The sequence below is a fragment of the Cydia amplana genome, chromosome 3, assembly GCF_948474715.1.
Source record: "Cydia amplana chromosome 3, ilCydAmpl1.1, whole genome shotgun sequence".
NCBI lineage: Eukaryota > Metazoa > Arthropoda > Insecta > Lepidoptera > Tortricidae > Cydia > Cydia amplana.
Window position 1 is genome coordinate 6,345,332 of NC_086071.1, and position 55,166 is coordinate 6,400,497.

Here is a 55,166-nt window from a genome sequence, read left to right on the forward strand (position 1 = left end):
ATTTTGATTTCTTATGTGCCATTAGAAGCTTACTTTTGTAAAAATAAAAAAACTATGTGTTGTTTTGAAAAGATGTGTCCCGCCGAGTTTGTTGCCGGGTTAAATCTTCTCGGGTCAGAGGTGTAGGGTTGGAGCCGGTGTAGTTTGACTTAAATAAAGATTTGAACGATTTGATGTGATCTTTTTATTTTTATCGAATCCGATTCCATCGTAAGATCGTTGTTATTTTGATTATTTAGTACTGAAATAATAGTAGGCACTAGTATGGTTAATGAGTCCGAATGTTTATTTCATGCGTTGGTAGCATACCTACTATTTTGGCTGTGAAGTAATACATCTAGGTACTACCCCCACGCGCCCACCGCCATCGGGACCATCTGTCGCCGACATCAGCAAGTGGGATCGATGCGGAGTTTCATGTATTGCTTACACAGCCACCTGGGAGCGTGGTGTATTTCTGGTGACCTACATTCCATAATCTGGACACGTGGTAAGGTAAGCTCACGTGTCTAACCTTCATTGAAAGGTGAGTGCAATTCATTGTTATTTGGTGAGAATTATTGTGAAATTGTGAATTATGATTGGGGCTGTCGAACGGACTGGTCGTGACGTGACGTTATCTCTGGTATCGCCACGTTTCTTTATAATTAATTTTTGTAATCCATTTAAATCAAAGCGATCTTGAGTTATTTTGATTTGAAATCCATACTGTTAATTAAAACCAAGTATTAGCTATCACGACGTGATATTATTTCGTCGCTCACTTGTGAATCTACCCTCAATAATTGATTTGAAAATATAATTAATTTTTAAAATCCGTTGAAATCTAAGTGATCTTAAGTTATTTTGATGTGAAATCCATATTGTTAATTAAAATCAAATATTGGCTGTCGCGACGTGATATTATTTCATCGCTCACTTGTGCATCTACCCCTCAAAAAATATTTTTTTTTCATGAAAATACAACGCACCGTTAGAAATTGATCCTGCTGATTTGCCAATGCAAGGATTATGTAATCTTTACCCTGTAACGTTTAGTAATTAATAAAATTGCAACAAATTATTGCTCGTAATGACGTGATAGATCACAAATCGTGCATAATATGGAAACATGAGCTACGCATATGAAAATTAATGTTACAGTGTCCTGCAGCCAGAGCCGAGCGAACTTGCAGACATCATACCATTACGCCCGTGACACAGAAGCAGCTGTGCAGTATCTTCTGTGCTGGAGATTTGGAAATAAAAGGACAGGTTTCGTTCTAATTGTTTATTAGTGAATTTTATTTTGAGTGTAATGGCGAAGCATAACAGTCGAACGTAACTAATAAGCTGTCACTTTTCGTATTGGCCCATTTTACCTTGTTACTTATTTTTGGAACACGTGTTTGTTTGTTCATAGAATGAAATAAAACACACTCATTGAAGTTTAAATTTTATTCTGAGATTTTTGAAGTCCCGTATACATTGGAAACATGTTTTTTTGTGTCTGCTACCTTGCATTTCATAAACCTTTTGAGTTTAGCCTGCATACATGATAAACCTGATACCGTGCAAATGATGATTTCAGTAACAGCCAGCTATGTTGAACCACATCGTGTCTCTCGCAATCTGCCGCAGCAACGGCAACGGCAAGCGGAAAGGATCAGCCTCCGTGCTTGGGTTGGACCTCACCACCACCACCTTTGACTTGGTCGCGTGCATCATACTTTATTAAGCTGGTGAGCAGTTCCCATTTCGTTGGGATTATTTTGAGATGTTTTACTTCTGCATAGAAGTCTTGAGCGAGTTTCTGTTGTTAAAGCTAAAGAAGAAAGCTATCTTTAGTGATTTTGATCAGTAATGTTCAGTTTCAATTGATCAGTTGACGCTGATAGTACCAATGGTTCTGAGTAACATGATTTAAAGACCTGTTTTTATTTTCTTTTTTTTTGGAATTCACTGTTAACATTGTTTTGCTTTCGACGGACTGAAAGCTTGTACTTTCGTAGGGCTGAAATTACGCCCGATGGACTGGGCACTACTGTTTTGCTTTCGATGGACTGAAGGCACGCCCGATGGACTGGGCAATACTGTGTTGCTTTCGATGGACTGAAAGTATGCCCGATGGACTGGGTATTGTTTAGTGACCGCATCAGAAGTGCCGGAGCATGTAAGAGGTGCACGTGGTCTGCTTTTTATGTGCAGAATGCTCTTTGCGAGGAGTAGCACTTACGCAGCTGAGATGGTTACTTCTGACGAGGGTCTGGTATCTGCCGAAAGACTGGCAATGCACCGAAGGACTGGTGTTGTTTTGTTAAAAATGAATTCCCGTTTATGTACTGTGTTCATACGAGTAAAATTGGAACTATCAATTCAGAATGTTATTTATTTTAAGATGTCTTACAAAAATTTAGATCACATATGACTAATTTTTTTTTAATGCCAGATAATTTCCCCGTAAATTGATATTGACGAGTTTGACGACAATAGTAGTGATACTAGTGATACTGTCGAGCAATGAATTAGAGCTGTTGTGATTTGTGTTTTTGATGTTTGGGATTGTTCTGTTTTCACATAAATTTGAGAGTATCCGCCAGATGGAGGCGATGATTATTGGAGTGTATCCGTTAGATAGCGGCGATGATTACTGATGATTATTTTTATTTAGTCGTTGCTCGATGGACTATTTTTGACTAGAGAATTGAGGATTGTTAAAGTAATTTTGAACAATTTTTTTTCTGGTTTGATTGATAACAAAGTTTGATTTTAATAGTAATTTGAGTGAGACCCAAATTGTTGGTCAGGAATGACCGAGCGATGAGATACTGTGCTGAGTATTTTGTTTCAGTATCAAATGCATACATCCACACACGAGGACGTGTGTAGCGCAGGACGGCCGTGTCGGAGCGAGACACCAGAAAGACGTATTGCAGCATTACAGTTCATAGTTAGACGCCTGTATAAAATCGATTAGCAATGTTTGGCGTATTGTTGAACTAAAATGACAGGTAGAAGGCTTTGGAACGTCAAGATGTGTACCTATCTTGAGTGAACGTAGGCACGGGCAGGCATTTTTGTCGTTATGTTGGTAGACTGGTCAGGCAGGTTTACCAACTTGAATTGGAGGCGGGAGCGGTTGGCTCCGCCGCTGGAACTGGCTTCTTTCTTCTTGATCGGACCGCGCTAGAGATCGGACGTTAGCCAAGCTCGTGCCTAATTCGCTACGTTCCTGAAGGCTTACACCTGAAGGATTATTCGGAAAGCTTATAGATTCTCACGTTGTTTAACCGTTTAGCTAAGTGTTTTATTCCAAGTGTTATTTTGATTTCTTATGTGCCATTAGAAGCTTACTTTTGTAAAAATAAAAAAACTATGTGTTGTTTTGAAAAGATGTGTCCCGCCGAGTTTGTTGCCGGGTTAAATCTTCTCGGGTCAGAGGTGTAGGGTTGGAGCCGGTGTAGTTTGACTTAAATAAAGATTTGAACGATTTGATGTGATCTTTTTATTTTTATCGAATCCGATTCCATCGTAAGATCGTTGTTATTTTGATTATTTAGTACTGAAATAATAGTAGGCACTAGTATGGTTAATGAGTCCGAATGTTTATTTCATGCGTTGGTAGCATACCTACTATTTTGGCTGTGAAGTAATACATCTAGGTACTACCCCCACGCGCCCACCGCCATCGGGACCATCTGTCGCCGACATATATATATATATAATTAAATAAATAAATATGCAAGAATTGCACGTTTAAAGGTATTATATATATATAGATACAAATGTTCAAAATATCCGACCGACCGGTCTGGCCTAGTGGGTAGTGACCCTGCCTGTGAAGCCGCGGTCCTGGGTTCGAATCCCAGTAAGGGCATTTATTTGTGTGATGACCACAGAATATTTGTTCCTGAGTCATGGTTGTTTTCTATGTATTTAAGTATTTGTATATTATCTATCTATCTATCTATCGTTGTCTGAGTACCCACAACACAAGCCTTCTTGAGCTTACCGTGGGGCTTAGTCAATTTGTGTAAAAATGTCCATTAATATTTATTTATTTATATCCATGTAAACTTCATGAATAATCTTTATTACTCTATTTGTAGTTGACGGGCTATAAATACGAATAGTAACAAATGCAAATAAAACGATATTATATCTGCTTGCCTGCGTTCACACCAAGCAACCGCCATGTTATACTAAAGACTAGACTCTGACCGCAACTTAATCAGCGTAGAATTCCCATAAACTGCTTTAAGTCTCCGTCTTAGTACTCTCGTATTTAATATCTACCCCATATTAATACGAAAAATTCCGGGATACAACTTATTTTAAGTCCTTTTTTTAGGTTAAATAGTTCACCGAAATCTGTTTAGCCATTTTTATGTAAAGGAGAAACACATCCAATTTTATAATATTGATAGGATATGACACGCAGTAATTGAATATAACGCTGCTAATACTGGAATTATTTTCCAACGACGAAACCTCGTAGTCTTAATCCGCTTACTACTCATAACGGATTCCAAAACTCGTTCCCTGACATAATCGACACGGAATTTTTCACGTATATTTCATTCACTCACAAATCCAATTTAATTAAGGCGAAGAACTCGCGGTTAAAATCCTATTTAAGCCGTTTTTATTACCGCCCGGCGGGCAAAGACTTCGCCACTGCGCTCTAAGAATTTGAGCGCCCGCGCGGATTTTGCTGGCTTTTATCTCGGCAGCCCGCGGAATGGTGAGCGATCTCCATGCAAATTGTTTATTTGAGCGGCTGACGTATGGTAATTGCTATCAATTACACTTGGAATTATACTTTGTGTACCTAATTGGCGTTTCCTGATCCGGCATTTCTTCGACTTTATTACTAGAAAGTTACCAGAAAATAAATTTATATTCTAAGAAAATTGTACAGGCGAGCTAGTCCGTATGTGGTATTTAATCCACTTATTCAGGTGGTGTACAATAAAATGTTTACTAATCATTAATTACAGATACTTAAAAAAAATACTGTCAGATTGAAAAGGCAGAAGTCCTCGGATTCAACTCTCAGCGGTAGCTCGAGTCCCGCCCAGCTGTCCCTACTACCTCGAAGGCTGTTCCAAATTTATGACGTCAATTTGATCCTATTTTGATATCACTCGCTCGTGCATCTCGCTCACACTTATATAATAATGTACCTAAGTGAGAGGTACTGCGATTACAAAGTAACATATCAATTTTAAGAGATCGAGTGCTCAGCTATTATAAAGAAACGTAGGTAGTTAATTTTATTACTTTTCACCTCAGCAGCTCGAACAAGGGTACTTTTCTACTTAAAAACAGTGAGCAAAATCGTATATTGCTCACTGAGTGAGACAAAATGAGCAAAATGCGATTTTGCCCACTATTTTTAAGTATCAAAGTACCCTTGTTCGAGATGCTAATCCAATAAAGCGTGTTAAAAATTAATAATCACATCCTAATAGACATCAGTTATTCTGTTACGATGTAGCCGACTAACAGAGAGCGAGGCACGGTAATAAGATCTAGTTACGAATGCTCGCACACCTCGCCCGTGCTCTGGGGATCGGATGTTTGCCCTCAATTCGGAAAGATCCCGCTAATCCCTCGTCTCTGCTCACTGCTAAGATACGTGCTGCTTATGTGGCTTTTTTTAATGCTTTTTAAAAGGAAATACTTAGGTGAGTTTCAGAGTAGGTACCTAAGGCAGAATAGAGTTTGGAAATTTTATCTTTATTTATTTCTGCTAAACTTTAACTAAAGCTTTTCACCCATTTTTGTGTGTTTTAAAATCATGAATCTTAATATACAAACTATTTTTTTTTTAATTATATTTAAGTATCAACGAAAGCCTAGGTTAGATTATGTAATGCGCTCACTTTAGCTAACCCAGGGAATTAATGCAAGGTTAGGTCTCAATCCGGAAAAAATAAATACTATCCGAACATAAGTATTTTATTACTAGCATTTTATCATGTTGTTCAAAATAATGATATAAATAAATAAATAAATAAAAATATCAAAATATAAACTGTAACAGAAAAAGTAATTATAAAAAATGTAGTGCACCCGAGTTTCGTACCTCAAAATTAAAACAATTATTTTTTTGAACGGAAAAGATATAGGATCACCTCATGAGTTAATTATAAATACACTTGAACATTAAAGTATCAAAGAGTCCGTCCCAGTACCAAAGCAGAATAATAAACGAAGCCTCCGTTTAGCCTTTAATTTGGGCGTGCGAGCCGGTCTAATGCAGGAGCAATATCATACAATCTAATCTGTTTTAGATTGTGCAATGTTCCGTTTTTTTAGTGTCGAGGTTATTTAAAGATTTGAAAGGCTAGCAGCCAACAGGCGGGTGGTAATGATCCGCGAGTGCATGCATAATTTACCCGCAAACAGCTTGTTTTGTAATGTAATTAGTTTGTAATCTTGCCGGAAAACAGCCAACAACATTATTTTGCGCCCGCTGTAATATTAAAATAATTTATTTTCAACGGAGGCAAGGACGCGTAAGTTTCCGTTTTTAGGTTTAATTCAGCGTTCCGTTTCTTTTTAGTCGATGTTAGGTATGAATTCCTAAACTTACAGACTTATTATTAGGTACCGAAAACTGAGAGAAACGCGATTTTAGTTGAATGGAAAATAAAGCTTTATACTTAATAGTTTACAAAGGAGAACTTTATCTGGATGGAATTCGCAAGTAACTTAATCAGATCAGAGAAACTCGAATGAGCGGGCGGCGCTCAACTGTTTTTGAAACGATTATTTTAATCACGGTGTAAGAGTTTTATGACAGCTATCTATTTTATTGCGTACTAAATCTAACATAAATGATTGCAATAAACATATAATTTATACGATTACCTACCTCGTTTCAAACACGATTTCAGTGCGAAGCGGTATACAACTATGGCAACGGAAATGTGTAAAGTCTAGATACCTACGTCAATATACTTTCAGAGCGAAATTTCACTATAGGTACCTAGCTATTTTTGACCTCACGGTATTAGTTTTTTTGCATATTTAGTACGTTTACTTCAGTGGGAAATAAAATACAACTACTCTCATTAAAATAAATCCGGAATGCTTCAATGCTCCTTTTATGAAAAACGCCATAGAGCAAAGAATATAATACTCTATAGAGTCGCCAGACGCCAGGAAAATAACGGGTACCTACATACATCAATTGAACTGTCATGTGTTTTGTCGTGGAGTGCATTCCGTGAATCTAGGAGCTAATAAAGGGAATGATTAACCTAAGCAAACCAGTAATCTCGTAAACAGATCCTCGGAGCGTGTCAACAGCGGGGAGACGCGGCTCGTATGCCGCGCCACGCGCTGCAACTGGCGGTTTGCACACGCTAAACACACATCGGTGGCCAGAATCCGCAGTCCAGCTCACGTTTGCTGTTGCATTGTTTTTCAATGTTTCGGGGACAGGTTTCTTCATTGGTGAGCCAACCTACGGAATGTATTCGAACGAACTAGATGTATTGCTGTAATGAAAATTGACATATTTCTTGTGAGGACAAGCGAGTTAATTTTTTATGTGAATAAGGCCGGTGTCTAGTTAATGTTGTGCACTTTAATTTTAACTCATTGAGCGTTTAGTTAGAATAAAATAAAAAATTGCACCATTTTAAAGACTTGCATCCTACATACCTTAAATAATAGGTATTCAGTTACCAAAGTTGTATAAAATAAAACACATATTGGGAGATAGAGAAGCATTTTTAGCACTTCTTCACACACGTCATGTCATAACAAGACAGTTATTATTTAACAAAATTAACTCTTAGGGTTCCGTACCAAAAATATTTTTTAGGGTTCAATATGTGTCCGTGTCTCAAGTCTGTCTGTGTAAAACTACTGGACCGACCAATTAGAAATTTGGCGCATATATTTACGTACGTTTAAGTACATCCTATTGGGCTTGCCCGAAACTCAATTCAAATTCATTATTTAAAGCTTCTCATAACATCATTTTATAAATTACTTAATTGTCATGTCTAATTATCTAATGTTTGTCTGTAATTTACATGACAATATTATCGTCGGATGACACATATTTAAACATAGTTATAGAAACTTGTAGGTATCTTTTAACATGTATAGATCTATTTTCATCGAAATCACAACAAAGTAATTATCTACTTTTGCACGCACGTGACCGTCTATTGTATGTGACACGGGCACAGAATAAATAATAGTACTAAGTACAGAAGACTCACTCTCTACAAAACGCGTCTGTTACGATCAGCACAGATATGGCCGCTAGGTGGCAACAGCGCCACGCGCGGCTTATGGCTTTCCCCAAAATTGGGGCCGAACGGATGTACTTTTAGCTACCTGTAGCAAAGCGACGAAATCGCGGAGTGAGACACGCCTGACACGGGCAACTAAGCCAAATAAGTAAACTAATCACAGTAAAGAAAGTTAAATATTACTACAAATTTCAAGTTACAAGGTTGTGTCCGAACTTCCTTACTGTCGAATGCTCCCCTACCTCCCCTAATGTTTAAATTCATAATCTCTGGCTTTCATATGACATTAACTAATAACATAAATAAACAAAGTAGGTACAATTAACTCACAATATATTCTCAAAACCACTTCCCTCACTTTGTTATTACTTTACGTTGGACAATAGTAAAAACAAAGTAACTAATCGTACAACATGAGATACGTTCAACCAGCAGAGTGCAGTGTAACTTAAACCGAGCAGAGACCGGACACCGTAATAATCCCGGACAGGGTTAAGATTGCTCAACCGACTGCATTAGCCGCGAGACAATTGAATTAAAACAACGATACCCCCCAACTTGGCACCGTACCAGTTAACTATCACCACCATTATTGACTTAAGTGCCCACCACGCTACGATTTACGCTTTAGTTGAATGTGACTTTAGCTATAGCCTTCCCGAGCAGGCCGGTGTTAATGATTAGTGCCGCTAAGTGAGCAGCACATATCACGCGACTGACGGCTCTCCCCGCACAATCCCACGGATTGCGTATCTTGCTTAAATCATGAAGGATGTCATAACATTGCGGGTAACTAGCTCCGTCTCTTCGGGGAGTTGCTTCACCGACGTTATTATAGCCTGCTATAAATTCACACGTTTGTTTTCATTTCAGTTCTCACCGCTGACGGTTGGAAAGGAAGCTCGACTCCGCGGGCCTTCCGTGTCGTATGCAGGTGATAAATCGTCTAGTCCCATCACTTTTTACTAACGAGACAAGGTGTCGTGTGCCTGCAAACACATTCAAGAAGTGATTGTTAACGCCGAGCAGACACGTTTACGTGGAATCAAAGCCGAAAACCGTTTCGCATAAAAGTACGGACAGAATGGTTGTATTGTTTTCGTCTGATTTTGTGAATAGAGATTTTTCAGAGCGGTTCAGTAGGCGGCGTGTCGTACAACTGCACCGATGACAATAAATATCGGGCGCGGCGAGCCGTGAAATCGAATAGGCTCCGTCTGTGAGCGCTTTACAATCAGCAGCCGCCTGTCGCACGCCTCTGCCCGCGCTGCTATAACTTACTGACTTACTCCACGCATAAAAACATATCGTAAATTCTCCACAAATTAGAACCTCTTTACGAATTAAATATAAATGAGTCGAAAAATTGATAAAAGTCATGACAAAAAAAAATTACTGTATTATGTACTTAGTTGAGGAGAAAGGGGATGATGAAATGAAGGGACCTTTCTCACAGTTTTGTGCATCATGTGTCAGCAGTCTATGAGAAAATAAAAATTAGGGGGAAACCATAACTATAGATCAATCATACTTATTGGAACTTTTTTTATTATTCTTCTGCGTTACTGACCACAAATTCAAAAGTTAAAGAATATTACGCGAAAGTCGGGCGCCACTTCCACAATCCATCACAATCTAAGGGTCTACCGCAAACGAGAGACCCTAAAAACGAATACGTACCTAAAAGCTTACTTCCTACCAATTTATTTATGGGACTGTAAGTTCGTTTCATTTTAACTATCTAATAAAACTACCGACGTATTTTGGCATCGTCAGCAGACGAAAATATCAAAGCATTCCATTCACCGTTTGTGCGGAGCAAGTGTAAATGAATAATTAAAATCCATTACACATTATTTTACTCTGTGTGCAATAAGAACGTATCTCAATAATACATGTATTTTAAACACGGCACGCGGCGTGGCGGAGTAATTTGCGGTTGTGACGCTTCCCCAGTCCCCGTCCCCCGACGCATGTTCGATTAGAGAACAAGTAATTCCGGAAAGGAAATTGAAATCTTAAAGCAATGCCCCACGGACTTTAGCTTTAATATATTTCTAGCAGCATTCTGAATGAGGAATAAATGGGAAACAAGCTCGGACAACTTACAACTCGGCTGAACAACGTATACCTTGTAGGGAAAGAAAAATTAGAGATGAAACTGGATTCTGCGCAAGCTATTGTATTCGGACTTCTAATTTCCAATGTTCGGGTGGGCACGCAAGTGAGCAGTGTTTTCAGCAGTGATATTTTAACGCTGCATTCGCAAACATTGCAATGGGGTAGCGTGGCGTAATGAACACAAGCCTGGGGCCCAGCAGTTTAATTTTCCTCTTCCGCGCGCTGTCCCGCCGACCCGCTCATTAATGGAGCGACAATACCTCGCGCCTCCTCATTTGCACTGCCATTGCACCCGCGCAGCGCTCCCCTTACCTTCGAGACGTCACATTCACAAAACAAGTTTGTTCAATAATTATGTGTAGCGTTTGCAATATATTTATTTTTTATGTTCTTAACAGTCCAATATATTTTATAGATTGCAATACAATAAAATTTCTACTTTGTAAGTACCTACATCGCGCTCCAATATTGGAAGACTAAACTATTATAGTGGGATGACACTTCTCATTGGGATTACAACATTAGTCTCATGAATGAATCATCGCGATTGTGCCCCGAGAGCCCGGCCGGGGCATTCGATTATCACGAATAATTCCGAAAGGGAAATTGAAAAGCTAAAGCGATGCCCCGAGGACTTGCTCTTTCTGTTATTTGCGGCTAGCTGCTGCCGGCCGAAGCGCCCGGAGAATACAAAACTAGCTACATTGTGTCCACTGAATTAACCTTGCTTTTACATGTTTCTTCTTTACCTACCAATACTATAAGTATCTTGGCCAGTTTGTATACTTAAACTTTATTTAACTATGTAAAGTACCTCATAAAGATACATACCTCTGTAGTTAATACATGCATTATTAAGACTTATAATATGTAAAACAACCTACTTTATGTTTCTTATTTTTAGGGTTCCGTAGCCAAATGGCAAAAAACGGAACCCTTATAGATTCGTCATGTCTGTCTGTCTGTCTGTCTGTCTGTCCGTCCGTATGTCACAGCCACTTTTCTCCGAAACTATAAGAACTATACTGTTGAAACTTGGTAAGTAGATGTATTCTGTGAACCGCATTAAGATTTTCACACAAAAATAGAAAAAAAACAATAAATTTTGGGGGTTCCCCATACTTAGAACTGAAACTCAAAAAAATTTTTTTCATCAAACCCATACGTGTGGGGTATCTATGGATAGGTCTTCAAAAATGATATTGAAGTTTCTAATATCATTTTTTTCTAAACTGAATAGATTGCGCGAGAGACACTTCCAAAGTGGTAAAATGTGTGCCCCCTGTAACTTCTAAAATAAGAGAATGATAAAACTAAAAAAAATATATGATGTACATTACCATGTAAACTTCCACCAAAAATTGGTTTAAACGAGATCTAGTAAGTAGTTTTTTTTTAATACGTCATATATCGCCTAAATACGGAACCCTTCATGGGCGAGTCCGACTCGCACTTGGCCGGTTTTCCTATTGTGCTATATTTTAGTGACATTAAATTGTATTCCTTTGGACCCGTTTTATTATTTCGCTATAAACTGTAAAATTGTATCTGATGTTATTGCCTATTTTGTAAAGAACATATATGCCATACGATTAAATAAATAAATAAGTGACATTCAAGATGAAGAGAACTAATAACCCCTATGTCACTACGATGTGATATTGTTGCTAATATTTAGTATTTGTTCCAAGGAGTGGTGCAAGTGCATGATCAGGGTCGGGCTACAAGTTACAAGTTCGCGGTTTACCTCTCTTTCTAATAACGTGAATAGTCATGGACGTACCGATCTGATGAGATATAACGTGCTCATTATTTTTTAAGTTATCGAATCAGACAAAACTTATAAATCAGTAAATTATATTGTCAATGGATCTTAATGTTGCTGATATTTACTGTCTTGACGTACCTATCCATATCCAAGCGAAAGATTCCAAAATTGAACCACGAGCGTGGCGAGTGGTTCGAAAAATGGAATCTTGAGCGTTGCGAGGGTTTCAAAGCACGAGGGTTAAACAAAATTTGCCCCCGAGTGAAACACAACAATTTTCACCACACCAACCCGAAGCAAATATTAAATGTAAAATATCAAACAAAATCAAACCAAATCAAATCCAAATGAATGTTATTAAATATTTATCATCCAAAATCATCATTTAAAAGTAAAGTCTACCATCAAACATAAGAAAACGACTCAAAATTTGCATTTCATTACTTTGCCTCACATGTGAATAAAATGCAACTTTGCTATTAGTTTTTGAAGTGCAAAGTAAGCCTTTCCGAGCTGCGAGCTCAGCACGGTTCCATTTTTATCGACTATCACTATGCCCGTCACTTTCGCACTTACAAACTTGTTAGAACGTGACAGGCATGGTGACAAACGATAAAAATACGACCGTGCTACTAGGGCTGGTGTGGTGAAAAACTAGTTAACTACAACTTTAATGAGCTTAACCAGTAGCCAGTCATCAGTAAGTCCAATTGGAAGACAAATGAAAAGTATAGTTGGCATTATCGGCTTAGTGTTCGGTTCGCAGGGGCGGCTGCGGGCCGCGGCGGGCCGCGGTAATCCAGCGTTAATTAGCAGTCGGCGGAGCCCCCACCGCGACATACGGCGCGCCAGACGCACTAGCAATACGCTGTTGATACACACAAACATACACTACATACGTACATAGACACGTTCGAAATTAAAATCACACAAATAATAGGATGTAGAGGAAAACATTCTTAATTCATCGTTTGTGGATGCGTCTGAAAAGTGTGCAAGTAGATCAGTCAAATTTTACAATAAAAAAACATTGCGTGATGTAGTTCTATATTTTTGTGTATGTTGTTTGGAGTCATTGGAGGAATGTGACACTATGTTTTGCAAGCAAAAAAAGTTGTGCTCCCTTCGTAATTTGCAAAAAACTGCAAAAATGTCGGGCTTTTTTCAGTTTTTGCACTTTTATTATAAAACTATGGGTTTTGGTCAAAGCTTCCTATGTAATGTTGACTCGTAGTAATAGGATATTGCTAGTTAAAACCCGTGGATTATAACACAAACGTATACCTAGTGTGGGTAATGGTAGCTGATTCTGATGTATCAATTTGTTGTGGTTAGATGATCTTGTATTAACACGACTCACAGTACACTCAAGAGCACCAAGAAGCAACAGCTAGACATCTAATGACACGACTTCCAGTGATCCCAGTGCGTTTTGCCAACACCACGCCAATCATTGTGAACTATCGTCAAGGTCGTATCAAAACAAGATCAAAACCAAAACTAATTATTAAATAAGAATCGGTATCGTGGACTACAATCAATGGCTACGACCAAAAAGTGGAGCCGAAAAACAAGCCAAACTACAGTTTGTATCTTGATTTCATTACTGAATGAATGAAGTGCTTACTCGTAAGAGGGGAGTGCATTTTAAAAATGGTTGATCTCTAACATCGCTCTGCTGCTATCGGAGATGGCCGGTAAAAGCGTAGATGGCACTCTCGTCGATGGTACTGCCTTTTGTAGGGATTTTGACAATGCCTTAAACAATACATTAGTTGCCTTCCTCATTATAGCAAATTCATTTTTTTACGATAACTAGAGAACTGTAGAACTTACTGACCCTTTCTTGCACTTAAATGAAAGGTAATTGAATTTGCTACAACTTTATTCACGCAATATATCTCATAGCATGAGCGATTGTGCCGATATTTGTCCTGAAATGTAGGAAAAACTAAAAATTTCATTCTAAGGACAAAAATACCCTTTTTTTAAAGTTCCATATCTCATGAACTATTTGAAATACGGCGCTGTAAATGGGTATGCGCTGTATTGTTCCAAATTTAATGTTCTTTCAACATTACATAGCAAGCTTTGATCAAAAACCCATAGTTTTATAATAAAAGTGCCAAAACTGAAAAAAGTCCGAAAATTTTGCAGTTTTCTGCAAATTACGAAGGGAGCACAACTTTTTTTTGCTTGCAAAACATAGTGTCACATTCCTCCAAGGACTCCAAACAATATACACAAAAATATAAAACTACATCACGCAATGTTTTTTAGGAGATTTTTGTAAGATTTGACTGATCTAAAGAATGTCCAAATTTTCATTAAAAGTGGTCACTTGTGGTCATTGGCAACGATTGTGCATTTCTTTCTTTCAGTTTAGGAAGCCACATTTGGCCAAGTAAACTACCGAAGAAGACCATAAAATGATGGCATACTGTTTAGCTGTGATGAGTTCAGAGGGTATAGCCAAGATGCCAATCGTTTGCGCTACGAGAACGAAACACTTTCTCTCTCTATCACTATTACATACTCGTATTAGTGCGATAGAGAGACATATCCTATAGCATTTCGTTGTCGTGGCGCAAACGATTGGCATCTTAGCTGGGCACCCAGGCTACATTATACTTAGAATATAATCAATTAGAAACATATAACAATGAAAACAAAATTGTGTATAGAATTTATTAAGGCCCCGTGGGTTCAGGTTTTTCCCTCACTCTCACTAAGCGTAATCATGAGCGAGACGGCTGTGCATGTACGGGATCGCGAATATCATAGTATTTGTATTTTATTAAAGTTATCGATGAGTTTGATAAATAATAAAATTGCGCATTTAAGAAGCAAGTTTCATATTTTTAACTTTTGTGCAAATGTGGTTACAATTTTTTAAGGTGCGTTTTATTGTTCCTGATTTTTTCTCTATCGAATGAAAATCAAGGAATTGGTTTTGAATCGATGAAGTTACTAGAGAAAGGCCTCAAAATAGCTAACTTAATTTTTGGCAAACCTATGTGATCTTAAAAAGTGCTACGATTTTTCAAAAACTCTGCTGGCTGAACCTACTGCACCTTAAATAAATATTATGCACAGAATTCTACTTTTTAATTTTTATACGAGTAGTACATATAACGTATGTTATTCAAGGGACCTGCGTTTTCCAAAAAGAATGTATTTTTCAGGATAACGAATTTAGAGTATGCATTAAATACTTTTTGATTATACGCTAACATCCGATGTGCATCCTCGAAAGAATATACAATAAGCGGGCAAGTTGCGCGAACTCCTCGGCGGTGGGGCATTGCCCGTTGTTGAAACGCCACGGGACGCGCGGCGCATACAACGCGCTTTTATCACGTTGTTACGGGCATGTAGTGCGAATTCATATTTACGCAGCGGGACAAATTTTATGCTTACAGTGTTCACTCTCGACGGTTATGTTATTATAATTAAGGGTACTATTCCATTCCGGTGCATTATGCTGGAATTTTCTTTGCGGCGCTTTTGTTTGTATGGTTGCAAAGAGACTGTCTACTGTTGCATGAGAAGGTTTGTAGGAATGGAAAGTTAAGTATTTAAAAACGGGGCTTGGTTAATTTTCAATATTTCTCTAGAATAAGTACCTAACATCCATACATATTTCTTATAAGTCATAATTATGTGTCACAATATGATTATGCTAATTTCCTGCATCAGAACTGCGTTGTTGAACATGAATAAAAAGATACGGTGACTACGAGCTAAAAATACGCATTTTTTAATCTTATGTTACACTGCTTTTTCAAACTTTCTATACCAATAAACTCTACATTTTCGTTTAATTGCTGCCTGCGAGGCTTAATATGAAATGTTAACAAGCAATCCCAAGAGTATATTATACGAGGTGATTCTAGCCTTCCGCTGCTAATCCGACCCTAATTGGTGGTCAGAAGACTATTGGACTTGAAGCGGCAAAGCCAATGCAATTACGCGGAAAAAGGATTTCCCACATATTTATGTATTATGTTTAGTTTGTTTTAATCCACTGTTTTAACCTTATAATACAAACTTTTTAAGGGAATGAATGAGTTTAATGAAAGGCGCCTCATAATAGCAAAGATTTGTCATCCAAAAGACTACAAAAGAATCATCGATATAGAAACCGAATTCCGAATAATATTTCCCCGATACAATATAATCCGAAGTAAAGTCATCTCCGACATGAAAGAAACACATCGAAATTCTTAAGGGGAAATATTACTTTGCAATCGCGAAATTCTTCGCTGAAACAACTCGCGGGGAGGTAACGTTCATACCGACAAAAGACGAGCAATATTCCGTGCACAAAGGAAGGCGCCCGATATATTCAATGCAGTGACACAAGAAATGGCGGCACAGCGGTAACAAAGCTCATATTGAGAGTACGAGCGCGCGCGGTCCGCGCCCTCGCCCGCCTTCGTGGCCACGCTCGCCGCTTCCACGCGCGTGCATCCTATTACTAATAACAATATTAACCATCGACGCTGAGAAAAGTAAAAGCTTCTTGCTGAAGGAACTGTACGGTACATAGATTATTTCATGAAACAAAAGGAAGAAAGCAAACTAAGTTAGATGTTTTAGTTTTTCTTAAGCCTAATTAGTTGCAGTTATAAGCTTTGTTAAATAATTTACTGGTGTATGTTACAGTTAAGATATTAAATATTAAGAACAGAAGCTGTAAATGTTAATTTATTTTAGAATTTGTATTACATATTAAAAACTTTTGTGTTTTAAGGGGTCATAAAATAGAGTGTAAGAAAGCAATAAAAGTTGCTAAAAAGCTTGCTGTCGAGGAGTTTGATATAGGTAGGTATAGCTTTTATATTGTGTAACTTAAGGAACTACCAATGTTTTATGAACTGCCAGTTCTGAAATGCATATTGCTGAAAGGCTAGTCTAGATGGTTGTGGCGCTAAAATAAAGGTGTCCCGTACAACTTCAGAGTTTTCGAAATGTTAAAAAGATAGACGCATGCGCGCGTCAACGCGCCACCCCTCGAGCCTTACGACCGCCTCTCTCGCTCGACATCTCCCAAAATGAACCCTTTGCTCCTACACATACAGCCTCTCGATTTGAAGACCTGCTAGATGAATATCGCGAGCTCTGTGTCATCGTCAGTACTAAAGACATCATTAAGTTCTCGGAGAAAGAATTAGATTTTCTTGGCACATCTTTCAATTTATTGCTTGATTGTCGGTGAAGACTTTTATGATACAAGTGTGTTGCCAAATAGAACGTAATTATTTAAGAGTTAAGGTTGTTATTCGTTTGAGTTCAATGTGAGCTTCAGGATACGATGGCGCGAAGGGTTCGGAGTTCAGTTGGCCGCGAGCTTGGCAGGCGGCCGCACGACTCCTGTCTTGCGTGCCGAGTCCCACTCGTAACTTATTACGTAGAATCCTTTTGTGTAGAAGGTATCGAAATTAACGATGATTGATTGATTAAGTATTAGATAATGTAATCAATTTATAATTTTGTATATACAGTTTTATTATTTAATGCTTGTACTTAATGTTTATTTGAAATTGGGTTTCCCACTATGTACTGCTGCTGATCACTAAAAAACATCTTTTAAAGTGTATCTTTTACTAAATCGTACACATTGGATTAATAATTGGGCAATTAAATTAAACAGCATTTATTATTGTATATTGTAAGTGTTACCGACCTTGAATGATTTACACATTTATTCGTCAAAAACCAAAAATAACCGTAAAAAATATCCACATGAAGTATGTAGGTACTTAATCCGGTTTTTGTTTGATTTTGTTTTGTTTGACTTATTATGTAAAAGTTTTATTTTTAAATAATTTAACTTGCTTAATGCCAAATTTTCAAAAAATACAAGTCGTTACCGTTAGTGAATGAAAAACGGTCCGTAGCATTGTCGGTAGCTGATCGCTTCGGCACCGGCGGCGGAGGCGGCGGCGCGCATTCCGCTGCTTCCTCACATTCTGATCTGCTCACCAATTATACCAGTACATGCAACAAGTATTTGTGAAAGGATAAACTCTTACAACAATTACATAAACTTTTAAATTTGACTAGGAATTATTTTAATTCAGCTATTAAATTTGGCAATTAATACAATCTTAGATTTTTTTTTATTATGAGTACCTACTTATTATTTAAATACATAGATATATATGTTAGGAAAAGTGATTAATATACTAGAGTAAGGTTTCATATAAATTGTGGTATCGATAAACAACGACTTTCACTCCACCTCCTTGTCGATGGCAAATAAGCCCGCCTCAATCCAAGCTCCGCCTACCCGCTGAAGGTAAATATGTTCTTATGTAAACAGTCTTATATACTTCGCGGTACACGGGTCCTTTTCCTGTCCCTACTTCGCTATTTCTTTACCAAATATACGGCTATATGACGTAGTTCTATGTTGCTAACTTGATACGCTACAAACTTATATATAGTTACTTATGCTAATAACTGTTGTTCTCAACTAGGGATATCCCGAGGAATTTTACTGTATTTATCTGTGCATGGGTTAAACTTGTTAACAAATTTTCACGCAAATTATAACTACGTTTAAACTTGAGAGAATCGTTTAGATATAAAAATGTACAAAAACATTCTTATCCGTATTTGTAAGCAATAAAAAAAACTCTAAGCGAAAATATAATCAATTAATCAGTGAATAAAAGTAACCTTTCACTTAAAATAAATACTTTACTTAAAATTATATATCTGTGTGTCTACGGTTAATTGGCTGCTACGCTAATAACGTTTTATAAGGATTTTTTAGAAGCAGTTCTGTTCTATATTTTAAGGTACATACTTTAAAAGAGAATAAGTACTCAAGTAAAAAATATATATTTTATTATTTCAGTCGGTACAGCGAGCTGCACAACTAATATTAAATAATTGAATTGATGCATAGACACTGAATGAATGGAATTCATTCCTAAAGTGTACAATATTCTTACGAGTTATTCCAGGAATTTGTGATATCCGAGACTTAGCCAAAGCACTATTCATGTACGAAAGATAACAGCATAAATTATCCTGCTGCATGCTTCGCCGCCATGAAGCGGAATAAGTACGCTATTTTAAACGGATTTTCCGAGCTGAATAGATACCGGTCGGCAGTAGATAGATAGCGGGAAGATCAAAATAAAAACAATCGTAATAAGTACTTTATCTTTGCATTATACTAATTACAGATTTCGTAAAATCAATCTATCGTCAAACCCTTTACTTACTTATGTCTAATATTATTGCCTGTAACACGAGCAAATAATTAAAACATATATGTATTATACATTATACTCCTCAAACTATAAAACTTTTGTTAAACAACTTTTAAAAATTACTTCCTTTCAATGTGATTGACGTTGCTTGTCACGCCTAAAGGTGACAGTCCATTTCCAACCGCAGCTGCACTACTGTTCATTTTACTATGGAAATTGACAGTAACAGCGACGCGTTCAGTACCAGTAGTGCAGCTGCGGTTAGAAATGGAATGTTACCCTTAAACATAACAAAATTCGCAATACATTGCGTCTTAGAATAAACTTTAAAGTGCAATAAAAATAAAAACATAAGTTATTTTTAAAAGTTGCTGAACAAATGTTGGTCAGTTTGAGGAGTATAGCCTACTGTTTAATTTATTGCTCCTGTTACAGGAAGCACCCTGTATATAATTGGATACACAATTACGAGTACCAAATAGTTGGCAAAGACCTTAAACTATATACTTTGAAATTCTGAAGTCGAGTTAACTAACAGGACAGCATTAACAAACATATTCAACAAAGCGGGTAAAACTTTCGCAGCTAAGAAGTTGGAACTGTGTATACAATGTCTGGTAACAGCGCGCTCTAACAAGCCGGCCATCTGAAGTTGTTAAACGGGCAGGAACAGAACAGGCAGGCGGGCGAATAATTCTAGGCGGGCGGTCAGTAACTGGGGAGCTCTTGCGGACAGTTTGGAAGTGCGGCGGTGGCGACTCGGCCCGGGGCAGGAGTCCCGAGATCTATGGCTGACAGCTTCGCCATGGAGGCGCATTCGCTCGGCCGTACTCGGCACACCCCTACTGTGAGGAATCATATCGTCTACACCGATCAAAAAGGAAGAAAGTAAGTTGTCAGCCTTTTGCATGTTTTAGATCTCACTAAATACTGTGCATGATACCTAAAGATAAGCAATTTCCTACATTATTTAAAAACATTAAGAGACTAAATAAAATTAAATCAATTACGAGTCCAAAAAGTTAATAAGGCTTACGTCAATGTGTATAAATAAATTAATATTATTTTTTGAAGCCAAAACTGTTAATAATACTAGGTATGAGAATAACCTACTTAAACTGGAATCCATTCTAACTACGATGTTTAAGTAATTCCCATCTTTCTTTTTTTATTAGAAATATACAAGGGGACACCTTAAATTAATTAAAATTAAAAAAAAAATTAATGCCAAGAAAGATAAAATATTTTTATTAAAACCATAAACATAATTAATAACAAACTTAAAATAAAAATTAACCTAAAATTAAAACTATCTACAAAACTATAAACTAATACCTAAAAAATAAATAAAGATAATGTGGGTGACCTAGCCCAATATGTATATATTAGGCTAGATCACCCAGGTCCGATCCCTGTGGGAGGGTTCCCATAAGGCTGGCTGCGTTCCCCCTTTGGATGGCTATGCCGATAAAATTACCCAGTATGTTCACAACTTCAAGGGCGCTTAAAAAAATAAAATCACATAAAAAAAAATTACCGTTTGGCTTTTAAAAAGCTTTTTAATTCCATTCAAAGATCTAACGATAGTAAATGTTACCATACTGAATTGGCCTATCTATCAGCTTAGCACACAAAAAGCATCTACCGCAATAATTCACGTCACCATAAATAAAAATCTCATCGTACTCGGCGATATGTGAAAAATTAAAAAAATCATAACTCCGAAAATACGAAAAATCGCGGAACATACATGGGGGTGATTCAGATAGCCCTCTATTAGGTCCTCTACCTCCCAGCTTCTGTTTATCACTACTTCTTGGGACACCTTGTATAAGTAAGTAAAATGTTTCTAAATAATAATTTTAATAATATTGAGTTAATTAAATGGCTAAACGGTTGATTATTAAGAAATATATCCAAAGGGTAAAAATTAAACCTTTCTTTAAACCAAATAAATGAGTCCTATTATTTCTCTCAATTTAGTTTAACAAGCGACTTAGAGTCAAAGGTTCCCCGAAGCGCGGAACTCAATGGCCGTGAATTTTGTAATCTTCATTAATTTCAACTGGAACTTAACTGTCGTTCTTCCTATTTCACTTTTGTTTCTGTAAATTTAATACTAAGTAGGCTATTTCGTGTGGGAGTTAATATACGTAACTTGTACTTATAAGTATAAAATACGTTACACAGTTTTAAATTTACATATTCGATAACACTCGTTGCAGTCAAAAGTAATTTCAAACAAAGTTTTAATCTACATTTGTAAGTAACATAATGAAAGTTATGTGATGCATGAGCAGCAGGTAGTAGCGGCCCGATTCGAACAATGCTTATAAGAAGTCACAGTGGTACGATACCGATCTGTCAGTGTCAGATCTTTGGTTGAAGAACGGTACCGCTGTGTTGCGTTATACGCATTGTTCGAATTGGGCCGTATGTTGATGCGGTTATCTCATTACCTACATACCATACTTAATGTATATTTAGTGAATTCATGAAAGCTGGCTTTATGATTTTGTCATAAGATAACTTTGGCGAAGACTAAGTATGTACAAGAAAATGCATAGGTACTAGTTAATTTCACAACACATTGCACACTGCAAATGTGGCCAACTTTTGCTAAAGAAATTTTCATATAAATTAAAGATGAAAACTTTGTACTCACTGAAAGAAACGTGAACCTAGCGGGGACATTAAAGTTAAAAGACCTGATCTTAGAACCAGTACGAAGCTAGACATTAGCTAGGTAAGTTTCAATGACAAGTTTCAGTTTGTGCTATTTTATACTGGCTTGTGGACGATGAACATGTTAAAGAGCTTGATATTGTATAGTAATGATACTGTACTTGTCGCGTCGAATGATGATTCCCGTGACATAATTTTTATATGGCGTAGCTGTCACGTAAAATGTTTGAAGACATTTTCATAAGTTCAAAGTATTTATTTACAAACAAGATATATACAGTGGTATTACTAAAAGAAATTAATAACTAGCTTAAATCTAAAATAGGCCCTTGAGGCTTTTTACCAAGGATGCTGGCGACATTTCCTCGCTGTATCGCAATGCTGATACGTTGTGCGAGGTAGTCGCCAGCTCTTCGGTCACCAATTACGTCAACCAGACGCTTCGCGATTTCTGCGAATAACTTATGCGCGCTGGGACCCCATGGACCTAGAGTTTCAACTCCAAATGGTACAAAATGGTACTCTCTACCGAGGCTCTTATATTTGTTACGTTTTAAAATTTCGGCGCTTTCCGTCGCCCAGCCCGTTTTTACATTAGTCTGTTGGAGGTGGGACGGTGCTAGTGTGTCTACGCAGGTAGCATCCCACACTAACATCCGTCCCAAGCTCCAAGGAACCAAGGAAGGACACCCCATCGGGCCTCTTGCCATCATCTCTGATAATGCCAGTCGGCACAAGAAGAGCAGGCACATTGATGGTGGCAAGAAACCGACGGATTATGTCATTAAGCGACGTAAGTTTAGGACGTTAATATATTTAGAAAGAGGTACAATATTTTAGCATTAAAAATACCTACGATAAAACATATTTCTTCAATTATTTTTTATTCATTTATTCATAGGGATCATCATTCGATGCGATCTAAGGTGTTGTAGGATAGACTGCCCTAATATCACAGTCTACCACAACTAATTGAAGAAGCACATAAGACATAAGCGCTCCTGTACAAATTGAGTAAGGCAGCGCGACCGCTTATTTAAGTTGCGCCTACAATTACAACCAGTAGGTACTCATGTAAAAATATTTGCATTTACAGTAAAAAATGCTGTAGAATACAACTCATTTGTGCTACATATGATTTAACGTAGCATTTTGAAAATGCTACGATTTAACGTACGCCTGTGCACCTGTGCGTGGTGACCCGGCGCTCTTAGAATACGCTTGTAGTCCGTGCCGCCGACCATCTTTTCAACACCTCATCTCACTTCAATTTTACATTACTGACAAGAAGCGGGATTCTAATTTGTAAAATCTAGTGGAACGATATAAGAATGGAACCTTTTCCTATCCTCCCCGACAAGTACTTTACATGTTGGGGCTAATTGTAATTCTTATGAAAAGCACTATGATTGGAAATAATTTTAATCGTATTTCAAACTATTTTGCAAAGTCGGTTTTTTGTATTGGTACTAGGGCTTGCAAATATTCGAAACTTTCAGATATTCGAATATTCGACTTTTTCTGACGACGTATTCGAATATTCGAATAATTATTCGAATATTATAAAAAATAAGAAAAGGAACGAGAAATCGGTTTATTATCGTTTTATTCAAAAGCTTTTTTCACATATTGCTAAAACTAAGGATATTTGGCAGAAATCCACTTAATTGACTAGATTTTATCATCCTAATATTTATAAGATGCCCACATTTATAAAAACAAGTAAAACGCCAAAATTAGACGTATTTAATAATTCTAGATAAAACTTATTATAAATGCGTCGTTGCGTGAAATAATATAACTTTAACCATCCAAACACCTAGGTATGTAAGATATTTTTTAGTAGGTAATTATTTTCCGATTTAAATTAACTTGTAATCACTCAGAGGCCTGTAAAAAGGCCTTTAATTTCATTGTATTTTGAATCTTTATTGACTTTATTTGTTTTGGCAAGTTATTATTCCTAATGGTCGGATAATTATATAATATTGGAATATTTAAGGGAAAAAGTTAGTTGAGTACTGGGTGGATTATTCGTCAGCTAAAGGTGCATGGTTAGATTACCAAGTTGGGCAGGTTTGGTATGATTAAATTTGAGAATTGCGATAAGTGGCAAGACTGGCAAGGTTTAGACTTCAAAAATTCGCTTAACGTACGCTTGTACTGAATAAACAGAATGACCCTTTAACTTAAAACTTACGCACCGTAAAAATAACATACTTTTTGATTTCGTTTTCTTTTAAATTGAGTTAGGTTTCACTGTATTCACGAAGTCTATCGAGAGGAATACAGTAAAAATATTATATCCTTCGTATTTGGGTACCTACCGTTCCCCATTCACTGTAAATACCCGTAAAACACACAGAAACTGTAACTACAGCGGATGACATAGATTTTTTATAGTAATAAAAAATATTCGAATATTCGAAACCTGAGCGGCCGAATATTCGAATATCAAAACAGGTCGAATATTCGACAAATTCGAATATTCGAATATTCGAATTGCAAGCCCTAATTGGTACCTAGGTTGGTACCTATTTAAAATTCCTTAAACTTTCTAAGTTTCATTCTTAGTAATAAAAATAATAGTCTAAGTTAATATCTTACAATCTGTTACTTACTCAAGTAATTCAAAGCAGTAATAAAGTTAAGAAGTTCATAAAAAATTATTCATAAATTGGGCAAATTGTTATTTTGTTTTCATTTATTTTAAACTTGACAGGTCTTTGTTAAATATTTAAATGCTATCTTTATATTATTTGTGACAAGAGTAGTTCTCTACAATAAAGAAATTTGAATAGAAATGGCTCGAGGGTTGGTTGTTCTATGGGTCTGATGTCCTTATTAAAGGCGGTAGCGGAAAAATATAAGTATAATAATATTATAAAGTATTTGAATTATTACATTAAAATATCGACGAAACTAGGAAAAGCTTGCAACAATCCCATCACAAGGCGGACTCCTTATTCCGCGTCTATGTAGGTAACAATTGTGCGTACGTTGTAATCGAAGTTCTAATGGTATTACATGAAGTAGTTACTCGTATTTTACCTATGAAAGACCAGATGAAATTATTCTTTGGAATAATTTTCATAAGAGGACTGCGACTGCGATTAGGAAAACTTTTCATCTGCCTGCTCCGTCGCTGCCTCCTCCGCCTCAGCCAGCTGACAATGTGTGTCGCGGAAGGACAGCCGAGTTACTTGTACACTTTCCGGTAGTCACATTTTCGCAACACAGTATTCACATTTCGAGGGCTGGAAAGTTGGCGTTATCGCGTTTAAAATAGAACGACAAACACATCTAACTTTGTGATGCAAAATGGACACGGCTCAGTTCGGACAAAACGTTATGGACGCGTATTTTATTTTGGTACTCCCAGAAATGGCTAACTCGTTTAAGTGATTGTCAAAGGGTTGACATTGTTTTTGTTGTTGGACGTTTACATTCGCAACGAGATACAATAATTTTGCGTTGCCGTTAGAATAAAGGTATTATTTTGTTACCCGTCTAGTGGTTTATGAAGTTACCTTTTTATTATGTTACTGAAATAATATTTATTTTTGTGAAGTAAAGATGGTAATCAGATTTCTCAAAGATGACCAGCACAGTTGACTTTAAGCTAGATATCGTCTTTCAATGAATCCATTAAGTACATAAAATTGAAGAGTTCAACATGAACACCCACAACCACACCAGCAATAGCACATACTAGGATTACTTATTTAAAAAAGATAGGTTGACAAGTGAAGATGGTAGGATACGTTAGGTACGATCTCTTTTAGGATTCCGTAGTCAACAAGGAACTCTTATAGTTTAGCCATGTCCATCCTTCTCCAGGACCTATACCTAAAGTGGGAATCATTTAGATCCAATATATTATTCTTTTTTTATATTATTCTTATTATTTATATTCTTATTTACATATTATTATATTTATCGGAGAAGGATGGTCCTAATGGCGGTGGGCGTGTGGGGGTAGTACCTAGATGTATTAATTACTTCACAGCCAAAATAGTAGGTATGTTACCAACGCATGAAATAAACATTCGGACTCATTAACCATACTAGTGCCTACTATATTTCAGTACTAAATGATGAAAAGAACTAATTGCTATTAGAATGTTGACTGGTTAAATTGAAAATAAAAAGATCACATGAAATCGTTCAAATCTTTATTTCAGTCAAACTAAACCGGTTCCAACCCTACACCTCTGACCCGAGAAGATTTAACCCGGCAACAAACTCGGCGGGACACATCTTTTCAAAACAACACATAGTTTCTTTATTTTACAAAAGTAAGCTTCTAATGGCACATAAGAAATCAAAATAACACTTGGAATAAAACACTTAGCTAAACGGTTAAAGAACGTAAGAATCTATAAGCTTTCAGAATAATCCTTCAGGTATAAGCCTTCAGGAACGTAGCGAATTAGGCACGAGGTATGGCTAACGATAACGTCCGATCTCTAGCGCGGTCCGATCAAGAAGAAGGAAGCCAGTTCCAGCGGCGGAGCCAACCGCTCCCGCCTCCAAATCAAGTTGGTAAACCTGCCTGACCAGTCTACCAACATAACGACAAAAATGCCCACTCGTGCCTACGTTCACTCAAGATACACCTCTTGACGTTCCAAAGCCTTCTACCTATCATTTTAGTTGAACAATACGCCAATAGATGGCGTTATACTCCCTACGCAACTTTATTATTTCGTTACAAGCAAATAATACGTAGGCAAACATTGCTAATCTACTTTATACAGGAGTTTGAAGCTATGAACTGTAACACTGCAATACGTCCTTCTGGTGTCTCGCTCCGACATATTTAATTACACAAACGGGTCTACCGCGATATAATTTCATTGTTTTTACCTTAAATTCCGACGTTTCAGCTGAGTTGCACCAGCTGTGGTTACGGAAAGACTGACAACCCAGCAAATGTCAACGGAAATACTAATAAAACACCACTAAACTACCCGAAATTATGTTGTTACATGTAAATTCTTACACCAGATTTTAAATTATATTGTGGTTTTAATATTGGTACTAATATGACTGCTCGTGCTTATAATTAGTGTAATTTACCACGAGTGGTGTCATAAGATATCCCGCTCGAGTCGTACTCGAGGTTGTACCATTATCATAAATCATAACATTATTAAAAACTAAAAAAAATGTAAAATCTGAATACCGTTCCGGTTCATACACGCATTCTCACGGTTACACTGAAACATATGCCTGACATTACGCTTCCGTGTTTCCGTGTAGAATCCATAAGCTGTTTCCGTTTATTTCAATGTAAATAATTGAATTTAGCCTTGAAGCTTTTAAAAATTAATTGATCGGGATTAAATTTTTGGTGGAAATTTCAACCCTTTGCAATTGCATTCCTTTTGCGTATAGGGAATGTACCTACACATTTCCTATACGCAAAAGGATTATGAAAATCACGTAAGAGATTTCCTTTGGGCCAGACTTGATTAGATTATTCAGTAACAAAGTAGAAATTTTAACATTCAGAGCCGGAGTTAGCCCCGTCACTTTGCGAACTCGTTTCGGCGAAAACATATGAGTACGAGTAAGTGTACAAATTGATTTATTGAAGTTGAGCGGGTTCCCGAGTTGCGCCGGAGTATTCAGTCCTTTACCTTACATAGATAAAGTGAAATAAAAAGAATTTCACAAACAAAAATCCCCTTGTCGCAAGATTTACGAGCCGACGCACCTCCGGCGCAAATAAGTTATATGTAAATTTTATGTTCTGTTGCTTAAATTTATAAACTTACAGGTTACACGTAAGTGGGGCGACCCGAAATATATTGCAGTAAATAAAGTTTGACTGGATCAATCATCGTTGTAGATAATTTGTGCATTAGGCGACAAACAAACAATACGGTATGATGATATATAAAGTTAGAACTACATTAGCGATCAATTTCCAACAAATACGATTGGATTAAAGTTTTCGTAAAACTAATAATTTTCCTTTATGAAATTTAAATGAATAACATCCGAGTAAACGTGAGCTTTCCCGTGATAATTATACGGAGTCACGCGAACGGCATTTTAGGCATGTGGATCTCATAATGAACCGCCAACTTTTTTGTAAGATTAACCTTCGACTAAATTGTGTGAATTAACTCGCACATTAAGCTTCACGTGACACAATTTTGTGTTTCCTTGCAAATATGGAACCTCCTTGTTCGCAACATATTCACGGGAACATTTTATTATAAATACTTACCTACCTATTATAGAATTTAGATAGCAGCAATTTTTTTTTTATTTTTTATTTAATTATATATCGGAGATTTCTAGTGTTTTACACAAGTTGTAGACTGTGTTTTTTGAACTCCATTAATTTCATAAAATGGGTACATTACAATATACCTAAAAGTAATTTCTTGAGTTCTGTAGGTTACTAAATTTTTTATAATTTCTGATAAGAATGAATTAACTTATCTTCTATACAATTTCCAGTAAATATTTAAAATGAAAAATAAGTTTATTTTAAGATAAATGTTACATACGAGTACATGTTACATAATAACAGTTGAAAGGATTGAATTGTTTATTGTTAAACAAAACTTTAAGATTAATCTAAAGATGATAAAAAAAAGTAACTGAAATATTTTAAACTGATATTTTGAGTTGGTGGTTCTTCAGTTTTTAGATTGCTCAATAACTTATAGTGTACTTGAAATAGCGAAAGAAAAAAATAACTTTGTCTCTTGGCTTACAAAGAGCTCTCCGACATGACATTAACATGACATCTTATTCAATCATTAAAACTGTAATGCCTGTTTTACAACAGCGGTAAATGGAACGCTTTTTTTTTGTACGAAAATGTAACAAAAGACATACTTTAGTAAACTATACAGTATATATGTTACCAAACGTAAGGCAAAGAAATGTACCACAAAATTAGATCATAAATATGACAACGGGTACCCGATTTATTGAAATCCAAATCGGTTAAAAAAAAACAACAATATAATCATTTTGTATTATTTGTTTACCATCTTATCATTACCAATGATATTTATAAGTGGTGTATTGTTTTACAATACAAAAGCTTCTGGTCCATGAAGGCGCCTTGAAGGGTGACCTTTTCCTGTGGGCTGTGTCTCAAGCGGAAACTCTTCAACATTATTATTTCGTTTGAGGCAAGATACACATCTTATAAGATGTGTATAGGTATACCTATGGTGCTCAAACATGGCATTTAACTGAGGTTTTAAAATCCAAACTCAAGGATGCCAGCGAGCAATGGAGCGCAGTATACTTGGTGTTCGCAGAACTGATAGCATCAGAAACACCGAGTTGTGGATTTAGATGTCAAGACCGCTAAGATTAAGTGGTAAGATATATCTGCCGCAATGCTTACAAAGGTGAGCCAAAATGGTTACCGAGTGGGACCTACGGAACACTATAGATGGTGCAGGCCGGGGTACAGGCAGCCCAAAAGATGGCGGGACGACTTGGATGCATTTTATCCGTATTGGCGGAGAAGTACAAACAACAGTTGAGTGGAGGAAACGAGGGGAGGCCTTTGCCCAGCAGTGGGACACCAAATAAAAAAAATTGTATCTGTGCGTAGTTTTTTTATACGTATATATTGGTTGCTATACTAAAATAGGCCTATTTGTATTGGCAAATCTGTTGTATCATACACTGATAGTATATTTGCCGTCAAATTAAAAAAAACACTACCTATATCTCTTTTATGAATTTTTGCAAATGATAGCAATATGATTATGCCTACAGTGCATACTGTAGGCATAATGCAAGCGGGCAATTAACAGTAATGAACGTGCGGTGATCTACAAAACTGCATCTTTACAGTCCAGTTAAGCTTTAATCGGACACACCGTGCAATTATTTCTTAAATAGTTAAATTAATTGTGTACCAGAAAACGGAGTTTTTAAAAAGTCATAGCGCTTTTTTTGATCACACGGCTGCCATAAATTTAATTAGTAATTTAATTTAATTAGGCCTTTCTCGAGGGACTTAACAGTATTTCTTTACAATATAAAACTTTCATAAATCTAATGATTAATCGTAATAAAAATATTCAAATCTTGTTCAAGTCGATTTTGCCTGATTTCAATGGTCTGAATTTTGTTTTCCGTGTGCAAAGTATCCTCTTATAAAGTATTAAAACTAAATTAGGAACTAAAAACTAATTTTTTGCTTACCTACTGCATTGTCGATTAAACACACATCGCTGGGTGCCTATTTGAGTGCAAAGTTTTGTAAAGAGTAAAATTATTATGGATTTCGTTGTTGTTTTGACTTGATGTTTGCTCATTGAATTAACATCCCGCAAATATGCAAGCACGATTTAATCGCTATTTTCGGAGCACAATTTCTGTTTGTCAATTAAAATATTTGGAATCAGTGAAATCATTTCAGTGGCAGTTAATTTGATTATTCGGGGTACCGGAGAAGAATACAAAATACGTTTCGTCATGATTTTATTGTGTGCCTTTATAACTGAAAGGTATGTATTTACTTCTTTTTGTATTTTTTCTAAGAGCATATTAAAATAGCAATATAGCAACCAAATAATTTCAAAGTTAAGCCCAGTTTTAAGTATTTTTATGAGTAAATATTTAGGTACCTACTGGATAAAATATCTCGATATTAATTATAGTTAGTCTTTGGGCAAAACTTTGTTCACTTTTGATTTGCGTCGCATCACATTTTACGTCACGTATTGCCGGCTTGGCCTTGTTTGTGAACTGCATACCGCGCGGGCCAACCGACTATTATGTTTTTTCTTTTGTTACTACACACGGTTGCATTAACAAACCAGAGGTTGCTGGAGTACAAAAAGACGACAAGTATGTGTAATTGTGTACAGTCGACATAGAAGAAATGTTTACATTGGCGTATCGTTTATAATAAGGCCAAAAATGTAAATATAATCTTTGACGTTGACTGCACCAATAACTTATGTTACGTCATGTTAATTAGTCAAATCTTTGACGTACGTTGAGATACGAAATAGGCCAAGAAATGTAGATAAAAAAGCGTTTTGAGGAATTAATTCCCAGCAAGCTGGAAATCGTTTTAAATAAAACCTTATTTTAGTCCGTCCTAAATGCGTGTATTCCGAGTTTGCTCACTGAAAGCGTATAAAAATAGGCAAAAAGTTGAAAAGAGCAGATTTTGATCGTAAGCAATCACAGTTCAGATGTTGTTATTCCGATGGAGCTGCTCGGCTGAATTATTTACACGCGTCCTGGCGCAAGCTATGCGTGCGAGGAAATATAATTCCTATTTCCTTTAACACCACTCTTTCGAGGGTCAATACAATTGAAATATGTTTGCTCCGTATATGCTGACTGATGTCTGTTGACTATGTAATTGTGCTTTAAAGATTGGAAATCAATTGCAATCCTATTTAAGTGTTTTTAGGGTTCCGTACCTCAAAAGGAAAAAACGGAACCCTTATAGGATCACTCGTGCGTCTGTCTGTCCGTCCGTTTTTTTAACGAATTTATAAGACTTTTCTTTTTGTATTATCAATAACATCAACTAAGTAAGTATGTACGTACTTCGTGAACCGAGCATGTTTTGTAAGTTGTATACAGGTTGTTTTAGAAAATAGCCATATTTAGCGAGGTGAATATATGGGTTAATATACTTCAGACCAACCCCGAAATCCCGAAAAAAAGCCTGTTTCATACATTTTTAACAAAAATATCCTGTATATTCAATATCTTCCTTGCCTAAGTCGGCAGTGACCCTGCCTACGAAGCAGGAGGTCCCGGGTTCGAATCTACACATTACATTACATTACACATTACATTTACTAAGGAACAAACTTATCCATTATATTCAAATTATTTTGCTTATTATTTTTCTCCTATTTTTTTTCTTTATTAATTTGAATATGCCATTAAACAGGATACATTTTATTTCTGTGTTTGTCACAAATATTTGGTCCTGAGTTATGGATGTTTTCTATGTAGGTAATACATATAAGCAATTAAATTTATGGTCTTCTAGCACCCGCACTAAGTAAGCATTGGTCTACATTTAGATACATATCTCTTTTTGTTAAGTTATTAGAGAATGGTTGATACTTTTGATACGCGTAATCTGATTTATTACTTTTGATGCTAATTGTACTATTTACCTACTTACCGTAAAACGACTAGACGACAATAAACACAAAATAAAAAAATAGAATTGTCAACAAAAAGTACATACATTTGGTAGTAAATGTATACATACTTCAACAAAAATATTGTCCTTTAAATTTGAGGCGAAGTAAAGTGAGTAACTTGTCGTTGTAGAATTTATGAGTGGGACAAGCCGGGACAACTTCTTTGAACTCCCAACTGCTGCGAGCAAAGTGTTTGCGGGAACTCGCCTTTGCGCGTTACTTCCAAGCCATTTCGCGATCTCTGAATGACAAGCTAACTTGGCACATCTGTCATAAAAACTATGGCAGTTTTTAAACAATGTGTGAAAGTTGAATTTTACGGTATCCGAAAAATAATGTTTTTTTTTTCATAGGAGAGGTACGGTTTTCTTGGTACCTAAAAAACAGACACATGTTCAAATTTTACCTTGACTATTAAACCGATCAAGAGCACGTTGGCTCATATCAAAGGGATAGTAGTTTATTTTATCCTTTTTGAAGTCGGTTTTTCATAATTCATAATTCATAATTCTTTATTGCAACCATGGTACAGTATAGATGTCAAGTATAAATGTACAATGTCTCACATGGACCCTGTAAGGGCACAGCATAGCTTACTATTATTAATATAATATTATAATATTATATATAATGTCAATATAAAATTTTTTAATTTAATGTTTCTTAAAGAATTGAATTTCATATTTACCCAATACCTGCTATTTTCAATACTTAACTGAATACTAATTTAGCAACTTGACGCTTTTGGTAAATTTCCGTTTGTTGAAATTTTCAACACATTAAATATAAACCCATAATTATTCATGATACGAGACATTAGATCTCGCGCACTGTCAACTTACTGCCGGCCATATTTTAAAATACTTAATTATCACAAAACTCGAGTTCCTTTGGATATTCATCAAGATAGATATGTAGGTACTTAGCTTATTTTTTGTTATATTTTATTTTGTATGATTCCGGTGCCACTAATGTGATAAACAGCAACGGACGCAATAATACGCAATTAAAACGGACATCGACAATTGTTGAAATTTTGATTCATATTCACACTCCTTTTTCACGCGTGCCGCGCATCCGGAAACACGCCGCATTATGTATTTGTAATTCGGTAATTTAAAACTGCTGTCATGAGTTACAATGCAATTCTTCACTCATGGCGTTGCAGTGTGTGCGAGAGAGAGTGGAAGTAAAACATCAGCTAATTTAGAAAATACAGGTATAAGTGCCCTCTCGAAATTTCAAATGTAGCGTAAGTTTTTATCTAAACACGCAAAAGCACTCCACGACTCTTATCTGTCCAAACAGCTGCAGCTGGCTCAAAACGAGCAGGCAAATGGGCCGACTTGAGCAACTTGGAACTTGATGTGAACAGATTAATTGCTCGCAGTATGCATTTGGTTGGATTTTTCGTAATTGAAAGATCGCAGGCGAGACAGCGTCGCGGGTCCCCTCGGAGACGTAAGCGTTGTTTTATGGCCGTCGTGCCGCCAACAAAGTTCGGCAACTGCTTTATGATCCTAATTTATAAGTGAGCGGCGTCGAGACTATTTACGACTCTTTCTGGAGCCTTCCCACGAGTGCGTTACACCCACACTTCTGATACATTTACACATGTTCTTGTTACGAGTTTCAACTATTAAACTTTTCATTTTAAGCCTTTATTATTAAGGATTTTTATTAAGTTTACAAATCGCGTAAAATACATCTACTTATACTAAAAAGTAACACTGCACAACTGTTACGTTAAATAAACTTTAAGTTGCAATTTTAGTAATGCGAGTTTATTATTCACTTAGTTGCCCGGGGAACAATGTGTTCTCAATATGCGAGAGAGATTTATAATCTCTATCTCCAGTGGCTTTATATGAAATTTTGGAAGCATAAATTAATTTTCAATTTCCCTTTGACGTTTTGCCGAGCTGGGCGATCATGTCTCTCAGGCAAGGTATTAATCCGAACATGACACCGCGAGCCTACTGCGCGCCACACACCCACCCTCACCACAGGGTTCCACGTAATAGCTAGTGCTCTAGTCATGTAAACGGATCTCTCATATTCAGTGATCGGGGTTTTGGATGCCACACCGCTGAGTATCAAATTGAAATAAGTAGTTAATATGCATACGTCTATAAGCCCGTAATACCAATTAAACTGTTCGAAAAAAATGCTATGTTAGATTACAGGAAACGTGATTTCCACGTTTTCGGTAATTCATCCACTAAGGGGGTTCAAAGAGGGATGAACATTTGTAGTAGGAACAACTTTTTATAATGATTTGCAGCTTAGTAGAAATACATTTTGTTCGACTATCAGAGGAGTTGTTTCAATGTGTTTGTAAATTAATACCGTGTTGGCGTTAAAACGGGGTTTAATGTTTAAACCGGGAATTAATATTTTTAATAATTGACAGACTTCGTAAAAAGGTGTTGTGCCAGAATACAAGAATATATAAGTATTTCAGCGTTTTTAAAATTCTTTTCCCTAGTATGCATCCCGCCTTATAATAGTTGCTACAACCGGTTCAATGCATGCTCGCCGCGCGCTATCGGCTATGCTGTCGCTAACCAACATGTTACTAAGTTGTTATTAGGGCGAGCGAAGCGAGCCCTATCACTATTCGACAAACTATGCATTCTTGTGGTACACTTTACGGAAAAACTACTGCACTGTTAGGTTTGAGATTTAACATAGTAATTTAAATTCATGTCTAGATGTGTTATCAAACAGAAAAATATCATTTAATAAACCTAAAAAAATTAAATAATGTAATAACACTTTGTATTACTACTAGCGCCATCTGTTGGCAAAATAATGAATTAACATTCGTGCTAATTTTAATTATTTATTTCTAACAGATGGCGTTAAAAGTAAAAAAAAAAAATATTGGACGTCGTTATACAAATTGACTAAGCCCCAGAAAAGCTCAAGAAGGCTTGTGTTGTGGGTAAGACTCAGACAACGATACCTATGTGGTGTTTTCAATTTCAATAATGTCGATGGCGCTTACGCCATTAACAACGATGAATACAAAAGTGGGTTAACATTTTGGATTCAGACCCACCTCGCTTCGCTTGGTTTGATTCCCAATTTAGCAATTAAGTTTCTGTGAATACCTACCTACTAGACTAGAACAATCAATCTTGCTGTATATTCACTGCGGAGGTCAATTTACTCGTATGTTTTGTGACGCTGATGAACTGATCAGTCATGTTGTGTTAGCAAACGTAAATCGGGTATTTTCAGTTCGAGAAACAGTTTTGGCGCCATTCATTTATTACGTAAGACGATTTTGGGGTGGAGGGGGGTCGAACATAATTATCTTATTTTTTCCAATTTTTTGTTACTAGGGGGAGGGAGGGGTTTTTTATAGTTCTTACGTAAGTAAGATCACAAAGATGCGATTTTTTTTAATTTCTACGAAATTATGACGTTTAAAATAATAATAATATGAACTTCTACACTCTATGCTATCAAACACGGTGCAGAGTTAGCTTAAACGAGCTCAAGTACCTTTCTCCTGTACCAACGTACGTACAAATAAACATTCATAAAAATATTTTTTTGAATAATAAACACTAAAACAAACCAAACGTGTACTCATTTTTTCCTTTAGATTCTTACGTAATATATGGATAATATAGGGATGAGAGGGGGAGGGGGTCAGCCTATTCTTACATATAGGGAAGGGGGTCAAAAACTGGAAAAAATTGTCTTACGTAATTAATGAATGGCGCCTTTAGTTTTACTATTGCTTGGAACTGCTAAAGTTATAAATTATAAATAAAGATCATATTATAATACAAACTTCAGCGACTTAGGGCCGATACACGACTGCAACTTGTATGGGAACTACACGCCGACTGCACGCCAATTGCAACGTCGGCGTGCAGTTCAACAAAATGACCCAGAACCCTGGCAGTTCCTAGTGAAACTCAGGTTTGGTGCACACAGGCACACGCTGTCTTAATCAATCGACACGTCTTGATGAGCACTTTTAGAGCTGATCCTGAACCTTGGCTGTACCTAGTGGAACTCAGGTTTGATGCAACATAGAGACACACGATGTTTTGGACATCCGACTCGTCATGATGAGCACTTGGGAGAGCAGTACCCAAGATAGAGCTGATGCTGAACCCTGTCAGTACCTAGTGGAACTCAGATTTGTTGCAACATAGGCACACGCTGTTTTGGTCATCCGACTCGTATCGATGAGCACTTAGGAGAGTAGTACCCAAGATAAAGCTGATACTGAACCCTGGCTGTACTTATTGCAACTCAGGTTTGGTGCAACATAGACACACGCTGTTTTGGACATCCGACTCGTCATAATGAGCACTTGGGAGAACAGTACCCAAGATAAAGCTTATACTGAACCCTGGCTGTACTTATTGCTACTCAGGTTTGGTGCAACATAGACACACGCTGTTTTGGACATCCGACTCGTCATGATGAGCACTTGGGAGAGCAGTACCCAAGATATAGCTGATGCTGAACTCTGGCAGTACCTAGTGGAACTCAGGTTCGTTGCACTTAGGAGATTAGTACCCAAGATAGGTTTGGGGCAACATAGGCACACGCTGTTTTGGTCATCTGACATGTCTTAATGAGCACTTAGAAGAGCAGTACCCAAGATAGTGCTGATGCTGAATCCTGGCTGTACCTAGTGGAACTGTGTGTTTGTTTATGTGCGGAGCAGCGTGATTACCGCCAGTAGGTGTCCAGACGGGATAGTTTTTCGCTCAACTGTGTGGTGTGGACGCAAAAATTAAATTCAAGGACATTGGCTCGCTGACCCAACATTATGTAGGAAAGCCAGTTGGCTTCCTTACAAAAAGTACTGGGCGACCGTGTAGGATGTAATAATAAGCGCTTATGAAATTGTATATTATATGTGGATGATATTGGCAATTTGATTTTGTCGTCTGGACACGTTTTTAATGGACGAAGTAAAAGCTGTAACAGACAGGCTTACCAGACAGCAACCGGGGTCCGGTTAGTATATTTCTTTCTTGCTCTCACTTATAGCTGCGTTCTTAACGGACCCACTCGATCGATCATAGAACAAGCCTTGGACTGGATCAAAGTCGCGGTCCGGTACGTTTAGGTAGGAAAACTCCGCGAGCCCTTACAAAGCTCTGCTTTTTGCTAGTAATTAAGTGAATTTAAAAATACCGACATCCATTTTTATTAAAAAAAAATGTTATGCTCGTTTATGGATTACCTGTAATTTATGTTAATATTACTAAAACTTTGTTTGTTTCTCGTATAAGTGATTTATAATCTTAGAGAAATAAATATATTTGAACTGAACTGAAAATTCTTTTCTCAATGAGGTTCGAAGATAGGTTCAATTACATACCTATGAAAGAGATATATGTGACCGTTTGAATAAGAGTCGAGTAAGAGAGTAGTGGACGCGCGCCCATTCCGAAATATGGTTTTCCGTTGTAAATAGACGTCCTTGTTTTTCTGGACTTAGTTTATTTTACCCGCTATTCACTCTCCGTGTAGAAATAAAAACTTTGTTCGGAAAAGTTACTGCAGTGTGCAATTTGTGGTACCTAAGCTATCTAAGGTACCTACTGTAGTTTCTAAGCTACAATAGTGTACAGCTTAGGCGCCTATCACAAATCGCACGTTTATTAACAACTGTCAAAGTTCTAAAATCCGTCCATACTAAGTTTGCATCCTCTTACCTAATGACAGTGGCGTTGTACTGTAGCGACATATCTACTTCACATCTTCACATTATAATTTTACGCGAACGAAGTTGCGGGTAAAAGCAGTAGTTAAAATATTTAAACCTAAATGTTGTTTAGGTCTATATGTGTTTTGTAAATATGTGTGATTTTGGTCATTATAATTTCATTAGGTGGGACAATTACCTAAATAACAGCGCAGTATCAAATGGGATTATAATCTTAGAATACATTTAAAAGTGCAAAAATTACTGTCTTGGGTGAGACTTGAACTCACGGCCTCTGGATCGATACTCCAGCGCTCTGCCATCTGATGCAGGTAATTTTTCCACTTTTAAATTAATTATAAACTTAATAGCATCGGTCGCTGACGTTTCTGCTTGTTAAAAATTAAATTGGGCTTATTAATAAATACACGAGAATCGTCAGTGTAGTTCGGGTCTGTAGTCGGTTCGGCAGTGCATTGGTTCAAATATCCGCCGCTCGGCGATGGCTCACCGACACGAAGGAGGAAGGCGATTTCAATGCACTTGATTTATGGGCCACATAATGGAGCGCTGCGTTGCATTTACTACATGCAACCAGCCCGAACTTGGGACCCAAACATTAACTAACCAAATATTATGGACGGAGCCGACCCGCTACAAAATAGATTCGAATTTACACAGCCGTCTTTCCCCCACCATCTTTGCGATACGTCATTGGCAAATTGAAAACTTAATTTATGGCTCTCCCATCGCATGAGCTTATGCAGCTTATTTCAGGTTGACACTTGGAATACTCTGGATTTTCTTGTTTCCACCGTCTGCGTTCGTTTCACTTTTACATCGATAAATTGAAAATATTTCGTGACAATCTTTGTTTAGTTACAATAATAACGTTAATTTTAAACCATTATCGCTTTGATTTCTAACAATAAATACCTCATTGCTGTCGAGAGGGTTGTTATCTATGCAGTGATTAGAAATTCGGAGCTACCTACTTTTGTCTCTTCCAAAAATGTTACAATGTAATCTGAAGTCTCGTAGGTAAATACATACTTTCGACTCATGATGTTTTATTACAATATTTTTTTGTTCCAATAGATCGATTTTTACAAGCTTTTATTTAACTTGCCCTATTAGTATATACTCGTATGTTAGTGTGGGTCGAATCTTTTGACCAGCTTCTCGATTTCCGGTTGAGCTGTAATTTTGAATAAGTAAATATGTAAATCGGATGACAATGCAATATTATGATGACTTGGAGCTGATCTGATGATGGAGACAGGAGGTGGCCATGGGAACTCTTTGGGGTCGAAGGCCGGTCGGTGACTATTAGTTGTCCGTGGAAAGAAAAGCACATGCAATGAGCTGTAAAACTGTCATAATATATGTTAGCATATTAATAATTGTTTGTATGTAGATATGTTTTTCTGTAAATAAACTTGTATTGCCTGTATGTTAAAATATATTGGTAGGTACGTTTTTAAATAGGTTCACAATACTTAGTCGGATGTTCATGATTGTTTTTTTGTAACCAGTAGTGGATAGGTACTCAATTTATTCTAGCTGATGAAAAAAACGCGCATATGAGCTATCGAACCTTAATTTCGGTCGGTTACTTACACTGGAACTTTTATTTCAATATTCCTATTTTAAAATCTATTAAGTCCATACTAACTACATTGTCGGCAACGATGCTTCCGAGAGAGTTTCCGACACGACCCACGTGTATAAATAGGTGTTATTCAACTTAGTTGTATTGCACCCCCACAAACGTTTGAAAATTTAGAAGCTTGGAGCCCGATTCGAACAATGCTTATAAGGAGTCACAGCGGTACGATACCGATCTGTCAGTGTTAAAAGTGACTTTTTTGGTTGAAGAAATGACGGGTTTGAAAGAAAAGCTGAGCAGAATCATGTATGATGCGAGTGCGTATGGTATTCGTAATGCAAAGTGCTACGTTATTCAACTTAATAGCCATTAATTTGGTTCGTTAGCGGAATATTGCTAACGAATGTGCGGCAAGCGCATTCCGGCAGCCGGCGCGTGGTGAAACGCTCAATTAGCACACACACAGTTAAACTATTCGGCCTAGGCTTTTCTACTAAAGGCAGCAAATTCGCAAAAAGCGTACAAAACTACCTATATAATAATTTTCTCATAGTGTTATAAGAATATGTATTCGTAATTGCAACTGGATTGGATAAATCATGATATATCAATCAATCACGGCTTAAGACCAACAATCAACAATTGTGTTAATCAGTCAAGTATCAGTATTTCTATGTGTGTATTTTGTATATCTATGTGTGTAAACCACATGAAATGAATATTTTTGAATTTGAATTTTAACAAGGGATCGCGGTCCTAGGAGCAGGCGTGGCTAACTCCGCGATTTCGTCGCTTTGCTACAGGTAGCTAAAACTACATCCGTTCCGGCCCCAATTTTGGGGAAAGCCATAAGCCGCGCGTGGCGCTGTCGCCACCTAGCGGCCATATCTGTGCTGATCGTAATAGACGCGTTTTGTTAGAGAGTGAGTCTTCTGTACTTAGTACTATTATTTATTCTGTGCTAACTGCTAAGAGCAAGATTTGATTTCAAAATACCTCCATGTCAAACGAGGAAAACACTGCCTTATTAATGAGAATCTGGGAACAGAGGAAGCTCAGAAGTCAGGGCACGATGATGGGGATGATTAATAAGGCTCATTTGCGGCGCGCGCTGGCAGCCGACGCGCGGGCACGCCGGGCGCGAGCGCCGCGCCGCCGCCGGTAGGTACGTGCCCGTCTCCACGTACATCGTTTGCGCTTCCGCACCGACAATTTATTAGATTCCACCCCACTTCTACCTTTTATCTCTATTATGTATTTAATGCTATGGTCTCGCATTCCTGATACGTAACGTTTACTTAATGCGATATGTTACGTACATTTTAAACAGTAAATTGCGACAAGACATTCGAGTCGCAACTCGTAACCGTTCCCGGAGGAGGAAGAACGGCAAGATCTAGCATTATTGATGTAATTGGTTTGTAATGCCACATAAACCCCCTAAACGTGTCGAGAGGCTGGACGGGGAGATAAAGGCACCGAACGCTCTCCGACAGATTTTATTTCAATTTAATGTTCTAATATTTTATTTTTCACCTGTATGGCACGGTGATTTAGCGTCTTGTTTTTGATGTGAAAACTTCTTTAGCTCCGCTGTGCACTGTTTGATGTTGGGAAAAATGTTAAACTCGAGACAGCGTAAGACGGACACGTGACCTGATCGAAAAACTGTTACATGTAATGTCATTGAGTTTTTCTTTATTGATTTAAATGCCATGTGCTTAGGGGTTTCATGTAATTAACGCTAACGCTAGATGGCGTTAACCTCAATGATACATAGTGCATTTTGCAATAGTTATTGAGTTTTCACTTCTGCCGGCACTCCCTGAGTGCAACCTGTTGTTTTTTTTTTTACAATGTTGAGTTATTGTTTAATTTTCCCCAGAGACCCAAAAAGGCGATTTATTTATAAGACTTCTGCTAATGTATTTACAGTTTATAAAAAAACAATTAACATTCAACACACTTAACTGAAACAGGAAAAACGTACTTGTATGTACCTATATAAGTACTCTGAATCGGATTGGATCCCTTCTTATTGTATCAGTATTAGCCAAATCCTACGCGATCCACGCCGCGACTGCTCTTGTAATGTTTACATTTAAACAAGCATTTGAGCTGGAATAACACTGAACTGACTCTATAAAACAGCAAGGATAGTTGTGACGGTTATATAAAATACAAATATCAAACATATATTGGGTTTATTTTATACAGGAGTCATGATTCATGTTAGAGTCTTAGAGTGCACGTGCAATATAACAAGCAACATTACTACTAGTAGATAATTTTAATTGGGTTATTACCTAATGGCCACGTGGACGGGTGGTAAATTATTATAATCGAAGTAATGATATAAAATGGAATCATGAGCGTTGTGATGGTTTTAAGGCACGAGGGTTATACTAACTTTGCTATTAATAGAGTGAGATAAAGAAGAATAATTACACAAACGCGGTGACAATTAGGTACCTGCCCCAAAACAACAAATCGAATCCAAATGTTCACTTATTATTTATCATTCTAAGCGCCACTTGCACCATCCCATTATCCCGGTGTTAACAGGTTAAACCTGGAGTTACCAGTACAATTTGACACTGTGTTCACGGTTTAACGGGTTAACCTCAGATTAGTGGGATGGTGCAAGTGGCCCTAAATCATCACTTCGGTGTCCGTTCTACTAGACAGCATGAGAACAACTTAAAATTTGCATCCAATTACCTTGTCACTCTTGTGACTAAAATGCAACGCTCCCATCTGCTTTTAAATTATAAATCTGTTGTGTTGGAAACTTCTTTTATGCGAAAAATAATAATTATAAATAAGCGTATAAATAATTTCCAGATTACCGCGGTGGGTGACACAGGTAGCGAAACCCAAATTGATGTACCCGCCGAGCGAATGGTGGATTTACACCACCGGCGGGTCAGCCCGGCACCGGGCCGTATAAAATGCAGGAATACTGCTTATGCTCCGCGGTCGAGACGCAACCTAGTATTTTTCATAGAGCAATGCTCGTGTCGTACAGAATCCTTGTAAATTTATTACCCTCGTCCGTCGCTGGTGCTGGCCAGTTTCACGAATACTAGATAGGATGCTTTTGTACACGTCTCGTTGAAACATGTATTCTGGCGAGAATATTGAGACTTACATGCAAGTTCGTTGCAATGGAGTTTTCGCTGTAAAATCTGACAATGACAAAGATGCTGAGTATTTAATGCCCGTTGTATAAAATTATGTATAGATGTACCTAGCTGTATTAATTTCTACCACAAGCTCAACAGAAGTAAGATTTAGTTTTACGAACGCCACACAAATCAGAACATAGGCGAGCTTGAAGGAATTTAATGAATAACAATAAGCTTTAAAACTACAAGGTCTAGTGACCTAATAATCCCTGAACATTCAATAAATAACTCGAGTTAAGCAATATGAGAGCTTAACAATAACGTTAAAGGCTATAAACCGAGTTTTATCGGAAAGGTAGTATAAAATTCATGAATATAAAAATGCAATTTTATTTGTACTGGAGTAAAAAACAGGCTATTTTAATGTCGAAAATACGGGCAGGTCACCACGACCGCCGTCGAGTGTGTGCAAGCAATTGTAAATGTAAAACAGATGTAATTATCGATTGGTTTTATTTCATGAATGCGTGGGTCATTTTCAAGGTGCGGTAGGGGTATTTAACTAATGTAGGTACAGGCGAATTCTAATTTAAATGATAGGATATGAATTCGATCTAGATTTTATTCTCCTAATAGTTATTTTATTTGTTTTACAAGGGGGCAGAGTTGTTGTTTAACTTCTCGTCCTAATACTTAATGATACCCGACCAAGCGAAATATTCCAAAATGAGAGTTCTAAAAGTGTATTTTTTTGCGCGTTTTGAGGGTTTCAATTTTTTACCATACCAACGCGTCAAATCGCCTGGTGGTAAGCGATTACCGCCGTCCATGGACACCTGCAACACTAGAGAGGTTGCAAGTGCGTTTGCCGGCCTTTATGCTGGGAATACGCTCTTTTCTTGAAGGGTTGAAGGACGTATCGGTCCAGAAATACCGCAGGCGACAGGTCATTCCATCGTTTAGCGAAATACATCATACAGTTTTGTAAGGATAATGCGTCAAGATGCTGGGTGAACTCTTACAAGAGTTTATATAGACCTTCAGTTCAGTGATTTTTTTAAAAGCTTGTTGTATTACTTGAGCATCAGGGCATACCTAAGCATTTACATATACCTACCTATATAGATTGAAAGCATCATAAGCTATGATTTTAAAAACCGCAACTGCTATCTAAAACAGATCATCCGGAGCTGCGTTTGTGTTCGATTTCTTTGTTTGAAATAATAATTTTTTTTTAGAATCCCGTATGCTGACAAGACCACGCCGGAGCCAATCCTGAACAACAATGGTCGAGAAACAAAGGTCGACTCGATCAGAAACAGCTACAACAGCCAATTGAAAGTGGGCATCTACGGATGGCGAAAGAAATGCCTTTATATTCTCGTAATGGCGCTCATGCTAATGATGATTATCAACCTCGCACTGACGCTTTGGGTATTAAAAGTGTTGGATTTTAATTCGGTAAGTTATTATATGGTAAGATTCTCTCATTCTTATTTTATTAACATCCCGTTTTGCGAGGTTTCTTTGTTTTATTCATTACCTTATTGGTGAATCAGTCAATAGTAAAAACATGCAATCACATACCTACATATTCACTATAAAAATGGTAAGATTATCACTTCGAGAGGTTTAAACAATAAATAAAAAATACTAATTTGAGAGTGTTGAGTTAATAACTGCTTGTTTATGGTTTGTTTTTATCTTAGGAAGGGATGGGCCAGCTCAGAATAGTGCCAGGAGGCCTACAGTTACTGGGACAGGCTTTAGTGCTGGACTCGTTGTTCGCTTCGAGCATCAAGTCGAGGAGAGGCCAGCCCATTGCCATCGAATCATCTAGGAACTTTACTGTTTCTACGAGAGACACGGAGGGATTGTTGCAGAGTCGGTTATTTTTAAGTAAGTAAATATCTACGTCTGGTTGATAATGTTTTTTTTTTCATAAATAATTAATCTCGATAACAAACCTGTGGTAAGACACACCCAATTTTCATTAAAGTTCGTTTCTTTCTCACGTGGATCTGTGTCTGGTTGTGGGGAAAGGAAAACAGACTTATTTTAATTTTGGTACTAGACATAATATTGTATGATGTGTCAGTATAGTTGTTGTTGTCACACAATGAAGCAGTTTGTTTGTGTCTGTGTGACGAATGAGAGCAAACAATCAAACACTTGTTCAAAAGCCATGCCTTCTCTAGATCGAATATTAATTAATTTAGCTGTGGCTACCTGGAACTAAAGGCATTCAGAGCTTTGCCGGATGAGCCAGATTATTCGGTACAAATACATGGAGGTGCAGTAAGAGGGCAATTACATAGAATAGGTACCTATACTAACGAATCGAAGTTTGTCCTAAGGTCCTGAACAAACATATCTATATACCTTTAAACGAGCAATTCTTGTTTATTTATTTATTTATTTATATATACATATATATATTTCGGGGATCTCGGAAAAGGCTCTAACGATTTCGATGAAATTTACTATATGGGGGTTTTTGGGGGCTAAAAATCGATCTAGCTAGGTCTTATCTCTGGGAAAACGCGCATTTTCGAGTTTTTATATGTTTTCCGAGCGAAGCTCGGTCACCCAGATATTAAGACTAATATACAGAATATGATGATAATTGACAATAATATAGGCGTACATTTTTCGAAAAGCTTTGGTTATACATGTATTTGGTTATATGTTCCGCTAGGTATATAATTTCCTATGTGTTTGGATCTATTCAGAGCCAAAAAATATATTGACAACCCGATGAGGTACCTAAGTACTTTTTGTGAGTTGTAGGCAGCCTAATAGTTGGCAGCATTCCAAATGTTTCAGGTTTAGCTCAGGCACCAACTTACCAAAAGACAACTTTTTAAGATGAAACCCCATATTTTATAGGGTTGCCTATTGACTACATTTCCGATGATACAATGGACTACTTACATCTCCGATGACACAAGAGCTTATGCCGATATCATAATATGATGTTACTAAACTAAAGATTTTCTTTGTAATTCAGGTCACGATCGTTTAGAAGTAAACGCACCCCGACTGGATGTGCGCGACGCGCGGGGCGCGCTGTTGTTCGGCGCCGGGCAGGACTCGGTGACCGTGGGCGCGGAGACGCTCACCATCACCAGCCCCGCCGGCGTCACGCTGCACACCTCCGCGCAAACGCCGTTGGTGCGCGCACCACCATCCAAAAGACTAACGTGGGTACATTTTAAAACTGAAAGGAAAATTCTTCAATTATTGATGACGTAATGAACTGGCATACTGGCAACCAATTATTTAGTTCCAGAATATGAAATTTGACCCGTTAAATAAAAAATAAAGTTGTATTCCACACATCGAGAAATATACTAGCTACTTACATAAAAAAGCAAAAGTTCAAAGGGATTGAGAATCCTACTTAGATTTTTTAAATCCCAAAACCATTTGCTTTATCTACCCAACCATGGCACACTCTGGATAGCAAAATAATGCTGTTGTATTCTTTTTTACAGATTAGAATCCCCGACGCGCTCACTGGAAGTGCACGCGCCGCAGGGCATCGAGCTGGAGTCTCGCGCCGGCGACATCAGTGCCAGCTGCCTCACCACCTTTCATCTCAAGTCTGTTGCGGGCGCTGTAAGTTTCCACTACAGTTTACGTATAATCCCCGATGCCCTCATTGAAGTCTCGCGCCGGCGCATTAACCACTTTCTGTCTCAAATCCTTGGCCGTGCGTGGCGTGGTGCGAAAGCCAGTAAATTTTATGGCTCCTCTACACGATGGGCCAGCGCCGGCCACTCCAAGGGACGCTTTTATGCGTTAGAGGGAGCAAGTGATATTGCTATCTCATTCTACGGCATGGCTGCGTCCCTTGGAGTGGCCGGCGTTGGCCCATCGTGTAGAGGAGCCATCAAATCCTTGGCCGTGCGTGGCGTGGTGCGAAAGCCAGTACATTTTGGAATCCCCAAGGTATCAAGTAGAGTCATGAAATAGCCCTAGGAGGAAATCCGAAAGAATTTCAGAGCAAGCCTGTCACGGTTGTCGTAAGTTTCTAATTCTTCTTGAAAAATAACGTACGTAAGTAATACTGTAAATACCTACGTAAACAGTACAAGTACAGTGGGTTGCAGAGAAATCTGCCCCTGCACACAAGTTTATCATTGTAATCTTGATTTATCATTAATCAAATACTACATATCTTATTACAGATACGTTTAGACGCACCAAGTATATACATGCCCAAGCTGAAATCGGCCTTACCGTTACCGCCTTCATCGCCGCACTCGCATGACCCCCACCACCAGAACATCTACCAGCTGTGCGCATGCGCCAACGGCAAGCTGTTCCTCGCGCCGCCTCACGGCGCCTGCGCGGCTAGGGAAGAAAGCCTCATATGCCGATGATAATACGTAGACTTATCTGATAAAACGATATTGGAAGCTGCCAGGTCTGTATTCAAAAGTTATTTAATCAGTAAAGCAGTCATTGTAAGGTATTAGGTGCGGCCATAAATATTTTGTCTTACCACAGGGCTTAAAAACATTATGTTACATATTTGTGATTAGAAGGGGATGTAAAGCCAGTGTTGTATTGTATCGTAATAAATATATGTAAATATTCTAGTTTCCGTGTGATTTCTTTCATGTAGCAATTCTCATGCAAGTTTCCACTTAGAAAGTTCTCGTTCAGAGGGCCTACCGCGAACCACGTTCGAAGTGTTACCTCCCTGTCACACTTACGTACGAATTTACAAGTGCGACAGAGAGGCAACACGTCGAACGTGGTTATTCAATGTTCTTAAATGTTGACGACTGTTTCATTTAATACATGCGACTCTTTGGCGTCTATTGCCACAGAAATTCAAGTACCATAGAAATCGAAACTAACTGTAAGGTATAAGGTATGGCAATACACGTGCCAGTTTTTAGGGTTCCGTACCTCAAAAGGAAAAAAACGGAACCCTTATAGGATCACTCGTGCGTCTATCTGTCTGTCTGTCTATGCGACCTTTCCCCCCTTTATCTCCGAAACTACTAGGTTTCAAATTTTGAAAAAATACACAATAGTTATTTACCTATACAGGAAAACCTATTAGAAATATGCAGTCAAGCCTGAATCGGACTTAATATACGGAACCCTTGGAACACGAGTCCGACTGGCGCTTGGCCGGTTTTTTGAAAAATCTTATTGGACGTTGCTAATTTCATGGCATTTTCATTTGATAATGATTCAAAAATATTAGCATCGTCATACTCATAGTTAATAGAATCGTTCGCTGTGAAAAGTGATAAAAACTAACAATACATACTAATATTATAAATGCTTTTCTAGCAAAAACGAGGGATTGTCAAAATGAAATATAACAGGTCTGTCGATAAGTATTCTATTTTGTCAAGCACTCCATTTAGCCAGTAAAAGTATGTCTAATTATATTTTGGGCAGCTTCAAATATCGCAAATTATATTTCAATATTTAAGCCCTGTGCACACCGGTTGCTTGTGTAAATGTCGTAGTCAGATCGTATAATCTGCCGTATTACATTACGGCTAGCCATTTTACAAAACAGGGGCGTTTTGAAATGCGGCGGTTCGACGATTAGCCGGATTGTCATTGCGATACGTTCTTCAATAAGGCGGCCTACGTTTAGCCGCATCGTATCTACTATTTGGATTGTAGAGTGACCAGTTCTTTCGGTCGCTTACGTAACCGGAGTTTGACAATGTTTGCAATTTAATTTATTTTTACCATGGTCCCACCGCACTACATGTGTTTCTTTTCCAAAACATTTCCTTCACAACTTAAATAGACGGAGCCCCGCAAGCTCCTATTCTGGGCGGTTTGCCCTTCGGGCATCTGAAGCTACCTAATGAACCTAACCTACTTACCTACCTACGCTTTTTTCCCCAAAGTGTAATGTTTTCACGGACGTTTCACTAAATCAATAGGTAGGTAGGTTAGGTTCGTTAGGTAGCTTCAGATGCCCGAAGGGCAAACCGCTCAGAAATAGTTAAGTTGCGAAGGAAATGTTTTTTGAAAAGAAACAGTCCGACGAACTCCAGATTTGATGGACACCCCAGCGATTTTCATAGTTTGTTGTTGTTATGTCAGGCAGCGCCACGAGTGTTAAAAATGGGAACTAAAAACTGTCAAAGCGGCGGCTAATGACTCGCTGCATTACATTACGGCTAGCCGTGTTGAAGAACGTATGGCGCCGAATACGTTCCGGCGGATTTTCATTCAGCCGCATTCAATCCGGCTAATCGTCGAACCGCCGCATTTCAAAACGCCCCTGATTTGTAAAACGGCTAGCCGTAATGTAATACGGCGGATTATACGATCCGACTGCGACATATAGACGTGCAGGTGCGCGTTGTAATATACAGATCATATACAGATTATTACAGATCCTTATGAGAGACGGTTCACGGCTTGCGTGAGTTATGCGTGCGTGGCTCCAACATTTTAGCACACGCACGAGTCTACGCAGGTGCAGCCGGTGTGCTCTGAGGGCCTACCGCGAACCACGTTCGACGTGTTGCCTCCCTGTCACACTTACGTATGAACTTACAAGTGCGACAGAGAGACAACACTTCGAACGTGGTTCGCGGTAGGCCCTCTGGCCTTTAGGTAATGCGATTGCGTATTTTGTGTGTAGTAAAATAAATGAGTGTCTTTGTGAAAGTTTAAACGAATAGATTGTTATTTTTAACTTTTTAAATTGATGTTAAAATATATTTATGTTGAAATTCAATTTCATAATGGGGTGGGTTTTGAAATGCTATGATACAATTGTGAAAACAGTTTCGAGGTAATTGTAGTTATTTGATATGTAATAATATGCTAATTAGCATGTAGAACTCCTAGAATGCCATTGTATACGTAATTTTCTAAATTGTATAAGATAATAAAGCTACAGCGTAAATTATTTTATTTCGCTATAAGATGGCAACGAAATACAAAAAAACGTATGAAGTAATATATTTATATCGATTAGTGCCTTTGAACGCATTTTAATGTTGGTACTCAAATTATGAAAGTACTTAACCGGTTTTAATACATTGTTTTACATTACTGAAATGAAAAACTCGTTATTCTAAATAATCTAGGATTTACATCTCCTTATAACGCATAAAATACCTAATTAATACCTAAAGTGTCCTATGTGGCTTCAGATTTGCAATTGAGCTAAAAAGTATTATTTAAATACTTTTAATTCGTTTTCAATCCCATTCAATAAAAAACACTACAAGATAACCTTGCCTATCACTCTGTATAAGAGAAAAGTGGACAATCGCTTCTCCATACAAGTCTACATTATCTTGTCTGGGTATTTATATTAAAGTTTTTTTTACACAATTTCTTATACACTTGAGTTTTTCGATTTATATAGTTATTATATGATTTAGGACTTTCAAAATGTATTTGTTCACAATTTGTTCTCCGCTCCGAAATGTTATATAAATGAATAAATCGTACATCTATTGTGTACAAATATTTTCCAGAATGTCAATATCCAAAGAGAAAAATGGAGACTACGTTTGTATACATGGAGAAGCGGTCGTCCTTTAACTTTACTTTCCTCTTAAAGTATAGGTATGTGAAATTTCTTTACGAAAAATTCGATATAATTACAGAATTTACAAGTTTACTACGAATGTAGATGTATCTACGATAATAGGTACGTACTACGGTATAGGTAATTATTACAATTGTGTTTGAATTCGTGGTGGCTTTTGATTTTTAGAATGTAACTATATAAATGTATGGTATACATATATGTACGGGTGTAAATGTTAGCAAATGATATTTGTAATAAAATAAAAAAATATATATGTACGTCTACGATATCTATTAAATAATGTATGTATAGACCTCCCCTAGATTTTAATAGTACATTATGTTAAACGGCCCCTTTTATAATTCACCGTGGACCCGTCAACGGTCAATTTTAAAAGAACCCAATCAATTGCTATTTTCCTGTTATACAATTAAAGTTTAAACAATGTATCGATAGTCGTAAATAATTTGTTGACAGTGTTGTAAATACCTAAACTTTATAGACAATTATAATTATATGACTATGCATTGATGTACCTATCTCGTTATTTTGTCATTTTCCTGTATCTTGGTTTATGATAAATATTTTTTTTGTTCTCAGAATATTACATAGAAAACGATTATTAGCTACAAAAAGAGAAACTATTCAATGGCAGCACCTACACACACACACACACACACACACACACACACACACACACACACACACACACACACACGCGCGCGCGCGCGCGCGCACGCACGCACGCACGCACGCACACACACACACACACACACCAACTTTTGAAAGCAATTTTTTTTTTTGTGTTTACTTAGTATACAATTTAAAGCTTTTATGCAACTCGCAGGCATTCGGTGTTAATCCGTTTGACGTTACTAGACGCCTAGAACTCGCAAAATTGTTTATCTTCGGCAATTTTAAACCTTTTTACTGGCCTGCCACTCCGGCGTCCACCGATAGTTATCTGTCAGATTCTCGGATCATGTAACAATTAACATTAGTACAGCAAAGTACCTAATTAGTAAGTAAGTTATATTTATTAGCACGAGAAATTAACAAATTAGCATAAAAATTAACAAAATGTAATAACAAAAATTCATTAAGACGAACAGAAATATAAAAGAACATTGTGCTAAATGGTCTCCACTCAGCTTGGTGTCACGAAGTGAGTCCTAGGACCCACAGCGTGACGCTGATTTTCAGTGAGGCCTGATAAAACTAAAAACTAAAACTAGAACTAAAACTAGAGCGGCTTCGTTGCCCTCATTATCATATATTCGTACCATTTCAGGGGATAGCTTTCAGTCTATTTAATATTTAAAATACATTGCCTACATTTTTTATACCTACATAAAATGACACTTCACTTAATCTTGCACATACCTATTTGACAGTTGACATACTTTGAGAGTGATAATTGATAAATCGCTGAAACTGAACAACATATAATAAGCCATCGTATAATATCTAAAGAAAACAAATATTAATTCAATAATAATTGCAGCAATAAAGTAACACCAAAAATCGATTCTTGGGAGTTATTGTGAGACACAATGAGTCTCTCCGTTGTGAGCAGTCAGCTAAAGTTTAATTAAAGATTCATGATAAATTGTCGCAGGAAGCTGCATTCTGCGCCGCGTCTCGCACGTGAATAACGCCCGTTCCGCCAACACTTAAATAACTTTAGCCAGTAACCTAACAATAAATTCATGGGGCTCCCTCCTTTTGTTTAGCGAGCTATGTTTTCATAACGCTAATTGCCAGGATACGCTGCTAAAATGATATTTAATGAGGCCTTATGTTACCTGTAAGAGCTGAGTTTTTAATGGGTCGATACAAGCCACTATAGTGGTATTCTATTATAGCACCAAATTGCAAAGGGATGCCGTAGAAAGTGCATTATAAGTAAGTACTTATTGCGTTTAATTAAATATGTGGAAACAATATGATTGTCACGTAGTTCCTAATTGAATTTCCGGATTCTTCGTTGCGGTTGCTGGGAACTCAAAGCCATTTCAAAGAGACCTTCTTAGAACGCAAGTCGGCATTCCGAAGCGAGAGGAAATAAAGTTATGATTTATGTAGTGAGATTTTACGGAGCCGGTGGACTGGCGATGTGAGCAGAGATACCTACCTAATGTAAAATTATAAGAAGCCGGTCCGTATACAATTTAAATACGAAAAACGCAAGAAAGCCGGTCAAGTGCGAGTCAGACTGGCGCACCAAAGGTTCCATGCAAATTTATAATGATCACTATAAGGTTGATTGATGCCATATATAAATAACCGGCTAAGATTTCGGGGCATGCTGAGTGTAGGGGTTCTGTAGTTGCCCGTTCGTCACAGTCGGCCTACCCAAAGCCTACAAGGGGGCTATTTTTAGTTAGTTACTTCGGACACGATAAGCAAAAGGGTAAACTTTGCAGCACTTAACGTTCTACTTTCTGTACTAAAGAGGGATAACTTTTGAGAAAACCGGCTTAACCAATCATATTCAAAATAATTTTTATTTAAAGGTGTTAGGTTATTGTACGGTCGCCATCAGATATATCGGAGTGGCCAAGGTGTTCACAATATCTGAACACGCACTCTTACGCCCTGACATTAGAAACGTGTTCAGATATTTGTAAGTACCTTAGGCGCTCCGATATATCTGATGGCGACCGTACAAATATCTAATAAAAACATTACTGTTGTGACAAGACAACTGCTGTTGCCACTATGGCTTTCTGTTACGCTACGTCTTACGTAGGCGAACAACGCGCGAACGCCGCGCGGCCGCCGCGCCGCTTCGCGTCTAAATCGCTCACGTACGAGTAGGACATACCTATACGTATCAACGGCTTGTTTCATCCTTGCCGCGCCGCGCCGCGCCGCGTTCGCGCGTTGTCCGCCTACGTAAGCCGTAGCGTTAGTCCCACGTTATATAATTTCTACATTTTTATTGAGTTGTTGACGAAACATACAGATTTATTTTTAACATTAACTACAAAAAAATATAATATGTAGTTATATTTTTGCAACAGAAGGTATTCAAGACCATTTCAAGACATGATCGTCTTCGTACATAAATACCTATCTATATATAACAATGGTTGGTAGTCGGCATCGATTGTTAAGTTCGTTCACGTGGCGGCTTGTGAAAGTTTCCATCGGCAACTTTATGATACTAACGATCACTTTATTTAATTACACCACATTGCTCGGGCTAATGAAAAGCTTGCAGCTCGGAAATTGTTTTGGACGAGATCTGAATTTTTATTTTGTGGTAAATCAAAGTTATTAATTCTTACTTGTGTTACTGATTAAAACATAAATGTGAGAATAAAAGCTAAGTACAATATGTAGGTACTTCACCGACAAATAATTGAGATCTAAATGGGTGCCAAGTCTGCAGTTAATTAGATAAGCAAAAATACTTATGTAAGATTGAAGTTCAAGGTTTGACTTATGCTAATAAGCCTATAAATCGACCCCGGGGTTTTGGGTGCGGGAACGTTTTACACTAGCCAAAGAATTTGCAATAACTGTAAAAACGGAACTGATTTAGCATTTCTAAACACATTTGGAGCGTAGGCTAAATATGTTTAATTCATAGTTTGGTAACAATTTTATAACTAGTGGCTCTGTGAGCTGTAGACCTCGCGAGCAGAGCTTAAAACTGAATAAATGTATGGCAAAAATATTTATTAAAATATAGGTATAGTACATGTAATATATACAAAAAATTAAAAACTACATAAAGCTACAAACAAAAATTAAACGAATACTCTTAACCCGCGCTTGATAAATATAAAATACGAAATTTTTAATTTTTTCAAAATAAAAAATAAAATAAAAAACAACTATACGAAATTTAAATATAAAAAAAATACAAAAAGTTATGTAGCAGTATACAATTACTGGGGATGGAACCAGGGACCTGCCGATGCAAACAAAAAAAGCGAACGTTGGCAAAATACGCCATTATAGTTCTTACTAAAGCTGACGAAATTTAGCTACTCATTCTCAAGTAAAAACTAAATATCTAAATACCGCCAAAACCAGCGATACAAATTTTCTGAATTTTTGGCCATTTAATCTATAAACATATCTCAAAAAGAAAAAAAACTCTTATGATATCGATACGACTATTTGTTTATGCGGGAGCTATCACGCCATTTTGAAAAATTTCCAAAAACCGGATCGACAAAAAAAATTATTTAGTCATAGAATTCGGTCACAAAATTTCACGAAAATCGGTTAAGAATTGCGACCTGTAGAGGAGAACATCCGGACATACAAAAGCAAAATGCTCGAGTCAAAACGTAGACCTTCGCTACGCTTCGGTCAAAAAACGTAGACCTTCTAGCGAAGGCGAAGGCTAAAGCGTAGCCGCTTCGGTCAATAAAAAATACACGAAATCATTCCCGCACCCAAAACCCTGGGTATGCTAATAAGGTTATGTTTGTCACCCTTCGGATACGCAAGCCTAATAAATATATTGCCGTTCTTTTTAATAAAATGAATAATATCCGCATTGCAATCTGAACAGTTCGTTACAAAGTTGATTGGTTACTTACTAACTACGTTACTTTTTGACAGAGAACAGATACACCTAAGGTGTCATATCAAATCGTTCGACTGTGCCTAATCCCAATAGGATGAGATGGGGCTGGAAGGTACAGCATCCTGCAGTTATCAGGTCGAACGACATCGGTGAGCTCCTCCGATTTGACGGAGGTCGAGCGTGGGCTGCCCCGATTACTCAGCGCTTCCTGACTAAACGGCGCAAGTGACCTTACTTCCCGACCGCTGCGTTGGCCCAAAAAGTCCTATCGCTCCTTTAGTCTTTTAACGATATACGGCTTATTGGCTTAGGACGACAGCCTGAGATACGCCATTTCGTGTCGACAGGGCAAAACTGCCCGACAGGATTTGATTACTCCACCCAGTACAGGGTAGACGCAAGCTATGTTAAA

General features: G+C 37.4%; 1 protein-coding gene across 1 annotated transcript; it reads left to right on the plus strand.

The window, feature by feature from the left end:
- Nucleotides 1-19,829: 19,829 nt before the first annotated feature.
- LOC134662441 (zeta-sarcoglycan-like) lies at nucleotides 19,830-47,067 on the plus strand. Its single transcript, XM_063518667.1, has 6 exons — nucleotides 19,830-20,264; nucleotides 43,901-44,123; nucleotides 44,372-44,561; nucleotides 45,673-45,865; nucleotides 46,160-46,283; nucleotides 46,856-47,067. Exons 1-6 carry the CDS (start codon nucleotides 20,164-20,166, stop codon nucleotides 47,048-47,050), a joined length of 1,026 nt encoding a protein of 341 aa, XP_063374737.1. The 5' UTR covers nucleotides 19,830-20,163; the 3' UTR covers nucleotides 47,051-47,067.
- Nucleotides 47,068-55,166: the final 8,099 nt, after the last annotated feature.

Excerpts from the sequence above, each read along its gene's own strand:
- LOC134662441 (XM_063518667.1), top strand. The coding sequence starts at position 20,164 with ATGGCTGACAGCTTCGCCATGGAGGCGCATTCGCTCGGCCGTACTCGG. Across the intron at positions 44,124-44,371 it reads AAGTGTTGGATTTTAATTCG|GAAGGGATGGGCCAGCTCAG; the intron begins GTAAGTTATTAT and ends TTTTTATCTTAG. Across the intron at positions 44,562-45,672 it reads GCAGAGTCGGTTATTTTTAA|GTCACGATCGTTTAGAAGTA; the intron begins GTAAGTAAATAT and ends TTTGTAATTCAG.